The sequence below is a fragment of the Ceratotherium simum genome, chromosome 2 (genome assembly GCF_057802395.1).
Source record: "Ceratotherium simum simum isolate JZ-2026a chromosome 2, ASM5780239v1, whole genome shotgun sequence".
Lineage (NCBI taxonomy): Eukaryota > Metazoa > Chordata > Mammalia > Perissodactyla > Rhinocerotidae > Ceratotherium > Ceratotherium simum.
This window is the reverse complement of record NC_141901.1, coordinates 83,603,913-83,676,001: the sequence shown is the minus strand read 5'-3', so window position 1 is coordinate 83,676,001 and position 72,089 is coordinate 83,603,913.

Below are 72,089 nucleotides of genomic sequence, written 5' to 3'. Positions count from 1 at the left end.
ACTCTTTCCCCCTACATGTCTTTCAGATAAATTTATACTTGACTTATAAAACTCATATTAGCTATCATATCGATTCAGAAATCTTTCTTCTCCTTCTAGATGGGGATTAAATATTCTCCCTTAGCATCATCATCACCTCCATATTGTAGAATTTATCATACTGCACTCTGTTATTGTCTCCAATTTACAGATGAAGAAAACTAAGAATCAAATAAATTAAGCTATTCACTCAAGGCCACATAGCAAGGTATAGGTTACATTGTACTGCTTAGTTTTCTGGTCTTATTACGCTGATATCTGAGGGACAGAGAGAATCAAAATTATAGCATGCTTAAAAGTAACATAATTCCAAAGGAATTGCAAATGTTTTAAAAAGAAGCACAGCACTCTTTTGAAAAAATATGAAACAGTACTCAGAAACTCAGTATGTAGCAACCACTCCTCTCCCCAGCTTCCTGGGTACAACAGTTTGAAAAACATGGCTCTATTTGTTTTTCTTGTAGTATCAGAAACAATACAAAACTGCATGCCTAACAAATCATCTGTGAGATAATGGCAAGGGGGTAGACAGCTTAAGAAAAACAGGAAACAATCCCCATGGTACTTTAAATATTAATCAAAACAAGTTTTCCTTAGGAAGACTTACGGTGAAGCTAAGATCAACAGAATGAGTCATATCCAGTCCAGAGTGAGCCGGGGGAGGGGAGAGAAAGTGTCAGTTTAGGATGCATTCTACTATTGGGAGGAAGGTTTTGCAATTATAACAAGTATAAATTATATAAAGCACAACTGAATGATATGACATATCTGTATACAAACTATTCCTAAGTTTCATGGCTTTACTATTGAATCATATTTATTGCAGTCTTACCTGATTATTTGTCCACATTCTTGAAGCCAGTAAAACCAGGTGACAGTTCAGCTGTAAGGAGTTCTGATCTTCAAATCACATTATTTTCCCCCCTTTTAGGGAAGCATTTTATTTTGCAATGTTTAAAAGGTTGAGTTTTATAGTTTGGCAGACAATGCTTCAAAACTCAACTGTGCTATTTACCAACTGGTGACCAACTTGCTTAACCTTGCTAAAATTGTTTCCTTGCTTTTGTAAATGTAAATAATAATATTTACACCATATGGTCGCTGTGAGGATGAATAAAATTTTTTTTGTGTGTGTGAGGAAGATCAGCCCTGAGCTAACATCCATGCTAATCCTCCTCTTTTTGCTGAGGAAGACCAGCCCTAAGCTAACATCTATTGCCAATCCTCCTCCTTTTTTTCCCTTTTTCTCCCCAAAGCCCCAGCAGATAGTTGTATGTCACAGTTGTACATCTTTCTAGTTGCTGTATGTAGAACGCCACCTCAGCATGGCCAGACAGTGGTGCGTTGGTGCGTGCCCGGGATCCGAACCCGGGCCGCCAGTAGCAGAGAGTGCGCACTTAAGTGCTAAGCCACAGGGCCCGCCCTGGGATGAATAAAATTAAATGTCAATTATGAAATGACAAAGAAGTGACAAAAAACTCTAACTAGCTTATGAAAAAGGAAGTTTATTTATAGGTTCTCATAACTCTCAAGTTATGAGAGGTGCTTGATCTGGGGTTCAAGCAATGTTACTAGGCCCTGGTTATGCTCTCTATATAACCTAGCACATTTCCTTTGTGCCAGAGCATTCACAGCCTCTTCCTCTATTTGTCATGTCAAAATGTCCTTTCAGATCTTCATGTCCTTTTCTATTCATCCTGTAGGAAGTTCAGTATAAAAGATAGATCTTGGTTTTAGAAGCATCTCCCAAAAGTCGTGAGATTCACTTTAATTTGACTGTCTTAGATTACATGCTGTCCTTAGAACCATTTTCCATGACTGGTAGAATGCAATAACCTGATTGACTTGGGCCTAAATCACATTCTCCATCCTAGAGCAAAGAGTTGACAGGTCTCCCTCCTAGGTGTCGTGAGCTGAGAAGGAGAAATGAATCTCTGAATAAAAATAAGAAAGGTAGGGAGAGCAGTTCCAGAAGAAGAGTTAATGGATGCCTGAGAGAAGCTCTTGTGTAAAGAAAATTCTGTATTTTATATAAAGAAGTCAACTCTGTAATTGCATGCTTGAAACGTCTCAAGGTGTGATAATATCAAATAACAACCACACAAAAAAAATAAAACCCTGATCTTTATTTGTAACACTTCCTTCTCTCCAAGCTTTTGGGTTTCAAGAATAATGATCACAAACAGCAGAGTTCTTTAATTTTAACTAGATTTTCATTGAGGTTCTTCTTGTACTTAGTAGGGTTGCATTTATGATTCTTTTCCTTAAACAATGAAGAAGATCAAATAAAAAATATAAATGAAAATAAAAAACCTTCTTTTCTAATATATTAGACATAATCTATTACTCTTAATTATGTTGGATTGAATAAGTAAAGAAGATTAAGGAAAAGAATTGTTGGGGTTTAATAGCAGGATCATTTATAAATAACATTCAACTGAGTCAAATCAGTGCCACTGAGGTAGGATACATGAAATGGGAGGAAGTGCTTTGTCTGTATTCAGTTCTCTTAAACAAGTAAAGGTTAATTCAGTCTCATAATGATGATGGTGATAAATAAATGGCAAGCAAGAGGATATATTGGAGCATATGAGGAAGCCATTTGGTGTAAAACTAATTTGACCTGACCTTGTTTTTCCAAAAAGGGCCTTTGGCCTTTGAACATTCATTGTATATCTGCTTTAAGCAATTAACATGTCCCAAAGACAAGAACAAATGCCCTTAAGATAAGGATGCAACTTCCGCCACATTGGCATTTCCCTAAGGATAAACATTTCTCCCTAGGCTGGGATTCGATTGCTGTGCTCATCCTTTGACCACCCAACTTGAGACAGCAGACCTGCTACCTGCTGTGCCCATCAATCGCTGTGCTGACAGGGCAATCTTGTGACTATTGTAAAAGGGACATTGCAATCATAAGTGATACATGTTCTTTGATGGTATATAACTGCTCTGTCCACCCCACCTCTTTGGTGACCTTCCTTCCTTGGGGAAGGCAGGCCCTGGGCTATATGGTCTTCAAATTTGTCTCATAATAAACTCACCCCAATTTTTATTTATAGATTGATTATGGATTATTTGTGTCAACAGTGGCAAGTTGTCCTAGATCTGTCTGTGAAAGGACAATCATTGTCAAGCTTAATCTTCACTAAACTGCTCTTCCTACCATCATGCATTTCAATTTGTTATGGCTTTAAAGAAAACTTTTCTTGTTCAGATTGGATTGTACACAGTTCTAGATGTTTTGACTTGGTATTGTAACTTGCCACTCAAGTCACAAATGACAATGACATAGTTTCTCCAACTCTGCCTCTTCAGCTCTTTCTACCCCAAAGATCCAATATTCTGACAAGCCTGCTATGATACGGAAGTAAGCTAGAACATGATGTGTTAGTTAGAAATATTTTTAAATCTTCTGGTTTATGACAGAACAGATAGGGTAAGTGTGTGCTTGCAATTGCGTGACGTTGCGAGTGTGTTGACTCAAAGAGACTGTTGTGTACATAAGTTGGCAGGAATTTACCTGGCACTGGGTAACTATTAGAGTTGGTTAGAGACTTAGCTCCTGGGATATATGTAGTTTTTAAGTACAATACTGCTATAATGGAATTTCAGTTACACTAGTTATTTATACTAGCACAGGTCCACCCACAACCAAGAGGAATTAGTTGACACCTGAACAGAATTAGTGTGCTTATGTGGATAACATAATTCTTGAGATTATTAATGTTTCTTACTTTCAGTACTAGGAAAGAGTGGGAAACATTTTGTGAACTTACAAATAATTTCAGATGTTGAATTGTGTTTTGGGACCACCTCGAGAAGTATAATTTATCCTATTTTGACTAAAATTTAACTCCTGTGGGAGAAAATATATCACGATCCAGGCCGAAAAGAGAAATGGCAGGAAAAGTTTCTCACTTGTTATTTTAGCAAAATAGTTTCTTAAAGGGAAAGTATTTCCTTAGATTCTAAGACGTGCACCTCAAACCACCATAGGATAAGCCATTTGGTGTGCTCAACAGACAGTTCATCATTCTAACTTTCAGGCGCTGCACTGATTTCCAATTTCCTCTCCAAGATGGCTAAGAACATGACCCTACTCAGGTATTCCTTTGTGGCTTAAAGGGCAAATGATAGTTAACGCCCCTTTTGTTCAAAAGACTTGAACTATTACCCAGTTCTGTTCCTGGTGGAAAACTGTAGTGAAACTTGAAGGCATTTTCAGAAATGTAAAAGTTTCTTCAGCATCTACTTTGATTTAAACACCATTTCAACGTCAATTAAACTTTGGAAACTTAGATCTGCCACTACTGACCTTAAGTTTACAGAAGCTCTAACCTATCAACATGAAGATTTGACTTTTTTAGGTCACTGGGGAGCAGTTTAGAGGAATTCTTTCTTTTGGTACTGTGGAGGCTACTCTGGAGGCCTGGAGATAGGAAATGACCATACCTGGTGGAACATTGTGTGCTGAGGGAGAGATTTGCTCATTTGAGTCCCCTCCAGGACCAGCTCTGAGATCTCAGAGATTATCAGTTAGTGTTAGCAAAGGGCATTGAGGAAAACTGCTCGAATTACATTAGAATTCTGTAATTCAGCCTGGCCAGTTAAAACCCATTATCGTATTACCTTGCATTTTTGCAAAGGCTTGTTTCTAAATACATTAAACTACCCTTTGAGCATTCCTTCAAGAACACTCACACTCACAACTCACTTGAGAGATGTCGTTTCTTACAGCAGGGCTATTATTTCCATGTAAGAAACATTAAGCAAAGAGCACCAAGGCAGTTGTCAGCTGCTCCTCGGTGAGTCAGAGGGCTGAGCATAAACAGGACTCTGGTTTTGTTTGTGCCGGTGATTGCCGTCTCTAAACTGCTGTCTTATATCCTGGTCTTGTTTCCCGACAGGGGGAGAAAAAAAAAAGTCAGCAAACATGCTGTTGAGTCATAAAGTCTGAGCCATTAAAATCACCTGTCTTTTTTTTTTAAAGTATTAAATGTATTCTTGCTTTATCTTTTAAATCAATCTTCAGAACATGCTGTGAGATTGACCATCGTTAGGTCAGACGCAGCAGGGAGGGTTTAGAACCAAGACCCTCTGCCTCCAGCATACCTCTTGCCGCTTCCTCTGGAGACTGTAGCGGAAGGAGTGGAAGGAGTCTACACTGCTTCCTTCGAGTCACTCTTACCCCAGCTGCTGAGAATAGAGGCACTTAAGAAAGATGAAAAGTGATTCTGACATTTTACCCAGATGTTGATTAACAGCGAGAGAGTACAAATAAAAATGTTTAATCACAGTTTTAAAGGAGCAATATAAATACAACACCATCTGACCTTTGGAAAAAAGGGAAAAAAAAGTTGACCTTTGCAGTGTGCGTTTCTTACCTTTAACAAAAAAGCACCATCCCGTCAATGTGTTGTGTGTTGGCTCTAGCCCAAAATAACTTTCTTCTGACTTATCTCCACAAAAATATTAGAGCATAACTTTTGTAACAACCCATTTTAAACACAAGAATGTATCAAGTAACTTTAATTAAATATTTATATTGTCTATTAAAAGCCACATCAAATGTGCTGAGAAAAGCTCAATTTTTCCTCAGAAAATCCATTATATATTATTTGTCCAAAATGAAAAAAATTTTAAATGATTCAATACATATAGGCCATTTAAGATAGCCTACTGTGGCAAAGCTTTGTAAGGCAATGGTTTAAAAAATAAATTTAATTTTTCTTGAAAACCTAACAGACAAAACAAAACCTTTAAACCTTTCACAGATCCTTAACTACCCCACCCACCATTCTTTATAACTACAATTAACGACTTCCCTGATCCCTTCAATGTCCTGTTCTCCTCCTGTAACCTTGGTAATGAAAAATAGAAGAAGTGATATTTTATTGTTTTACATCTGTGTATTTCAAGATGCAATCTTGTCAAAATGCACATTAAAAACTATTTCTTTGCATCTGTAGAGTTGGTTGAAATGTGTACATAAGCGTTTTTAATGACTTGGCTCTGTGTATGTGAATTAAAACTTGAACAGAACACTTCCCTAACCTCCAGTTTCTGGACATAGTTTTTCACAACAACTTTTTTTCAAAAAATAGATTCAAGACTTGGAAAAGTGAAATGTGATGCGTATATGTCCGAGAGAAAACACTCCCCAAAGTGAATCTTACAAAATACCTCTTGGAAGTAGTAACACATAACACTAAATCTCAGCAAGCCTTATTTTCCTAAGATGTGGTCACAGGGAACCAAACACCAATCTAGTTAAGTCTGCTTCATTAAATTGCTTAATCTCAGAAAAAGGGATTCATTTCATACATGCTACTCTACAAACATCATTCATTTACATACCTAAAAGACACATATTATGAAGAATTCTGTGAAAACAACTTCAAAGATCAGATGCTGCCCTTACTCCAAATTGGTTTACCAAGTAAAAGAAAGTGTGATTTTATTCACGGCCTTGTTTTTACTGTGGGCCCTGACTAGAAATGGAATCCGGAATGGGTTTCAGATAGAAATCTCTGGACTTGAAAAGGTTAGGGTTATTTGTGGACTTCACATGGGAAGCCCATTTGTCCAATAGTTACCATTCCGCCACATTCCTTAACATTCCTATGTTTCCTTTTCCTTCAGCTTATTCCCTCTTTTCACTCCCTTCTGAGTCACTGCACAGTGGTGGGCTTTTCACGTGCAGAATGAGATAAATTATTTGTTACTTACGCAGAGCTATTTACACTTAGTAGTATTTGCAATATCCTTCTTCACAAAGGAGCAACTACTACTGTTCCAATGTGTGTGTTTAATGTGCATCATTACAAATGGACCATCTGTGCTATTAGGTTAGGTAAGTAGACAGGTCTTGTAGCTAAAGTGTCTTTTGAAACCCTGAGGGTGAAGGAAGAAAATGTGAGAAAATTTAGTGGTTATTTTACAACAGCAGTTTTTGAGGAAATAGGTATTGATGGGGAAAGGAAATGGAAGAAGATGAATACTACAATCACTGTTTAAGGAGATGTATTTCTTTTCTTTTATGCACTTCACACTGAATATTGATGCAGGATAGTGCTTTGATCACATCCAGTATCATTTGTTCCAAATCTTTCATCCAAAAATCTTGCACATTGTGCTATCTGTGCACTTTCTGTTTCTCTTACATGGGCTGCCATTCTTTCTCTGTCACTGTGCAGCAAATGCTTCTTCAAGAACATAAGGGACTAATGATGGGTGTCAACGTAGAACAAGTGAAGTGAAGACATTTCTAGCAAAATAAAGGGAGCAAGAGCTTCATTATTGGGCAGGCAGATTTTCCGTGGAACTTACAGTGGTTAAAACTGGAGAAAGTATGCTGGGATTGGTGGGTTCGTGGACACTCAACCCCAGATCTCCCTAGCTTACCCTGAGCAGAAGCAGTGCACTGCTGAGAGAGAGCCTGTTCATTTTCCACTTGAATGGAATCTGAAAGCACAGAAATCTCACAAGAATCTTAGGTCTCACAAGGTTTCAAACCAAATTTTGCAGATTCATGAGTGAAGTCAACTGAACTTAATAAAATTGCGTGCTTGGTTTTTTTTCCCATCTCTACAAATGAACCATCTGTGCTATTATATCAAGTACGGAGAGAGAATCATGTCTTCTTCAACCTATCCCAGATCCTTAGTTAGCACTAACCATAAGCAAAGCCATTTAAATGCATTTTGTTGAGGATGGGAAGTGATATTTACCTCCTTCCTTATTCACCCTCACCTGTCTCTTGACCTCACAGAGGCTGATGACTACTCCTTGATCAGTGTCCTCTTTCTGACTACTTCCATAGACTGCATTAAACTGACATGGAGTTGTCAGTGTGTTGCCTCAGGAAAAGGCACCATGTACTAGCTGACATTGGACCTGTTATATGCCATTTGATAGGATCTGAGGCTTACTCAGCTTCGACTAGCAGGTATTCCAGAGAACAGTGGGAGTAGCACAAAATATGTGATCGAGACAGTTGTTCTGCTCTGTTAGCAGGGCACTTAAAATTACTCCTTTTGTCTTTACTTAAATCCCATTAGGTTCCTTTCTCTCAATTTTTTAAATGTCTAATTAAATATTTAGATTTTGAATTTATCTTGATGTTATTCATGCATTTTGTCTCAGCCAAAAGACTAGTTATTTGGAGTTCGACACTCTAAACACTGAGACTTTTCTCTTCTCTTTTTCCATTTGGAATTTGCTATGATATAATCATTGTGTTTGGTAGACAAAAATGTTCAATATGTTTCGTTATATTTAACAGATCATATTTTTTCTCTGAGCCATCCTCTCATATTTTTCCTCATCCATTGCACATGTAGCACTATATAAGTGCTGTTAAATAAATAAAATAGTGCTTGCCATGTACCAGCCATTGTTTTAAGCCCTTTAACTTGTATTAAGTCATGTAATCCTCCCAACTATCCAATAAATAGATACTATTGTTATCCTCCATAAGGAGGGTAAATAATTTGACCAAGGTCACAGGCTGGTGAGAAGAATTCCATCTAAGCAGCTCAGCTGTAGAATATAAGCCCTTAACCACTGTGTTATGCTGCCTCTCCAGCCTCATGATCTCCTTCAGGGATAATTTATTTTAGGCCGTGTGTGGTAAAGTGTTCTGGAAGGTTTTGTATAAGACCTGTTACAGGAGAGTACAATCCTCTTGTGTTCTTTTAAATGGCTGATTGCAGGGGACTACCTCTCTGTCAGTTAAGGAAATGTCTTAAAATCATCAAGTGGTAAAGGAAAGCTCTTGTCACAAACACAATCCATTAAAAAATACGTGTACCACCTCCACTTATACGAACTGTGCAATATGGCTTATTTTTCCCAGACCATTTTAGACAGGTATCAAAACTAGCAAGACGAGAGCCAAGTTGACTGACTCAACATGGTTCGCGTTGAAAAGCGAGTGGAAAGTAAATCTATACTGCAGAATCTTCATTCAAATAATTTTTGAGACCTTTGTTATTGTTATGGAAGGGATGTAGACAAAGCAAGAATTTCAGAAGATGATATTAAAATTGAGTTCTGACTGTTTTGACTGCTTTTTTTGTGATTTTTAGAAAAGATAATAAATTACTACTGGGTGTGTTGTGATTTCATGATGACGCTTGCCTTTGATCTGTTAGTTGAGTCCCCCATCTGGTGGCTGAATTTTTCTTGAATGCGACTGCAGAAGAGATTCTAGTTCTGACATTAGCCACAAGTAGGGTTTTCTAGGTCTAAGGGCCTTCAGAATAAGTTCTCTTCTATTTGAAATTTCTCTTTAGAAATATTAAATGATTTTGAAATTTCCCTTTAGAAATATTAAATGATTTTTTTTTCCTTACGACCTTAGGAAGTAATAACTTTCTAAATGATTGGTAGTTTAGACATGTGATATCATATTGCTGGGCTCTTTTCACAAATGTTTCTCAGATTGTGGTCTGACGCCAACTCCTCAATTGGGTGGCTTGTAAAATGCAGATTCCTGGATCTCATGCTAGACCTACTTAGAATCTTCTGAGATAAGACTCAAGAATCGATATTTTAAAGGAATATTCCAGGTATATTTTACATACTATACACTAGAGAATCTTGGGAAAGGGTCTTAACTTGGCCTCTTTTTTAGTTATTACTAATATTACTCTGAGATGGGGAAACTGTAAAATGCTAACTAAATGAACATTATTACAGAGGCGTCAGTGAAGTAAAGAAGTTCTGTCTTCTCAAAAGCATCCTGTAGACGACAGCATTATCTGTACTTGTCATAGTCATTCAATCTGATATAATTTCTTTGGTAGCCTCTTTAAACATTTTTGGAGAAAAGGTATAAAATTATACACACACATACACAGAAGACTCTTTACCTTTTTGATATTAGTTACATTCCTCCATGCCCTTGTCTGAAAAAAATCTGCCAGAATTTTTGTGACCCTGCAGCCTTGCAAAATAGAAAGAGGTTTCTCCTCATAGAATATTTTCTTTTTTTTAATAACAAATGTGACCTTTTCCTTTGAATCATTACTTCCTGTTTACCAGTACTGTCAGCAGGTGCCATACTTTGTAGAGAATGAAATGACAGAGGCTGGCACTAACTTGGTGAACCCTGCATATAATTTAGGGTGCAAATCCACACATTTGAGAGGAGTCTGCCAATCAAAAAATCTTTTGAGTATTTAAACAGATAACCTTTCTCTTACGGAATAGAGGACCTGAGCTATACTTGCCTCAGCAGGATGTCTTTCCTTGTTTCTCTTCTATGATTCAATTGTAAACTACAGATAGTTTAAGGTGATGAAAACACATTCGCATCAATGTGAATGAAAAAAAAAAAATCTTTTCTATTTCAGTCTACCTGTCTCATAAAATAAAGCAAAAGAAAACACAAAGATGCTTTACCTTTAACAATGATAACAAAATCATAGAAAAAAAACCATCTGCATATAAAATTACACATTATTTCTTTACTGCCATTGCTTTCTAGTCTAACTAAAACATTCCTTTAAGGCTTTGGCAAATAATTTTCTAAGTCAATAATTTTCTTGGCAATTACCTCTGGACTAGAGGTAGCTGATGCTATGTGGCTTCTGAACTATAGGCTTAGTCACATCACTATATTTTCCCCCAGTTGTTTACTTTTACTTCTCACAGACATGATGGGATACAAGTGACTTTAGGAACAAGGAATTTGAAAAGAAAATTTCCAAAGACATGGATCTTCAAGGGATATGTTATGGTCAAGACTTAGGAAACATATAAATTACAGAGTAATTTTGTAATTAATGTTTATTTAAATTGAAATTTATGATTAGCTATTCTAAAAGGACAAAATACGTAAAGATAAAATGGGATTACTGAGGATTTCCTAGACTATGAGCTTCTGGAAAGATTGTCTTATTTATCTTTGTTTATCCATGTAGTGAGAGCATATTGTCTAGAACTCAGATTATAGAAGCAGACAAGATAAGTTTGTAAACTAGTTTTGTTACTTATTATGTGAATTTGGTTAAATTACTTAAGTTTTGTCTTGTATATAATGGGAATATTAATAGTCTTTATGTCATTAGGTCTCTAAGCACTGCATGACATAATGAACATGAAACTCTTGGCATTCTTTTTGACATGTTTTGAACTTCAAAGTTAATTATTGCTATTTATCAGTACAGAATGAAAGAGGTTAATATTTAAATCAAGGTGATTTTAAGTCTGTCAGATGCATTCTAATGTCGCTTGGCCTTTGAGTTTCTCTGACTATGCATTGCTTCCATGTTCTTTTGCTCACCTTAATCTCTCTGATTGAAATCCCCTTTATAGCTATTTACTAGAGCCTCCCATACAGGAAAATTCTTACTTATTTTTGAAACATGAAGGACAAGGATGAGAAAATAAGAAAAATTATTCTGTTCTCAGATTTGAACTCTGAAATCAGCACAACACTTGATAATAAAGAAAGCTATGCAGGGTTATCTTAAAGGTAGAGACCAGTTCCCAGATGAACAATACTTGATTCTAACTTAGTGATTCTCCAAAGGGAGATTTTTGCTCCCAAAGTGTCATTTGGCAATGTCTGGAGACATTTTTGTTGCTCACAACTTGAGGAAGAGTTATTCCAATAAGCAGAAGCCAGGATGCTGGTAATCATCCTAAATGCATTTGGCAGCCCCCACAGCAAATTAATTTGTTGTTGGTGGTGCCATCGAGTCGAGTTCAACTCCTAGCGACCCTGTGTACTGCAGAGCAGAACCCTGACCAGTCTTTTTGCGCTATCCTCTCACCTTCTGGGGCTGCATCAGACCATGCTCCACTGCTGTTCATAGAGTTTTCATGATGGGTAACCAGGTCCTTCCTCCTACTCTGCCTAGTCTGGAAACTCCACTGAAACCTGTCCACCCGTCCACTTGACCAGTTCTATTAAACATTCTTTTCTGTGTTATGTTAATACTTTGTTATTCATATTCGGAGAAAAAGATGCACCTTCTTGTTTTGTTTCTTCTTTCTCACTTCTTTTTAGCCATTCCTTTGTCATGCTAAGAGTTTCCAGTCCTTATCAATTCCTTTTATGTGGCATGATGTAGTGACCATTACCACTGCAGCTATTTTACACCAAGTGTAGGTGTATATTCTAGGTTGTCAAAGTATATTCTTTGGTATACAGAAATGGAAGCAGTTTTCCATGTCTAATCTGATCATAAGTTCTGTTGTTCTGAACACTATGCTTCTCTATTATAATCATAGAAAGAGCAGATGATGAGAAAGATGAAGAAATTAGAGGCAGTCTACTTCTCTACCTCTTATCTAGGGCTACCACACATGTTTCTGCAGGCTGTTCATTGCACAAGTGTCTAGCTAAAGCGGAAAGTGAAAGATAAAAAAATTTGCACTCTCTTGGCCAAGCCTTTTACTTTGATGTAGGGCTACTTCTGCCCAGCATAAGGAGTGCCTTCTAATTTGAACCAAGCTGTGCTCTTAGGGTTTGCATCTATCCAGAGGGAGAGAGACCTTTGTCTAATTATCACGACAGTGTTGTATATTCTCATCTCAGCCCTCTTCTCATCCACCCCTCGCATTACAGAAGACAAGAAATGATGCCTAAAGTGGCAAAGCTACTTCATCCTAAGCCATACCAAGAGTAAATATTTTGCACAAAATGTGCTATGGAAATCACACACCGGGTGAAATCTCTCACTTTGGTTTTTGCCTATATTTGGTCCCTATCTATATTTAACAATATTTGCTCCAAATGCTTGTTTAAGCAAGGCTTTGGGGGTTAGATTTTGTTTCCTATGACATGGGTCTAATGCTGTGAAATAACCTCGAATCCTAATAACTTGGACGTGAAGTTGTCAGATGGGAAAGTGCAGAACACAGATGTTACAGGAATAAAGGGTACACCTGTTGACTTGAGGCAGTTTGATTCATTGTTGCGGTTAAATCCATATATCTTCTCTGGACAGCTTCACCATTGCTAGGTTAGTGAAGACAAACCGGCACTGTAATGATTTTTACCACAAGGTTTATAGAAATATCAGAACAAAAGTGGACATCACATCTTACTCAACCAAGAAGTTACAAAGTGAAATGTATTAAAAATTAATTTTCTGGATTCCATTGTATTGTCATATTAGCTTTATGTATTATTTCATTTTCTTTCTGCTATAAAATTCATTAATTTTAATCCAGGATTAACACAATAAGAAGAGGAGAATTGGTTTTCTACAGCCTCTTCTACACTCAAAGTATCCTAATGTGCTTTATAAATAATGAATGAGATACTGTTAGAGAAGAGACTCTGTAGGTAAACAGAGTACTGTTGTACAAACTGGGGATAGTTCTCAAAAAAAGACAAATACTAAAATGAAAGCCCTTTCATGCCCTGTCTTTCGTTCCTCTAAGTTTTGGTGAAACTTTTAAGCAAGTCGTTATCTGGGAGTAAATGTCATGTCTAAAGAGAGGGACCGGAGGGGCCGGCCCTGTGGCATAGCGGTTAAGTGCACGCGCTCCGCCTTTGGTGGCCCGGGTTCAGATCCCGGACGCGCACGGATGCACCGCTTGTCGGGCCATGCTGTGGCGGCGTCCCGTATAAAGTGGAGGAAGATGGGCACAGATGTTAGCCCAGGGCCAGTCTTCCTCAGCAAAAAGAGGAGGATTGGTATCGGATGTTAGCTCAGGGCTGATCTTCCTCACACACACACACAAAAAAAAAAAACAAGAGAGGGATTGGGAATGGCTATTAGGAAATTTATTAACCAGGGTGGTATTTGTAGATCATGATAATCATTTATTAGTCTAAGTAAGGCTCCTGGGCTTTTCCCCTTCTAAAACTTATCCTTCTATAAAAAATTTTGGCTGAGGTTGAAACCTCTACCAAGCAATGCAAGATAGTTTATAGCTCCCAGAGACTTGTGAAATTCAAGCATATTGTCTTTTGCTACAGGCAATAATGTATACAGTAAACTCAGGTGAGTTTACCCCAAACAAATATTTTTTCTGAGCTGAAAACAGAAGTCAAACCTAACGAAAATGAATGACTCTGTAACTAGAGTTTCCCTCTTATAGGCTTTAGTCTGTTTCTTTCTAATATAAATACGCTATGATTTGTGGAAATACGGCAGTATCTTGAACACCATGATGAATGAGGGAACCACAGGTGAACTCAGAAAGACAATTCCTTTCTAGCCCAAAGCCCCTAAATACCTCTAAATTTACTCTTTTTAGAGTGACTCTACAAGTTAAAGAAATTTAATTTGTCATCTCTTCTTTGGAAAAGTAACTCAACTGCTTGAAGCCTGGCTACTGTTTCAAAGCAGAAAAATATAAGTTGAGGGACAATTAGGCAGGTCATTGTTTTCTACACTTTTATATATTAAATTAGCGAGTTAGTGCACTGGCATTCATTACTTCTATCAGAGGCCTTATCTGTGGGAACAGGTGAATCCAAAAGGAATACCAGCTGTGGGGGTCGAACTTGAGGAGTAGAAGCCAGATTGGATCAGGCTTGGTGGATATTCAAGTGGGTGGAAGTCATCATCGTCTAAGGGGTGTGCATCACAGTTGAAGAGAGGAGCCACGTGGGTTGTAGAGGAGTCATCTCAGATGACATGTCCGAGGGGCAATCAGGAAGTCAGAGAAGAACGTGGGGTAAGAGTTCCAAAGCTGAGACGATCAGAACCCCATCTTGAGACAGACTGGGAGGCAGAAACTGAAACTAAAATTAGAGGATTGGTCTAGTGATTCAAGCGCAATGATGACCCAGGGTCAGCAAACTTTCTGTAAAGGGCCAACTCGTAAATATTTTACTCTTTGTGGGCCATATGGTCTCTGTGGCATTTACTTACTCTGCCATTGTAGTGCGAAGGAAACCGTAGACAATGCATAAAGGGATGGTGCTCTGGATTTGGCCCACAGGCCACAGATTGCCAATCTCTGATATGAACAACAGTGCTCGTTTGAGGTAATCTATAGCTGGACAGGAATCACGTTAAAAGGGCAAGGGACACAGGGCACATGTACAGTGCGTATAGACCCCTGGGCACTCTTCAGAGAAGGCAGAGCTGCTGAGGGACTTACATTTGGAGTGGTCTTTGATAACTAGGAGGCCTGGTACAGTCTTTGGCTACTGGAGACAAGGAATTAAAAAGGATATTGAATATGAAGTGAAGAACAGCAAAGGGAAAATTTACTTATTTCAAACCTATATTCCTCACTTTATGGCCATCTGTCCAGATAGGCACTGAGAACTCTTGCTTAATCCTTGGGAATGTGTTTACACAACCAAAGTCTTTGCCTCTCGGGGCTGAGATTCTGTTTTGTTCTTTGTATTTTAAGTTTTGATAGCTGCATGCATCTCCCTTTGGGTTAGGCTGCTTCATAGACAGGGCTACTAACATATTCTCCAGTATGTGTATTTTATTTTTATTACTAGAAAGGGTATCTGATGAAATTGTGATATATACCAGTGACTATTTAAAGTAATATATTGCCTGACTGAAAATATAATCAATGTGAAGCATACGTGTGTTTATAGAGTATGAAAATATACAACAAAACTTCACCAGTCCAGGAAGACAATCAGTGCTCAGAGAAAAAGGAGAAAACAAGGACCATGAGTAAACTTATCACTCTATATTCGAGCCTTAAAACAAACTCCAAGTGGAGGAATAGCCAAATATATTTTTCGAGGCCTGGAGGCAAAGCATTTTTATGTTGAGATCTTTTTGAAAATACCAACTTTGAGTTATTGTTAGAATATTTTTGATATTTAAAAATCTTTTAGATATCTGTGTTTAGTTCATAAAACAGTGCATATATATTCTCTCCTTTATTTCATTTTTTGTTCTTTCAGCTACAATAATTCTAAGTGACATCTAGAGTCATATTATCCACTTTTACAGAATTATAATATCAAGGAGTTAGAAAGAAATGTATGTCTTCTTAAGGTCTCTCTTACAAATTGTGTTTCTGCCTGGAAAGATAACTTTCCTTAATATATGCTTAGTCCCTTTCATTACGTGACTTCAATTTGTATGAATCAACAATGCTATTATAATCATCATCACTATTTATCACTCCAGACATGGGTAAAGTACCATGATGCATTATGTCTGTTAGTACTTACAACAATTCAGGGAAGTGGATGAGGATGCTATGGTCAGAGAGATTATCTTGCCCATGGTCACCAGTTGGTACATGGCAGAGCTAGGATTTGAAACCAAGTCCAACTGACTCCCTTAACCATTCTACATAGTAACACACAAATACATACATATATAAACATTGTGTAACTAATAATAAAAACTGTAATGATATTAATACTAATTGCTAACATTTATTGAGCACTTACTCATTAATTGAGACAGAATTCTGAGTCTGACGTTTCTTCTATTAAAATGCAATCATAGATCATTAGGTCTTGTACAGAAGAGCTCTACACTCCCGCTTCTGATTTTCAAAGCTGACTTCAGGAGTATCAGTGACCACCGCGTTGTTGTACAGTACAGAATGCCTCTGGCTTAATAACTAAGTCCTTCTTGCCCTACTTCGTTTTGCTGCCCAGGCAGCAAATAGGGATTTGCTTTAGTGAACATAAAACCACGTTTCTTGTGAGATTTAGTCTTCATTTACCATTTACCCTTTACAAGGAAAGATTATGTTGGTGAGACAAAGCTTCCAACCTTATTAAAGGAAATCAACCGTCTTCTTTTTTACGTTCATTCATTCACTGTGCTAATATTTCCCGAATATATACAATGTACAAGGTACTATTCTAACTTCAAATTGAGTCATGAACAAACAGGCAAAACCCCTACTCTTACAAGGTTTTTCTTTTGGTGTGTAAAGAGAGACAATAAATGAATAAATGAATAAATCCGTACTATTTCAGGTGGTAACAAGTACTGTAAAGAAACAAAAGGAAGAACAAGAAGTAGAAACTGACAAAGCAGGATGGAAATGTGATATTTTGCCTATCTTGTTCCAAACTCCTAATTTATTTATATAGAATTTTGCATACATGGGGTCTAAGTAAATTTCAACTGTCTTATCTGTGATTCTCTAGGGGCTTCTTAAATATGCATTTCTTTCTTTGTAACCTTAAGAATCTCATATCCCCCCGAGCACATTGACTTTGAAATGTCGTGAATGACACAATTTAAAATGGAACTGCATAAAGAGGAGGAGGACAGAAAATCTGCAATGTGCTATAGCTGTCCAAAGAAACAGACTTTTAATGACTTTTCAGTGCTTTTAAAAAACAGCCAGGGCTTCAGGTTTCTCCAGCTAGAAGTTACTTGATTGAAATCCATGTTCCCGTACAAGGAGAAACTATGACTAGAAATTTCGTGTGTGTATGTGTGTGTGCGTGTCTGTGGTGTACTGTGTTGCTGTTTGACTCCAGCTGGAATAAAAATTTGGCCCTTAAGTTCAGAAGAGAGCAATAAGATTGTTTTAAGGTTATTGATTTTGAAGATGGCAAGGGAGAAATTCTGGGCTGTTATGTTCTTGAGTCCGGAAGTGAGAAACCTGTCATAAGGAAACTGGATTCAATAGTATCCGAACAGTTTGGAGATTGATGGAGAAGCGTCTAGCAAAGCGTGAACAGTGGAGTACAGAGGTACACCATTCTAACTGGGGACAGTGTTTGAGTGGTGCCATTAATGTGCAATAATCTATGAGCAAAAGACCTAGAGCCAACAGTAACCATAATGATTCCCAGAAGTGAAAACACTCATGCCCAGGTGCAAAATCAACATTCCTTAGCAAATCTATTGAGTAACTCCACATGCTTGTGTTGAGGTTTGCTTATAATTAATGTAACTTTTCCAGTTTTTATCAGCCTCAGACCTCATATAGGCCCGACGATTTTAAAGCAACTTAGCTTTTCTTGTTTGTTCTGAATAATATTGAATGCTCATAATTCAAATTTAACTAATAAAGTTAGACATGATTTGTTGAAATTTTTATTAACTTAAAACTTCTGAGCTTTTAGTTTAAACTAAAATCGTGGGGTGTAAATTAATTTGTATTCAGAAAAAAATATTTCATAAGATTTCATAGGAAAAAGGGTTCCAAAGGAGAAGGATAGAAGGGAATTTATAAAGACACCAGATCTCCAAGGATGTTAAATTGCCGTAATATGAAAAATTAATAGTTAACTAAAGAACAGTATTTTAAAATACTAAGGATATTAATTTTTAAAAACTCTCATTCCTGAAATATTTGGAGAAAATGTTTAATGCATAAAGTAAGCGGGGGTACATTTGTTCCTATTTTGAATGTTCTCCCATGGAGATTTGGCCTATCTTTTACACACGCAAATATAAGCTGACAGGAATCCTCAGGCATTAAAGAGGATTCAAGTAAACTTCAACATGAAGGTGAAGCTTATAAATATAAGATATTGAAAGTTCTGAAAATATCTCACCAGAGCCCAATGTGAAAAAAAAAATCTGATATCGTATAAACTTAGGATATTTTATGAAGTCCTGAATTGCAGAGAATTATTTACAAACTACGGAGGGATTCAAAATTTTTTGAGAAAATCCTTAAAAGGAGACTAATAGTCATTAAAACACACACACACAAAACTTTATTATTTCATGTTCTGAAAAATGTGGGAAAATAAAAGCCATTCAGAATGTAAAATTGGTGTCCTGTTTATTGAAGTATAGCTTTAGAGATTTGGTCACAAAGAGGTGTGTATTAAAGAAAGTTATATTTGAAATAACTAAATCAAAAGATGTAATAAAAGAGTATTGGAAAAGCTACTCTCCTTAATTTTCTCTTCAGAAATTTGTTTGAACCGGCTTGTCTTTGATTGACATGATAGACAGTCAAAATTTTATTCTTCTGACTTTTAATTAAATTCTTGTATTAAGATATTTGTCTTAAAAGGATGGTTTTGCTAATTAACCAACTTTGTATGAATATCGAAATTATGAAGAGTGTATTTCACGTTTAGAGTAAAGATGTAATATTTAGAGTTTTAAAATGAAAACAAAAAGAAGAGGAAAAAGAATATCTACAATTTAAAGTAAATTACAGTCAGTGCATATCATTCTCTTTCCTTGATTTAACGACTCTATTTCTAATATTAAACGTTTTTTTAAATCCAATTTAAAGATGAAAAAAGGTATTCCTCTGCACTCAGCAAATGTATAATCTTGGATGAAAGAGGATCCAAGAGGAGTACTAACAAATCATTTTTATTTTATTGGTAAATGCTAAACGATTGATGATTAGGGAGTTACAGGGGCACAAAGTTTGGCATACTATCTTTGCCTTGTGGATATCAAGGAGGATTTTGTGTGGAGGAGGTGATATTGAGTTGAACTTGAGGTATGCCTAGGGAGTCAGCCAAATGAAAGAGGGGCAGACAGGAATTCTAAGCAGAGAGAATAGTAATAAATCTAGGAGCAGTGGAAAGCTTATTTTCTACCTTGCCGTATTACCATATAATCACTTCAGTTCAAGATTTGGGTAGAATAAACTAATTATTCCAACATTGACTGAGCATCTAATATGCACCTGGCACTGTGCTGGTTGCTGGGAGATATAGAGGGTCTGCAAAATATTGCTCCTATTAGCAAGGAAGTTATTTACTGAATTGAAAGAACAGATTAGTTGAAGAAAAAAATGTTGGAATAATAAAAGAGATGTAAGTACAATTGAATCCAAGTAGTTAATGTTTCATATCTTATTGTAGCGAAACTTTACTGGATTACAGGAAGATGTTTCTCTTTATGCTTTAATGAGTAGAAGATGTTTGTTTCCCGAGTTTGATGTTTTGTTGTATACGCTGCTGATTTAGAATATGAGAAACATGTTCTGTGTTTAGAAAGCAACTTGTAGCCTGGGGCTGGGGGAGAGTGTTTTTCTATCTCACTTAGTCCCTTCACTGTTTACTTGCTTGCTGCTGAAATCTTCACAATACATTTATCAAATGGTCTTGTCCACATGATGGTTCTTGGAGCAGTGATGGGACCACGTGATAGTATATGAGAGTCATTGTTAGAGAAACAAAGCTAAGCCACAATTGTGATGATTGCACTTGAAACAGTTGTGCCATGGAGTTTGGAAACAGAACCTGTGATCTGGTTATTGGTTAAATCCAGCTTTCTTTTAAAACCAGTTGACTGAGTTTATTTGGGGGGACTAATAATAAAAACAATTTCTCTTTGTACTAAAAATGTGTCAAATTTAGACATATTCTCAATCTCTTCACTAGTTAATGAAGCTATCTTACTATCACACCTGCTTCTAATTAGGTATGGACATAGTGAAAATGTCATTTGAATATGATATGAGACATTAAATAATTATGTTACATTCCTTAGAAGTATCAATCAACTTCATCAACCAACTGCCATGGCAACTATTATTTGAGAGGCCTAGAAAAGTTAAATTATGAACATAAAAAGGCACAATTCACATCTCACATTATTGTACAGTCCTTTGGGTTCTGGTAAGATCGAGTGGTCAGTGGCTCTGGCTGGTGGGTATCAGTGACCCCATTGGAAATTGTTAGGTGATGAACAAATAGGTAAGACTTATATCTTCTCCTGGATGTGATAATTGAACTGAGGTGAATCCCTTGAGCAAGAAGATTAGATAGGTTAGAACCAGTAGTGAAGAAAACTCTACTTTCCAGTTTATTCTAACTTAACTCTAGGGACATAAAACTTCAATTTACTGGCTGAACAAAGGTCATGAGGTCATGTGCAAGCAATGTTACAGTCAGATTTCAAGGCATCTGGAGTAGATATCATTTAGAATCCAAAAACTCAGGGTTGGAGTGGAATAATTTAATGTATCAACAGCAAATTTGTACCTGTGCTCAAAATTCAACTTGGAAAAGGCAGTTTCTTTGACAAGTGGTTTGTTAATAAGAGATACGCATGGGGCCTGACAGACTGTCATAACTAATAACTATATATATATATATATATATAGTTATATATATATAGTTATATGTATAACTAATAACTATAACAACTAAAATTGATGTCTTTTTTTTTTCTCACCGAAGCTAATTGTGATTTTTAAAAACTTAATTTAAATTAAGCAGAGTTACTCAACGAGACTTCACAGATTTCTCTCATTTGTTTATCATTTAGTCATTCGTTCTTTCATTAAAAACATATTTATTGAGCTTCAACTATGTAAGCCAGAGCTGGAGATACAGGCATGAAAAAGAGAAATTCAGCTCCAGCCCTCCTGGTGCTCACATTCAAGCAGACCACGTAGACAAAACAATTAATACATAAATAGTTATTAAATTACAACTTAGCTATGAGGTATAAAGGCCAGTAAAGGGAGCTAGGAGAGTAACCAGAAGAGGTGATGTAGTCTAGGGTTAGGAAATGTTTCCTTGAGACACTAAATTCAACTGATCCCTAAGGGATGAATAGGCGTGAATAAAAGAGAGAGTAGAAGTTAATGGAAATAGTGCTGTGGCAGCATGCACAAACATCCTGAAGCAGATGCCTTGAAGAAGGCAAGAGTCTCAGGACGTGGAGTTAATAATAATAATGGAACATAATTGGCTGGTGAGACAGTCCTTGCTTCACTGTGCTTTTTATTAGCGTGCAAAGGTTATGGTCTTTATTTTAAGAACAATAAGAAGACATAAAAGAGTTTTAAACAAAGATTGATGCAGCCCTATTTTCCTTTTTAAAAGATTGCTCTGGATGCAATGTGAAGACTGTTCTGGATGGAAGAATGAGAAGAGCTAATAAAGAAAACTAACCAGGAAACTATTTCTGTAATTTGGAGAAGCTACGATAGACGCTTTTACTATAGGGTGGTGACAGTAAAGCTGGAGAAAATAGAGATGAGGGACATTTAAGAGGTGAAACTGACAGGACTTTGTGATTAAGTGAAAATGGGGATGGGAGAGGATGGTTTGAAGAATGACTTCCATATTTGGGGTCTGTGTAATTAGGCACAACTGTGCCGTTTATTGATTAAAATAACACTGCAGTAGGAGCATTTTGGGAGCAATCATTGATAAACTTGAACAAGTTAATGATCCATAAACATGTTAGATTCTAACAAAGTAGATGGGACAGAATATTCATGTGTTGATAGACTTTTTCTGTCATCTGGACAGTGGCCAACATGTTTAACATAAATGTTTCTCCTTTTACGGATAAAGTAACTGATTACAGCATATTCTGTGAAGAAAAAATGGCTTTCTTTTTTAGAAAGAGTTGCTCTCCTGCTATACTTCATTCATCATTCATTTATTACTCAATAAATCACCAAATACAAATTGGACAACTTACATATTACCGATTTTATATTGGATGCTGGAGATATGGTAATGAAAAAGAAAGATTCAGATTTAGGCCATTTTACCCTTCCAAATTTTCTAGTGTGAAGAAATTTAGAATGTACCAGTAAGAAAAATGGTATAACCCTTCTTTAGGCAATTTAGTAATATGTCACAAATATTCAAAATGTCAACATTTTGATATAATAATTTACTTTCTAGAAATATATCTTTGAAATATCTGAGATAAGGTTCATATCTTGAACCTATGTTCAAGAATGTTTTTCAGTATATTTTATAATAGCAAAAAATCAGAAACATCTTGATGATCAGTAATTGATATTTTGACAAATATGTTCATATAATATTTTCCAATCATTAAAATCATATTATAGAAGAATATTTACAGATGTGGAAAAACATTCCCTCTGTATAGTCTAGTGCAAAATTTATGTACATATGATTCTCATTTTGTAAAAAAATAAAATATAAATATTGATATAGTCATATATATATAAATATTGATATATATATATGGCTTAGACTAAAAATATATTTCAAAATATTTTGGAGTAATTATATTTTTGTCATTTTTCTTTTTGCTGTTCTTTGTTCTCTAAATATTCTACAATGACTATGTATTCCTTTGTAACCAGTAGAAAATGTCCAATCAGTATAAATATTACTCATCATATTTTTTTTGTTCTTGAAAACATTTTACAGGACATTTAATTATTGCAGAGTTGAAACAAAAGCTTGTGTGTGTGTGTGTGTGTGTGTGTGTGTGTGTGTGTAAAGGGGTGGTTATGAAACCATCTTGGTAAGTTTGAGGCTTATTTCAATCAGGAGGATGTAAAACGTTATTTTAAGTATGTATGCCTTTTCATGCCCAATAGAAATGGTCACTGGCTGTATCCATGAAAGCCTTCTCCATCCCAGCTAATATTCTGAGGAATTAACTGATGAAAATGGATTATTCTATTAGTGATATTTGCAAGTATAATTTGCATAGTACTTGAGCCACAATTGTTGAATCTTGGGAAAAAATAGATGAAAAGCCTTATTTCATAATAGGCCTATTATTAAATCCCTCTACCAGCACAGTTCACCAGATGATTTCTTTCAGAACTCTATGACACTAGGTGTAAAAGCCTGAAGTTCTAAAACCTAGGAGTTTCCTTATAAAATCCTGTTCAGTATTAGGAACCATGGCAACCAGTCAATGTAACACAGCAAAGAAGAAATACATAATCTACATGAATAGAGCTAGGATTGAGTGCTGCCGTGTACTTGCTCTGAGACCTTGAGAAAATCTCTCAGTCTGTTTTTTTGCTAATACATTAGAGATATTTTTTTATTTAACAAATATTTATTGAGCACCTACTATGTGTCAGGCATTGAGGAAGCCAGGGCAGAGCAATGACTAAATAATGTACGATTGGGGCAACATTCCAGACCAAGGGAAAAGTGTGTTAAGACCCTGAAATGGCGAAAAGTGAGTGAGAAAGAAGGGCGTACAGGTCTAACCAAGTGAGGCAAGTATGTGAGATCACATTATAGTTCAGACAACGTGATGCATGTGTTTTGATGGTTGTATCTAAGGTTTAACCCTCACGATGAGTACTTTAAATTCATCTGTTCTCCTGTTTTGTTGCAAAACTAATGTAAGGATTTAATAGAATATTTAGTCAATACAATTTAAAAATTTTATTGCTTTGCGCACCTGGATGCTTAAGTGTCTTTAATCTTGGGTGATCTCTATAGATTATTTGTTCCCAAGATTATAAGAGAAGTCTCTTCTGTGAAGTGTTCTCTTTTCTTTACGTAAAGAAGAGGCAGCAGGTTGATCTGCAGCATGGCAGCATGACGCCTCTTCTCAGGTTCTCATTTAGAGGTGACAGAAGGGCTTTGCTCTTTAGATACATCTTCTGGAATGGCAGGTTGTATGACTGAAAATTAAGTTGCAAGCTTCAAAATAATCTCCATTAAAATAAAAATATTCTACCTAAGAGGACTAATGCGAAGATTATCGATAGTGTGGGGATCCGCCATAGCTGGTGCTGAAATTGCCGTGTCCCACTGTTTTAGAGGGACACGGAAGAGGAAAAGGAGCTGGCACATGGAAGACTAGGAAATGAAATTGAATCAGGGTCAAGGACACTTGGTAGGAACTGGGTTGACAATGAGGTGTAGAGTCAAAAAATGAGAGTGGGCTCATTTTGGCAGGGTGCAAATCTACAGGTGGATAGAAAAAGAGAAGCTGGTTGTCAAGGCTGAGGAGGAGTAAGCAATCTCTAGAAGATAACTCCCTGTCCAGAAGAACCAAGGAGTGATGAAACCTCGGTGGAACCAGTAAGAGTTTACCTAATAGGAGTTATCTCAGAGAGAAGCTGTTTCAGCATCTCATACTAAGCAATGCTACCCTTCAATGGTATGGCCTCTTATTTCATTTCATGTTGAAGGGACTTTATTCCTCAATGAATATTAACAAATGTTTAGAGAGAGGTGGAGACTGAGACACAGGACTAAGGAGTATTTATGGGAGCTATAAGGGAAAAAATGAAATAAGAGGATTTATTGAGACTAATAGTAATATTCATATATTGCATTTATATAGGTGTGGCAACTTATAAAGCACTTTCACTTATGTTACCCTACACATCTGAGTTAGGCTATACACATAATATATGTTAGATATATGTATGTGTCTGTGTATATGTACATACACAGATCTGTTCCTGTTCAGTTGACACTATGTACTTATTGTACTTTGTACTTATTGAAAATGGCTTGTGCAAAAGTTGGTTGAATGCCTAAGCTCCAGGAGTACTGAGATCGTGGCTGTCTTTTCCTGCTTTTTTTGTTAATTGAGAGGAGCTGAGAAAAACCTGTCAAAGCAGGAGTTGTTTATTTTGTAGATGGGTAAGTTGAAACTCAGACAGGTAAAGTGGTTTGTCTAAGGCTTCAAAATGTGAAAATGGTGACCCAGTCTCTGTGCTTCAAATCCCCTGCCAGGATTCAAGGAAGGGTGAAGTCAACTGAACTGTCTAAGAGAGGAAGTTGAGCAACAGGGGCATTCCTGAAAGGCAGTGGATTCATGGAGGGAGGAGAATTCAGAGAGGAAGGCAAAAAGCAACGTGCTGTGGCAAGTTCTTGAATTTCTCTTACTTTTCTCAATCTTGCTGTCAATGGATGTGCTTGTTCCTATAAATCTTTAAGTGATTAACAGCCAGGAAACCAGACGAAGTTAGAAGAAACTAACATGTATTGAGTACTTACTATGTGCCAGACCTTATCTTTTTTGGGTTATGTACATTACTTCATTTATTCTTTACAATTATCCTGGGAGAAGTAATTACTATCATTTCCATTTTAAAGATGAAGAAACAGAGACTAAGAGAGTTTATATAAGTTTTCCAAGGTTTTACAGTAAATGGAAGAATTAGTCTTCCTAATTCCATGTCTCTTCAAGTCTAAACCACAAGCTTCTTGAATCAGCAAGTGCCTGCTTGGAGAACTTAGTCTTCCGTGTGCGATCTAGACCTGTAAGGAGGCAACTACAGTTAGTGAAAAGTGCTAGGACATTTCCAGATACTAAGAAAACATTTGGAGAAGAAGCCCCTAATGCTATCATGGGGGTATCAGTAAAAGCTTTCTGGAAGAATTATCTTCAAATATGAGACCTGAAGAATGCAAAAAGTCTTGAAGTCTTTTCACTGTATCTAAAAATATTTTCAGAATGAAGGAAAGTGGATATCTTCAATTCAGATTATCTAGATAATTGTCTTAACTGTCCACACTGCCTCACTTTCCAGTATATTGCCCACTCACACAGTGTGATTTCAGAAATCAGAGTATTACAAGATGAATGATCTTACCATGTGGCAGAGAACTAAATGTGAATTGATTTTATAATGATATTATCCACCAGCAAATCACATCCAGCTCTATTGTGGAATCATCTGTGTGTACTACCCTCGATGACACTTTGATCAATAGCTCCCATAGTTTCTTTCTTTATACATTATATGTGGCTTTTTCTGTCTTCCTTCCTAGATATACTGACTTTCATTTTCTATTTCACTTTCTGTGTAACAAGATTTCAGATGCTTTTGTTTTTATGATATCCCTAAATCACATAGACACACAGTATATGAATTTGGCTCTCAGGTTTCAATTTTCCTACTTTGGGATATGTGAATATCATTAACATGCAATCTACATCTCTTCCACCCACACATTAATTTTGAAGACCATGTAATAAATGAGGAACACAAAATTCCACTAAGCACTTAACTACAAGTCTAGTCTTGCTTTGCTATCTTCAGCTAGCTTTTAATCTCCATGAATGTTAAATGACTTTCAGTTTTTAGAGTGAAGTATTATGGTATGCTGCCAGATTCATGACAGTTAAAACACCCACAGACTTTTGGCAGGGAATAAATCAGTGAATGTTCATATGAGTGAACAGTGTCTTAACAAGGGAACCATATGTGTTCCAATGAAAGGTTTTATGCAACCAGTTTGATAAAGGTATTTTCTTTAGCTATGTAAAGAAAAAAAATTTATCAAAAACTATCAAGAAAATAATAGTGCCTTTCACGCTTTTTACATGTCACTAGCAATTAGCCAAGCTTCTTGAGGAGTTGTCTGCAAAGCATAGATATCAGTGTTTTATTGAACTAAGCAAATCTAGAGATATATTAAGAATAGAATATGTCTTTATTTCCACAGTTGGCCAGATTGAAAGTGAAACTGTGGACAAGCATCAACTCTTACCAATAAGGTCCAAAGTAGATAAACAGTTTATTTAGGACTTTTGGAACTAAGTGTAATTTTTTTCAAGCAAAGGTGTAGAAAAGTTTCCATAAGGAAGACCATAAACTGACGGATTGTGTGTCAGGACTTACTTCCCCACCATGTGAATGGTGCATGATGCAGAAGTGAGCATGATTGTGGCTAAAGGAACTTCAGTTTTGGCAAAGAAAAATATTAAAAGATTAGCTGTATGGTTGATGTAAAATATTTTTTTCCCTCCATGCTCCCTCTCAGAGTTGGCTAATTGGATCAACAAGGGACCTTAGTTCAGCTTTGATATAATAAAGCAGTTATTTCATGGGATTCTATTTCCAAAAATTCATATTTTACCCAATTGGAAAAGAATATTCCAAGATGCAACATATCATACTGTCTTCCTGGCCCTAAAGTAAAGACAAACAGGCCTATGTTCTGTGAACACAATTTTTAATTGATTCTTCCCTTTCACTACATATCACAGGCTTTCCAATCACTTCTCAATTTCCAGCCTCCAATAAACGATTTTCCAAAAAAAAAAAAAAAAAAAACTTCATTTTGACTATGGAGTTCCTGTTTGGGAGATAGCTGAGGGTAACCTGCATGTAAGAGCTCTTCTTGGTTTCCTAAAATTTCTATAACAAATGGGAAAAGTAGCACCATACTCTCTACCTATTAGACAAATAATTTTTCTTTAATTTCCTTCTTTCCTTTTTTTTTTTTTTACTATTATTTGGCTATTTGTCTCTTTTAACTCATGAGTATGCATCCTTCTATGAATTTCCTCTCTCCATCTTTCAATCTAACCCATATTAGAGCATTCTCCTTCCCTCCTTTTCTTTCTTGTATTCTCCAGACAGATTCTAAACAAAACTTCTATCCAGTGACTGGAAAAAAGTGTGCCAGGATCAATTTTCATTTGCGGTCAAATTTTGTTACCCTCTGCTCTGAAAAGTATTGTTATGGGATTTGCCAATGATGTAGAGATTATTAATATAAATCAGCACAACCAATTGTATTCCTTTGACTTGTATTCTTTTCCGTTATATTTCATTACCCAAATCAAGCTTCATGTATCTAAATTATAATGAATTGTTAGTGAGTGTTTTAAAAGACTAGCATAGGATGCTACCAATCACCTCAATAACTGATTTTGCAAAGAAAGTGAAATAGACATTTTAGGGATTAGCCAGTAATAAGACCAAAAACTGGAGTAATCTTGATTTTTCTTATAAACATTTAAAAACTTCTTTTCCATAGATAGTTGAGGTATTTTCCTTAAATGATCAGAGTGGTTTTCCTATTTATTGTACTATGTTTACAGACAGATATGCAATTTTTAGAGCATTTTTTGCATAGTTTCTCATTCTGCAGTGAATATTTCTTGGAGGAAAATCTGTGATTGGCAGAATTAAACATGAGCATATTCCCCTTTTCTTTTCTCAGGGGACCAACATCTGTAATGGATTCTTTGAGTGTGACATTTAAGATACTTCATTATAAAATTGTGTTCATATAAAACTAGTTTTCTTTCAACATAAGAATTCAGTTATTATTATAAATATGAATCCCTGAGTTGTTGTTGTCTGTAAACCTCAAATTTATATAAGAGATCACAGAATCCACAGATATTAATTGAAAACTCCCTTCTGCCTTTTTTCAATGAAAGAATACAAACAAAATGTTACAACTAACACATCCAGAACTAAATTATTTAGATATCATTTTGTAGCTGGTCCATGAAAGGTTTAGTCACATTGTCAAGGTCACTTAGGTAAGCAGTGACAGATCCACTGTCCTTCAGAATATTCACTTTCCCTCCATTCTGCTACTGTTTCTCAATTCAGCTTCGAGGACTGACAAGTATATAATTGTCAAGAGCTAGCAAACCAAAATAATGAAATGATTTACCTTTTGAGTGATGAAACTGTTGTGAATACTGGTGCCAATTTGGTGAGTCACAAGAGCCACCCCACTCTTCTCTCTCAGCTTCCCTCCCATCCCTCATCTTTTTTCATTAACTGTAACCAATATCCAATGTTGATTCACTACAGCAGAACCTTGAGAAAGCTATAGCAGTCCCCAGCCACAGGTTTCCTTCACTCTCTGAAAGTAGAACATTCCTATGACACCTTTCGTAAGCTGAAATGGCATCAAGGGAAGAAGAAATTACCATTAACTTATATGGGAAAAATTTTTTGAGCATTCCAAGACCCAAAAATTAATTTACCCAATCATAGCAGATAACACATAAACCTAAATTAACACTCACATACAGTAAAAGCAGGAATGAAATGATAAAGGCACAGCCTGTATAAAGTAGAAATAACGTATGCACAGTGTAGTTTCACTTACCAGAATCGGGAAGACAGGAGCACACTGGAAGGCCGACACGTGGTGGTGGAGATGAAGGTGTGTTAGGCTGAGTTGTGGGAGGTTGGGGTGCCGGGAGGTACAGGAGACTGGGGTGTAGGAGAGAGAGGGGAGGGTCATCTATTAACATCTCATCGTCATCTGAATCCATCAGGGCAGGCAGGTCACTAACGTCTACACCTTCTTCTGTGTCTGCCCGCCTTGATGTTGAAGGTCGAGGTTCCTCATCTGCGGTGGCTGCTGTGGAAGGCTTGAAATACGACAGCATGCTTGACTGCTTAGCCTCTGTAACGGCTCACCGCAAAACAAACATTAAATGCTATTTTCCCAAAAGTGAAAATCTTCTTCGGATTTCTTTCAGCTAGGAAAAACAGGTACTAATATAGGTCGTTTGTAAAAGCAAAGGGGCATCAAGTGAACTTTAGGATAGTAGCTGGACGGGTGGGGACCTGTATCTCTTTCCCCCTCTGTCTTATCAAGATTGAAGCTCCAGAGCAGCATATTCATACTTTCACTCAGTCTGAACTGTGGCCTGTGATCCTCTCCCTCAGTCCCTCAGTAAGTTAGATTTTGGGGAGACTTGTCCATGTAACTTTTCACCAGATAGAGTAAGCATGGGAATAAAACAGTGACTGCTTTCCTATGTTGAAAGTTTACATGAGTCCATTAAAAAGAGGAAGATGGGTTGGCAGATCAACCTCCAAAACACACCAAGCCAATGGAAACCACCTGCATCTCACTTCTTGAATAGTACAGATTCTGTTGATTCTTGCTGGTATTACCATAGATTATTTAATTTTTCATTATTTCTAGATGCGATTTTGAATTTTCAATTTGGCTATTGTCTTATTTGATGTAGACATTCTTCTGAAAGATAAATTATGGTGTGTGTGTTTTTGTGTGTCTCTATGTCTTTGAATTTAGGATAAGCACTGCAAAGCGGATAAAGTCTTGAGGATGCTAATTGCCATCATTTGCAAACATGCACATATAACTGGTGAATGGAAAATAGCAGATAATTACATGGAAAATAGGCACCTGGTATTATGCAGAATCTTATATGTCAACTGAAAGAAAAAATGTACAAAGGGTAAAGAAAACCCCAAACCCTAGATAACTCACTCCTCTGTCAACAAGAGCTGCCTCTCATTTCTGTGGTGAGCCTGGGCACATAGACAACAAGAGCGTTCTGGTGCTGCGCAGAGCAATGTTGTGCGAAGAGCCCTGGAGTAGGTATCAGATATTCTGCGTGTAGTGATATCCCCACCACATCCTGGTCCTGTATGAACTTGGGCAAGACACTTGACTCTCTCTCTAGCCTTGGTTTTTCTTATTCATTAAAAAAACGGAGCCGTTTAAATTAAACAGTGTAGGAGAAATCATTTTACAAGATGTGAATCTATAATAATGTAACATTTCTCTTATTTTTAATAAGACCAAACCATTTATTGACTAATGAGTACAACTCCCTCCAACCTCTACACACCCATTCCTCACTTGAAATCAGAGGAGAAAATAAAATCAATTCAATCCCCAGGAAAAGTGGCTTAACTTTGTGGGCTGATATTTACTACAGGGAAGGAGACTATCTACTGTTTTATTCAAGGGACACAACCTGGCAGTCACTGGGCTTAACATGACCTCTGGACATGCTTTGTTCTGCTTTCATTAAGCCCAGAGAACATTTTACAGGCGATGTGAGTAGGCAGCCTTATGCTGGGTCACAGTGCCAGCAGCTCCTGCCCATATACCTTATGAGAGGCTTAGTGACACTCAGTCATGGTGACCTGACACCCCCTGCAGGTGATTGAGCTTGTGAACCTCTCTACTCATCAAATATTTATTATCTCTGTGAAATCCCCAGACATGCTGAGGACTCAAGAACAGAAGCATAAGACTTGATATATGTCTCCTTGGATCTGGCTAATGCTCTGATGGGGAAGCAAAATTAAGTATACAACAAATTGCAATCCACAGCAGCGTTCGATAAATTCCACATGTGTTGTTAAGAGAATAGGGCCGTGGGAGCAATCATATCCAGCTGAGGTGATGAGGAACAACTAGGTGGAGCAGAAAATATCTTCCACTTGAGGAGTGGAGGAAATTGTAGAGGGTCGGGGGGGTAGGGTTGGGAATAGGAAGGGCACTGCAGACAGAGAGAAGGCCAAAGACTCTGGAGACTCTTAGGAACAAATTTACTTTCTAAATGCCTGGATGCATTTGTGGTACCATCAGACAACCTTTCTAATTCTGCATTGCAAATCATAAATGAAACACCCTGAGGGATCAATGGCTATGAAATGTAATTGCTATAAATATGAGACATATTAAATATTGAGTCCTGTTATTACTATTCATGCTGGTATAATTAAATATATATTTAAAAATGACTATGATTTAAGTGGATTAGATTAATCAGAGTGGCAACAGTCACTGCGATTAGTGTCTGTGTTATTATGGTGAGACTTATGATACTCTCGGCTAGTCCATGACCACGACAAGTCTATTAAAAAGCTTTCAATTAAAATTGAGTCTCTCCAACATAAAGGGTTTGGAAGCATGTGGCACTCTTTCCCTAGCCAGATTCTGCCTGAAATGAGGCTAACTCCAGGTCTGGTTTAGACTGGTAGTAAGGAGGAGGGAAAACAGTTTTGGGGAAGAAACCAGTAGACCTATGTTTTGTTCTCAACTCCCCCCTTATCTAACTGGGCAGTGTTGATTCATGATTCCTTGAGAACAATCTTGACTCCTTAGTGATTAAGTGAACAGAAAATTAATATAAGCTTTGAAGTGTTAAAGAAAGGCGGGGTTGGAAATGGAACCAGAGACTTCTGGAAAGTTTGGTACCATCTATAAATTAGGAATTTACCAACTTTGTCCACATTGTTTACACTGAAATTTCTTTGCTCTCGGATGACACAAAATAGGTCATTGGATTTGTTTATTGAGCGTGTTGATCTGGCCTAAGATGAAAGAAAGGTAATAGAAAACGCATGGGCAAAGTGCAGCTGGAGAAGCATGGACCTGTGTCATTGGAGACACATTGCATATTTCATTGGAGCAGATTTGTCACGTGCATGAGAGTGGTCCCTCTTCTCTATATGAGAGGCACAACTTTGCACTCTGCAGTCAACCTTACAAGGTAGAGCCACACTGCTCCATGGCACCTTAAATGATGTTGTGGGACAGCCAGGGTTCTTTATTGCAGATGATGAAGTACATTCCAGCTAGTTTAAGCAGGAATGGATTTACTAAGGCATAGTCGATAGTTTATGGTACACAGGGAAGGTCAGGGAACCAGATTTGTGTTTTATGGTCAGTAAAAAAATGCCCAACCACGCCACGAAACTCTTCTAGGAGAAACAACCATGGAGTTGATACCGGTTCTTAGGAATCTATGGCTGCCCTGAATGCCAATATTCCACTCTGCTGTCCAGAACATCTGATTTTCTTTTGACCAGTTGCCATGTTATGCAGGTGCTTTGATTGGAAGAAACTGATCCCAGGCTTGCAGCCTAGCTGGAAAGGAGTCAGTGAAATTTGTTTTCAGCTTTCCAGCCTGTATAGTAAAGAAAAGGAAACTAGAAGGATATTGGAACAAACGCTAAGTGAGCCAAGTATCAGTGTCTGCTATAGTTAATGTCAAGTAATAATAACAATTACTGTAATAATAAGAGCAACAAAAACAGTTTTTGTATATGTAGGACTCGTATACAAAGCCGTGCTCTAAGCCCTTTTAGCTGTTTTATGCATTCATTCCGTAAAAGCCACTTGCAGGGTAAGTACTCATTCACATTTTACAGAAAATGAGACGTAAGAGGTGTATTTAGTTGCCTCAGATCACGTAGCCGCTGAATGGCAGAGCCAAGCAATGGATCCTGGCAGTCTGGCTCCAGAGGCCATGACCCTAACCACTAGCCTACGTGCACAGAGGGAGGGGACTCTGACAACGAGAGAAGGGAGGGGTGTGACAAAGTTCACTGAGAAATAATCAAAATCAGTTAGCCCAACTTTATTGGCTTTGGTAAACAGACGGGCTCTGACCTAGAATTTGGCCCCAAGCTGGAATTTGACTCTAGGACACAGAGCAAAGCTACCAAGTGATGGAATTTTTCTTTTCTAGGACACGGCAAAGGGTGTGCAGCTTAGCTGTGCTGTGCAAGAGAGTGAGAAGCATCCTTCCAACCCTGCCTCGTGCTTTACTGACATAAGAAACCTTGATTTGTGGCATAGCAGAGTAATGTGTTTAGGAAAGGTCAGGGGAGATTGTGTTCTGCCTCTTGACATCATCAAGAAAATCTTTGGCCTCATTGTAATTACAGATCTTTATCAAGGGCCAGGAGAAGAGTGGGTGAGAATGCAATTTGAGTTCCAAATCCCAGGCTGATCATGGAACATAAAAATTGAGAAAAATCACCTCTGACTTGTAAACAGAAAATTCGAAATGGAAATCATTGAGAAAAAATAAATATTGACTCAGTATAACAGTTTAAAACTACACTTTAAAAATGCATCAGGCCAGATTCGCTAGAACAACAATAGCTGCCCTTTCTTATTTGATGTTTTTATTGTCTGATTTTGATGTGATATTTTTGTCCTTTGATGTCTAGATCGTCAGGACACATATGCCTGTTAATTACTTTATTTAGAAACACCATTGTTCAGATGTTAACATGGCTCATGTTTGCACTTTCTGGGGACAATAAGGCTCTCTAGGGGGTATTTTGCCTGATGAAAATGTTGTTCCTGAATAATCACTCTTTCCCTGCCTAAGTGTGCTAATAAATACCACTAATGAGCATATTAAATATGTTTCTTCCTTCATTATGTGCTAGGTCACCCCTGAACATATCACCGATTCATTTTACTTACAAAGTAAAGCCATTTATTTGCTCTTTAGGCGAGAGATTTTCTGTTTAAAAGCCATTTTATTATTATTTTTTCCTATGGGATGACTAAAAACATTAGAAAGATGTAAATCTGGATATCAAACATTACAAAGATGTAAACCTGAAGAGGAAAGAAATTACAAAAATAGCATAGTAGAAGATATGAACATTTTGGTAAAGTCACAAATATGATTTATTTTTTTCTATTCAATAGGTAGGGGAGAAGATTTAATATCATGTGCATGTGACATTTTTATAATCATAATGCAATGCCTTCAATAAATACATCTGAGCCAATTTTTGCATTTATTCAAAAAATAAGTTAATTTCTTATCATCTTTCCTAGACTTCCATGGATTTCCTACCTCAATTAGGATTCTTCATGTGCACATTGTATTTCACTGTAAGGGCGTACCTATAAGTTAAGTGGCTTTTGTTGGATAGGATAGAATATTCATTAATGATTCTCAAACTGTGTTCCAGAGGAGTATAATTTGAGAAATACTTTTTGTTAGGAAGTCCATCAAGCATAGCATAGTTATAGCAAATGTTGTTTTCATGGTGATAGATGCTAAAAGATAAACTGAAACATATTAATTTTAAGAGTTTACTTGAGCAAAAATGGATTCAAATCAGGCAGTGCCAAACCCGGAAGTGGTTAGGAGCGCTACATCAATAGGAGTTAGGGGCAAGACTTTTATATAGAAGACATTGAAGCAAAGCAAAGAAATTATTTGATTGGCTATAGTTAAGGGGTTGCCTTATTTGGGAAAGCCCAGTTGGCTGTTTGTGATTGATTATCTTTATGTTTTGATTTCTTAACCTTGAGGCATTTACAGACTTCGGTTTTGGTTCACTTACGAAGGCTGCTGAGGCATTAGAACCATCTCAGTCTAATGACCTCCTTACTTAATTAATTTAACATAGAGTGGCTGCATTCCAAAACACTGAAGAAGGAAGGATTGTCTAACTTTCAGCAGGAACTTAAGTCTACGCAAGAGGCGGGTCGGTCATTCCGAAGGACAGACATTCCCATTGCTGTATGCACTCTTGTTTTCTACTCTTTCTACTCAAAAACCAAATGCTGTTAACTGTGTGCACCAACTTTTAAAAAGTTTGTGTAGTCTTTCTTAGTCAGATTTCTCTGGTCTCTATTTTTTTATATCATGTGACATCAGTGCAAATACAGCTTATAGTAATTAAGCTGCTTTGGTGAAATCTTTTTGCTGCACTTAGGTGTTTTAATGTACTGGAACATCATCTCTTCCTGTTTAGGTTCTATATCACAACTGAATAAGGAACTCACAAAGAATTCCACAGTCTCTTACTTGTTTCCACCCTATAGATTGCACACATCAATCTAAAGGGACCTTGAGGGTTTTGGTAAGATGTACCACTAGGAGAGTTTAAGTCACATAGCAAGTTTAGTTGAGTGAATTATAAGGAGAAATGAAAAATACTTTTTCTGTTTTAATAAGCAACACTCCAGAAAGACTGAATGCTCCTCATTAGAAAGTAAGCCTGCGTTTTACTAGCATGGGAAATCTAAGAAGACAAGGGGAAAGAGTTCCTTGGAGTGTTTTATCATTTAACTGACAGTCTCTTGAATGGTAGCCAATAAAAACAGGCTATCGCTATTAGGACCACTCATTACATAGCTAGAAAATATTGATTACTTGGTTTTCAAGAAAATTACATAATAAATTCAGACTTGATCCACCATTTCCTTTCTCTATACTTGTTCTGATTTGCTGTTGAATCCATTTTTTACACATTCAAATCTGACTGTTTTCCCCATAGAAGAATGTGGGTTACACATAATGAACAGGATCGAATTTGTGTTCAGATTATTAATGGATTGGTAACAACTGTTACTGTGCTATGCTTCTCTCAACAGCTGTTTATATTTTATTTAAAATCTGTAAAAACATTTCCATGTAGCCCCTTGATCTGTATAATAATTTCCTTTTGTTCCAAGCCGTTGAAGGTGTCTTTGAACCCACAAGGCACTATTCATCTAGTCCTTCAAGACAGGTTCACTTTCATCATAAAAAATGAACATCAAGAAAAATGAACTCTGAAATCAAAGTGAGAAAACAAAGGTAAATGAACTCTACAAGGCTATAGAATAAAAGTCCAGGCAGCTGCTGAAAACGATCAGTCACTATTGTTCTAAATCACTCTTGATTTGCACCAGGAAGCTGTCTTAGTGCACTACACTGAATCTTTTCCAGAGTTATCCTTTGTGTTCATTCACTGCTTACAGCCTCTCTAAAAATTCTGCTCACTGTTTGTCACAGTCGGGAACAAGTCTGTTAAGCTCCCCCTGGTTGATAAGTAGGCGTTGTTACTTATGGATATCCTGTTGTGCTCGCCTCCCGTAGTCTTGAATTTTCTTATTGTTCAAGCCAGAGTGATCTCAGAAGAGCATTCTTTGTAAAATACAATGTCTACTTAAAAATTTGTCAATGTGCTTCCAAAAATAACTTGGATATGAGTCCAAATGACGGTCCTCTCCACATGCTTTATTGTCATTAAAGTAAAACCAGAAAAAATAATCTTCAAAATGGGAATGGGAGGCAGAGCACTATCCTGCAAATTGCTATATCACCTGCGAAATGCCATGAAAGGGCCTTCCTTTTTGAAGCAAAGGATGAATTAGGAAATATGAGTCCATAATATACAAGTGCAGAAAAAAAAATAACACAACAAAAACTTTTACTGCTGTGTCAGTGAAGGTTGTGGATAAGTTGGGTTGGATGGGGTAGGGGTGGGATGTAAGGAAGGAGAGAAAGGCTAAAGAGAGAAGATTATATATATACCAGACTTCTGAGAAAACAAAGTGGTTTTGAGTTTGCAAATTTAGCTAGCAACTTTTATCTAGTAAAATTCGAAGGTGTTCATTTTTAATCACTTTTTACAGCAATCCCTGTTTTATGGGGAACTGTAGAATGAAAATGAGGAATCTCTTGCGTCATATTTCATATCACTTCCTCATAACTGTTTAAATGTGAATATTCCAGATATTTATTAGAAATCAGTGCATGGGTTTGCATAACTTTTAACATCTTAGTGCCTTCTTTGTACACAAAGTAGTTCTTATTTGCACTAGAAAAACTGTAGTCCGTTAGTGAAGGGAAGTGAGAACACCTGGGTAGCTGAAAAAGGAGGCCTCAGGATGCAAAAAGAGATGTGTGACTCTACTATCTAAACAAAACCCAGAAAAAATAGTAAAATATTTCAGAAGAGGAATATGTTTAATTGTGGCCCCAGGAGAGGTAATTTATGTGCCAACAAGTTATGTTGGGTTTTATGTGCCTATTAGTTTGCTATTCAATTAAAAAATGTGTACTCACCATGGCAACACCCATCTCTCCTGATACACAGGCTGATTTTGAGTCATGCAGAGCACCTTCTCAAAACAACACACAAACAAGCCATCAGATTCCAACAGATGCAGATTTCTTTAAAGCATATCATTGAAACAGATGTGTTCGAAATGTTGCTTTTATTTTAGAAATGCTTTTTGTGTTTCATGGTAATGATAACTCTGAGTTACAAAAGGGCTCTTTAAAAATCAAGTTGCAAAATAGCAAGCACTATAAACTAACAAGTGATCTTTAAAAAAGAAATATTTCCTTTTATTAAAGAGCATATTTCCTAAATTAATTGTCCTATTGGTTATGAGATAATTAGATTATCTTCTATTTACTCAAAATATTTGCTTCTATTCTCTTTGCATAAGTGTGATCCAAATATATTAATGAGAAGAGATGGTAAAAGAATATTTTTTCCTTTTCATTTGTCTTTATTTTGAAGGACCAAAATCTAGTAACTATTTTGGTTATTAAAATGGTTTTTATATTGATAAATTGGATGAGACCTATCCAGAGATTTTCAGAAGACTTTACGTGAATTTAGTTGATTTGCTATTTTGAATTATTCAGTTTGCATACAAATTTTTATATAATGCAAATGCTTCCTGTTGCCATTCATTTATTAAGAATAAGCTATTGCTGAAGAAATTAGGTAGCTTAGTGGCTAAGACCAGGGGTTCTACATCCAAAAGCTTTGTGTTTGATTATAAATTCTACAGTTTAAAAGTGGCAGACGTTAAGCAAATTATTTAATTTCTCTTTAGACTTCCTTTTGATTGGTTATAAAACTGGGATAACTGATCATATAAGGCTGTTGTGGGGATAACATGAATTAGTGTATATTTGTGGTAAAATTTGTTTGTAATAAACGTCAACTCTTCTTTACAATAAAGGTTAGGGCCACAATCTAATGTTTTTAGCAGTTTAGAGTACACTTATTTAAATAATTGGATTATAAAGCTCAATTTATATGCTACACAAAGCAGTTATACATAGAAGATTTGGCTACAAAATAGCTTTTGATGACAGATATGAGTTAATTTCCTACTTTTCCTGTCATAGTTGTGTTAGCTAAATTCTCTGAGCCTCAGTTTTTCCATTGATAAAATGGGAATAACAATGTATAGCCTTAAAAGATAGTCATGAGGAGCCACAAAATAATATAAATCAAGTTTCAGTGCAGTGAAAGGCACATATCACTCAATCAATGAATAAAGATCTTCTTAATACCTATGGCACTATTTGGCAATATCAGGTACCTTCTAAAATGGAGAGTAAGTCAAATGTCTAAATATTTTTAAAGTATTAGATATTAAGAAAAAAGAACAAATTAAGTCTAAAATAAACAGAAGAAAAGACCTATAAAATTAGAGCAGAATCAATGAAATTGAAAACAAGATATCAATTGAGAAAAAAAATGGAACCAAAAGCTGATTCTTTGAAAAAAATCAATAAAATTGATAAGCCTCTAGTCAGGCTAACTATTTAAAAATGACAGAAGACACAAATTAATAATATCAAAAATGAAAGAGGGTATATTACTATAGATTCTACGGACATTAAAAGGATAATAAAGGTATACTGTGAACGGTTGTGTGCCCACAGATTTGATAACCTAGATGAAATGAACTAATTCCTTGAAAGACACAATCTGCTAAAACTCACACAAGAAGACATAGATAATCTTAATAGGCTAAATCTATTAAAGAAATTAAATCAATAATTAATAACCTTCCAAAAGAGAAAGCACCAGGCCCAGATGGGTTCACTGGTGAATTCTACTAAACTCTTAAGGAAAAAATTATACCAATTCTCTACAATCTCTTTCAGAAGATAGAAGCAGAAGGAATACTTCCTATCTCATTCTCTAAGGCCAGCATTACCCTAATACCAAAACCACAGAAAGACTTTAAAAGAAAACCATAAACCAATATCTCTAATGAACATAGATGCAAAAATCTTCAATAAAATATTAGCAAATCAGATACAACAGTGTATATAAAGAATGATAACACCACAACCAAGTGGGATTTATTGCAGGTATGTGAGTCTGGTTCAACATTCAAAAAAATCAATTAATGTAATCCATCACATCACAGGCTAATGAAGAAAAATCACATGATCATAGCAATAGTAGCAGAAATAGCATTTGATAAAATCCAACACCCATTCAAAATTCTCAGCAAACTAGGAATAGAATAGGAACTATTAGTTAATTAATAAAATAGGAACTTCCTCAACTCGATAAAGAACATCTACCAAAAAACTACACTTAACATCACACTTAACAGTGCGAAATTAGAAGTTTTTCTGCTAAGATCAGGAACAAGGCAAGGATATCCCCTACCATTACTCCTTTTGACATTGTAGTGGAAGTCCTAGCTAATGTAAGAAGGTGAGATAAGGAAACAAAAGGTATACAGATTAGGCAGAAATAAATAAAACTGCCTTTGTTCACAGATGACACAGTTGTCTATGCAAAAACTCCAAAAGAATTCACAAAACAACTCCTGGAACTAATAAGCGATTACAGTAAAATTGCAGGGTACAAGGTTCATATACAAAAATCAATCTCTTGCTTATATCTCAGCAATGAACAAATGGAATTTGAAATTAAAAACACAATGCCATTTACATGAAAATTCCCCCAAAATGAAATCTAGGTATAGATTTAGGTATAAATTTGTTAGGTATAAATCTAACAAAATATGTACAAAATCTATATGAGAAAAAGCACAAAACTCTGATGAAAGAAGTCAAAGAAAAACTAAATAAACGGAGAGATATTTCATGCTCATGGCTAGGAAGGGTCAATATTGTCAAAACATCAGTTCTCCCCAACTTGATCTATAGATTCGATGCAATCACAATCAAAATCCTAGCAAGTTATTGTAGGGATATCAACAAATTGATTCTAAAGTTTACACAGGGAAGTAAAAGACCCAGAAGAGCCAGCACAATATTGAAGAAGAAGAAAAAATTGTACAACTGACACTACCTAACGTCAAGACTCACTATGAAGCTGTTGTAATCAAGACAACGTAGTATTGGCAAAAGGATAGTAAGTAGAACAGTGGAATAGAATAGGAAAAAATTATACCAATTCTCTATTTGCCCAGAAATAGGCAAATAGAAATATAACCAACTGATCTTTGACAAAAGAGCAAAAGTAATACAATGGAAAAAAGATAGTCTTTTCCACAAACGGTGCTAGAACAACTAGACATCCACAGGAAAAAAAAAAGTGAATGTATACATAGGCCTTACATCCTTCCAAAAAAGTTAACTCAAAATAGATCACAGACCTAAATGAAAAATGCAAAAAGGTAAACATCCTAGAAGATAGTGTAAGAGAAAATGTAGATGACTTTTGTTTGATAATGACTTTTTAGACACAACACCAAAGGCATGATCCATAAAAGAAATAATTGATAAACAGGACCTCATTAAAATTAAAAACTTCTGAGGGGCTGGCCCCATGGCTTAGTGGTTAAGTTCAGCACACTTTTTTGGTGGCCTGGGTTCCATTCCTGGGAGTGGACCTACAGCAGTTGTTGGTGGCCATGCTGTGGCAGCAACCCACAAACAAAATAGAGGAAGAATAACACAGACGATAGCTTAGGATGAATCTTCCTCAAGCAAAAAGAGGAAGATTGGCAACAGATGTTAGCTCAGGGCAAATCTGCCTCTTCAAAAAAAAAAAAAATTAAAAACTTTTGCTCTGCAAAAGACAATACTCAGAGAATGAGTAGACAAGCCACAGAGCGGGAGAAAATATTTGCAAAAGACATATCTGATATAGGACTTTTATCCAATATATATCAAGAACTGTTAAAACTCAACATTAAGAAAATGAGTAACCCTACTATGACACGGACAAAATATCTGAACAGAAACCTCAACTAAAATGATATACTGAAGGCAACAAGCATATGAAAAGATGTTCAACGTCATACATCATTATGGATTTGCAAATTAAAACAACGAGATACCACTACATACCTATTTAAATGGCCCAAATCCAAAGCACTGACAACACCAAATGCTGACAGAGATGTAGAGCAACAAGAACTCTCATTCACTGCTCGTGGGAATGCGAAATGGTACAGCCAATTGGAAGATAGTTTGCAGTTTCTCACAAAACTAAATAAACTTTTACCATACGATCTAGCAATTATGCCTCTTGGTATTTATTCAAATGAGTTGAAAACTTATATCCACACAGATATTTATTGCAGCTTTTTTCATAATTGTCAAAAGTTGGAAGCAACCAAGATGTCCTTCAGTAGATGAATGAATAAATAAACTGTAATACATCCATGCAATGGAATATTTTTCAGAACCTAAGAGAAATGTATTATCAGCCATGAAAACACATGGAGGAACCTTAAATGCATATTACTAAGTGAAACAAGCCAATGTGAGAAGGTTGCATACTTTATGATTCTAATCATATGACATTGTGGAAAAGACAAAACTATGGGAATAGTGAAAAAATCAATGGTGCCAGGGGTTAGCGGGGATGGAGGGATGAATAGGTAGAGCATTAGGATTTTTAGAGCAGTGAAAGAATTCTGTGTGATACAATTTGATAATGGTGGGTACATGTCATTACACATCTATCAAAACCTGTAGAATATACAACACTAAGAGTGAAACCTATCGTAAACTACAGACTTTAGGAGATAATGATGTGTCATTGTAGATTCATCACTCGTTAATAATTGTACCACTCTGGTGAGTGTTGTTGACGATGGGGAAGGCTGAGCATGTGTACAGACGGGATATATGGGAACTCTATACTTTCTCCTCAATTTTACTGTGAACATTAAGCTACTCTAAAAAATAAAGTCTACTAAAAAAAAAAATGAAAACATCTGGAGGCCTGGATTTATCATCATATCAATTTCAATCTAAATTGTTGAAGCATATCAGTGGCTGCCAGTCTATTCAATTTATTATGTATGGTTTTGATTGTGAGAGGAACACAAGCAAACACTAAAGCAAACATACAAATACTATGAGAGAAGTCTAAGTCTGTACTTTAATACATTTGGAAATTTTCTAATTAATAGACTCTCAGCATCATAAAAATCCTTTGAGAATAATTTATGAGTATTTGAATTTTAATAGTTCAATGTGCAGGACATTAAATATCTTTTTTAAAATATTAATATGTTATTGTGATGCTATGCCCATAGAAATGCAGTTTTCTTATTAAATAAGCATATGTAAGCATTTTAAAAAGAAAAGAGTTCTTAGATATGAAGATAGGAACATGGATATGAACAAGTTAGTGTAGGGCCTTTTCAGATATTTTGTTTGTTTGTGTTTTTACTAAGTGCAATAGAAAATAACTGAAGAATTTTAACCAAGGGAATCACATGATTAGGTTTATGAATTAGAAAGATTACTCTGGGTGCTGCATGAAGAATGCACTTAATAGAATGCACGGAGACAAGGTGTCTGACATGGGTGAGAAAGGAGAGTTGAAGCTGCATCGAGATTTAAAAAAATCAGTATGAGACAAAAGTGAGCAATACAGAGAAAAGGACAAAAATAAACAAAATGCATGAGCATAAAGAAATAAGCATCAGAAACATTTTTTAAAAAAGAATTGCCACTAGGGACATAATTAGTGACATGGTTAGTAAACATGAAATACTCCCTGACAATGCAGACAGAATGGCCAAAAGTGAATCTGATGAAGGAAAAGGTAAAAGCTATTAATGATAAAGAAATGAAATTTAACTTGAATGCTATGTCTATCTTAGAAAGAAACAAGGTAATTGAAAGTGAAGCAATAAATACAGATATAAGCCTTGAACAATTTCCTTAGGGAGAGGGGTATTCCATACATAGATACAATCTCATAAAATATTTTACTTTCCATGATAAAGGAAAAAATCATGTAGGTGCCTAAGAAAATAACAAATTACCTGCAAAGGCTAAAACCTCCAACTTGAGTAAATGCTAGAAGAATATCTATAGAGATGTGAATTAAAGCAGCAGTAACCCAAGTATTTTATGTATAGCTAAGTCCATGACAGTAATAGGAAAAAAAAAAACCTCAATATACCAAAAAACCTCAGAAAATAGACTACACATGCCAAATTTTATAAAATAGTACCTAAGAACTACTCTTGCTGACAAAGAGAATATAAATAAATGCATATATTCATACATACAGGCATAAAATAACAGGAAACAACAAAAGATTAGGGGTGGGTATCTTTCCTTGCATACTTTGGACCTCAAATGAAATAATTTAATACCTGTTAGATTTAGTAACCTATGTGTACAATCATCACCCTTTCCTCAGCACTTTCTCATGCATTTCCTGAGTTTTAATAAATTTGTTTATGAATTCCCAGCTTGGGCCCACCCTTTAGACAGACTATTCCACAAGTTTTGATATCCACTTAGGCAATAACAAACAATGTCTAATCCAGTAATCATTTCAATGGTTCAACTATTTACTTGATTGGAGCACTGTGGGAGAATTACCCACAAATTAATTTTTTCTCATTTTCTCAAATCCTGGAAATTGAAGTAGATTTGAGAACCATAATCCTCATTTTCATTGTCAAGGAACATGAACAATGACTTTCTGCATCATTAAAACTCATAAAAATTGATTGAGTCATTGAGATTTTTAATTGTGAAAACTCCATAAACCACTCGGTTGAAGATATTTTCTATCATGAGTCCAGTTTCATATCTTCTCACTATGATATGGGAAGTTTTGGTCCAGGACGTTAAAAAGTCATTATATAATAATCTCATGAGACTATAAAAATGCATTTAAAATCTGTCAAGGAATAGGGCAAAATTTTAATAGTGATAAGAAATAAATATTTAAAAATACTTATAATATTCCTTATTTTGTAATTTTCTATATGAAATCATTACATTGATTGCATAATCACAAATTTAATGTTTGAAAATATTAATTTCACTATATTATTTGATCTCAATTCTAAAAACAAACAGAAACTAAAGAATAGAAGGAATACTTTCAGATGGTAAAATTTGGTACTTCTGGGAAGTATATTGTGAGTAACAGTTTTCCATATTCCACTTTTCTATATTTTTCCTATTTTTGCAATAAGGACATGTGATATCTTAATGGAAATAGTCTTCACTAAAAATATAAAAGCATGGATATTCAAAGGGCAAAATTTTTCCTAAATATTCTCAAAGAAGAACCAATCTGGAGTACTTACAATGTAGACATCAATGATTATTATCAAACTATAATGATTGTAACAAATTGGCAGCACAACTATGGAGAAACTGACCAATTAGATAAAACAGAAATTTCATGCATATGTAATCACCTCATTTATAATGAAGACAATACTGAAGTGTAATGAAAAAGGAGTGATCCTTTCAATAGTGTTGGGTCAACTCCATATCTCTATGTGATAAAAAATAAATCTTTATCCTTACCTCATGCTATATCAAATACTCAATTCCAGATCAATAGTCAAAATAAATGTGGATAGTACAACATACATTTAAAAAGAAAATATAGGAGAACATTTTATAACACTGGAGTAGGCAAAGATATCTCTTAAGCAGGACATAAAAAGCACAAATCATGGGCCAGCCTCGTAGCATAGTGGTTAAGTTCACACGCTCCACTTCGGTGGCCCTGGGTTCACAGGTTTGAATCCCGCGTGCGGACTCACGCACCACTCATCAAGCCGTTCTGTGGCAGTGTCCCACATACAAAATAGAGGAAGATGGGTGCAGACGTTAGCTCAGAGCCAATCTTCCTCAGGAAAAAGGAGGAAGATTGGCAACAGATGTTCACTCAGGGTAAATCTTCCTCATACACAAAAAAAGTAGAAATCATTTAAAAAAACACTAATAAATTGAACTATAATAAAATCAAGAAATGCAGTTTATCAAAAGATACTATTAAGAGACTTCCACATCTGCCTGAAACAATCAAAAAACAATAAAATATACGAACCAATGGTTTTCAAGACATGAAATATTAGACAACAAACGAGTGTTCCCTGAGCGACATGAAATAAATGGCATGAGCCCTATAGTTTTCCCAGGAAGGAAGGGTAATCCAGGGAGAGCTTAGCCGACTTCCTCAGTGAAAGAGACTTTGCTAAGAAATCGGAAAGACCACAGTGGCTGGAGTTCTCGGGACAGATTATAGGAGAAGAGATAACTGTGCAGCAGAACTCCCAAGATCTGCAGAGGAAGCAGCTTGAGTATTCAGTAGAGTACTGATTAGCATATGCATGTGTGGAAACTATTCAAGACCAGGGGAAGACCCCCCCAAAAATTAGAGGGAAGAGCATTCAGCACTCATGCAAGTCTGTAAATAGTGTCTTTCCTCACCAGCCACACTGGAAAAACTCATAATTTACCAGGCATTGGCTTGGTACCCATAAGGTACTGCTTCAGTGTTGGGGAATAATTATGCCCAAACTTAATATATCACTAATACCATCTAACAAATTTTAAAAAACAAGACCTAAAGAGATCCAACTGTTTCCAAGTAACTCAACTGCATCCCAGAACAAAGCTCAAGAATATTAAAAAAAATTCAAAGCTATCCAATGCACTATAAGATAAAATTAATAGTGTCTGGCATGACTATATTGTGATTTATAAGAAAAATATGTATTTGGTCATTCAGATGACCAAAATATGTTTCTTATATATATTTGGTCTTTGTCCACACTTCCTGAATCACAGATCCCAAAAGCCTTGGAATTTCCTAAGTGATGAGCAGATAAAGCTGTGTTTTGTTATGTGAATGAGGTGACTTTTGGAAAGCACCTATGGATTGGAGGCTGGTTGCCAGTGGAGCCAACCATGTGATTAGAGGGTTGGAACTTTCAATCCCACCTGCAACCTCTGAGGAAAGGAGAAAGGCTGGAGGTTAAATCAATCACCAATGACCAATGAGTTGATCAGTCATACCTGTGTAATGCAGCCTCCATACAAATGCAAAAGGACAGGGTCCAGAGAGTTTCCCGGTTGGTGAACACACGGCGGTGCTGGGAGAGCGGTGCACCCAGAGGCAGCATGGATGCTCTGTGCCCTTTCCCCACACCTTGCCATATGCATCTCTTCCATCTGGCTGTTCCTGACTTTTATCTTTTTATAATAAACTGGTAATCTAGTAAGTAAAATGTTTCTCTAAGTTCTGTGAGCATTTCTAGAAAATTAATCGAACCCAGGGGAGGGATTCATGGGAACCTCTGACTTATGCCAGTCAGTCAGAAGTACAGGAAACAACCCGGACTTGCAACTGGAGTCTGCAGTCCAAGGAGTGGGTTGTTGGAACCTTCAATCTGTAGCCTGTCACTCAGAAGTACAGATAACAGCCTGGGTTTGTGACTGGCATCTGAATTGTGTGTGTGTGTGTGGTGGGGGGGGGGTAGGACTGAACCCTGAACCTGTGGAATCTGATGCTGTCTCTGCATAAATAGTGTCAGAATTGAGTTGAATTCTTGGACACCATGCTGGTGTTTGAGAATTATGTGTTGGTGTGAGGAACCCCTCCCCATGTTGGAAATTGGGTCTCAGAACATCAAAAAGAGGCATCTAATCAGAAATTAGTATGCATGCAAAGAAACAGAAGAATACAACCCATGAGAAGAATAATCAAGCAATTGAAACCGACTGAGAATACATTCAGATATTACAATTAACAAACAAGAACATTAAATAGTTATCATAACTGTATTTCATATGTTCAAAAAGTAAGTAGAGACATAGGAGATATAAAAGAGACCCAAATCTAACTTGTAGAAATGAAAAATACAATGGCTAAGATTAAAATAAAACTGAATGGAATTAACAGCAGATTAGACATTGCAGAAGAAAAGATTGGTGTAGCTGAAGGCATAGGAGTAGAAACTATCCAAATGACAGAAAGAAATTAAAATGACTTAAAAAATGCACTGAGCATCAGTGAACTGCGGAACAGCTGCAAGTGGCCTAGTGTTTGTGTAAATAGAGTCCCTGAAATGGAGGAGGCAGCAAGAAATGTGAAGAAATAATGTCCAAAAAGTTTCCAAATTGGATAACAATTATAAACCAAGGGATCCAATAAACTCAATGGACACTAAGACAAAAAATATGAATAGAAATATAGCAAGGAATGTCAAAAATAAAATTTCTTATAACCAGGGATAAAGAGAAAAATATAAAGAAGAGATAGAGAAAAAGACATTACATACAGAGGTATATTTCATAAGGATTAAAACAAATTTCTTGTTGAAAACAATGCAAGTAAGAAAACAATGGAACATTTTTTTTAAAGTACTGATACTTTAAAAATTATCAACTTAGCATTCTTTATCTAGAGAAAATATTTCAAAAATAAGGGCAATAATGAAGACTTTTCAGAAATGCAAGAGAGAAAAGAATTTATCACCAGCAGAGCTGCACTACATGAAATGTTAAAAAAAAAGTTCTTCAGAGAGAAGGATAATAATACCACATGGAAATATAGAGCTACACAAAGCAATAAAGAGAAGTGGAAATGACAATTACATGAGAGCATATACAGGGTATTTTTTCTTATTATTTAAATCTCTGTAAAAGATAATTGACTTTTTAAAATAAAATAATAACAATATAGTGTGGGGTTTATAATATCTGTAAAAGTCAAATATATGAAACTAATAGCACAAAGGTCAATAGGCAAGAATGGAAGTAAAGTATTGTAACATTCTTATTCTCCAGATGAAGTGGTATAATGTCACTTGAAGGTAGATTGATATAAGTTAAAAATGTAGTCAACAATCTCTTGAACAGCCACTAACATAAAAATAAATTATCGCTAATGAGCCAACAAAAGAAAGAAATTTAATTAATAGAAAGGAAGAAAAATACAGAAAAAGAGAAAAAAAGAAACAAAGGGCATATGGGTAAAGAGAAAATGAAGCAAAATAGTAGATTTAACCTTAATCATAGAAATACCAAAGATGTCTTGGTATAAAACATCCCAGTTAAAAGGCAGAGATTGTCAAATTGGATAAAAAAGTAAAAGTCAGCTATATGCTGCACCAAACACACTTCATATATAACAAGATACAAATAAGTTAAAATTAAAAGGATAGAAAAAGATATGCCATGTTAACCCTAGAGAAAGGTAAGCTACAGCAGCTGTATTTGTATCAAATGAAGTAGGTATCAAGAAATAGACAAATCAGAGATAAAGGTCATTTCAAATACTAAAGGGTCAATTCAACAGGAATACATAACAATTCTAAATGTTTATGCCCCTAAGAATGTAGCTTCAAAGTAGATGAAGAAAACCAGCTGTAACTGGAAGAGGAAATGAAAAACCCCACAATTATGGGGGGGAATTTCAATGCCATTGGTAGAACCAATAATTTTGTTTAATTGATCATTGATGATAGAAGAGTTCAACAACATAACAACCATCTGCATCAAACTGATATTTATCAAACACTCCACCAAACACCAGCAGAATACACGTTCTTTTTAGTGCACATAGAATATTTACCAAGAAAGACCATATTCTGAACCACAAAAAATAAATAAATCGAAATGGATTCAGAACATGCAATGTATTTTCTCAGACTACAATGGAATTAAATGAGAAATAAAAGATTCTCATTTAAATCTAAAATTTCCTGAAAGAGCTCTGGAAAATCTCCAAATATTTGGAAACTAAATAGCATACTTCCAAATAATCCATGCTGAATCAATATGAAAATACAAGTTACCAAATTATTGTGTTTGAATATAAAAATTACTAAATTTAGGGAGATGATAGTAAAGCAGTCACTAGTGGGGAGAATTATTGCCCTAAATGCTTAGACTGAGAAGAAAAATGCAATCAAATCAATGACCTCAGCTTCCACTCAAGAAACTGGAAAACCAATGAGAAAGGAAACTCAAAGTCAGCCGAGGAAAGGAAATATCAAAGAATACAGCTTAAATTAATAAAATGGAAGGCAGAAAAGCAATAGAAAGTCAATGACACCAAAAGCCAATTCTCTGAGAAATTTAATAAAATTGATAAACCCCTAGTCAGGTGTATCAGAATAACAAGAAAGAAGATAGAAATCACCAATAATAGGTAACATCTTTATAGATTTCTATGTGTATTAAACGGATAATATGGGAATAATATGGACAACTTTATGCCAATAAAATTAACAACTTATATAAGACGGCAATATTTCTTGGAGAACACAAACTGCTAAAATTCATTCAAGAAGATACAAATAACCTGAATAATCTTAAATATCTTTAAAAATTTTAATTAGTAGTTAAAAGATCCCCAGAAAGAACACTCCAGGAACAAATGGCTTTGACGGTACATTTTACCGGAGATTTAAGGAAGAATTAACACCAGTTCTATATAAACTCCTCCAGAAAGTTGAAAAGAAGGTAAGACTTCCCAACTTATTCTATAAAGTCAATGTTTCTGTGTTGGTGGTTCTCAAGACCCTCTTCAGGCCTAATAATTCACTAGAAGGACCCATAGAATTCGGAAGCTGTTATACCCACAGTTACAGTTTATTACAATGAAAAAATACAGGTCCAAGTCAACCAAGGGGAAAGCGCGTGGGAGAAAGTCCAGGAGAACCAGACACAAACTTCCAGGCTTTCGCTCACAGTTGAGACTCACAGGGACATGCTTAATTCTTTCAGCAAGAATGTGTGACAACACCTGCAAAGCGTTGCGAATCAGGAAAGCTCATCCAAGCCTTAGTGTCAGCTTTTTTATTAGGAGTCAGTCACATGGGCATTTAGCATCCGTGTAGAAGAACACAGTTACTCAGACTCCACCCCTCATCATCTCCCCACACCCCACCAAGCAAAAACAGGCATTCACCATAAATCACATTGTTAGCGTAAATAATCTGGTCGAACTGGTACAGAGAGGCCCCTAGGCTGCAGACATACAAAAACACTTTTTTCAGGCAGGTTGTTCCAAGGCTCAGAGCTCATCTCCTAGGAGCTGGCCAAGGGCCAGTCCTGAAGATAAGCCTTTCTTGGGAATGTACAGGATTTGAACAATGCAGCCTTGTCTAGTTAACTCTTTTCTGCACAATTACCCTGATACTGAAACCTGACAAAGATCTTACAAAATAGAAAACTTACTGCCCAAGAGCTCTCATAAACACAGGTGCAAAAATGCTAAACAAAATTTTAGCAAATTAAACCCAATAATATATAAAAATGAATAATATGTCATGACCAAGTGAATTATATCTCAAGAATGCAAGTTTTGGTGTAACATTCATAAATAATCAATCTCATTCCCCATGTTAATGATCCAAAGGAAGAAAGAAACATGATCGTCTCTATAGACACAGAAAAAACATTTGACAAAATACAATATCCAATCGTGATAAAAACTCTCAGCAAACTATGAATATAAGGGAACTTTCTCACCATCATACAGAACATCTACAAAACCTACAGCAAACGTTAAACTTAGCAGTGAAAGACTGACTGTTTTCCTCCTAAAATCAGGAACAAGGCAAAGATGTCTTATCTTCTCATTCCTATTCAATATTCTATCAGAGAGTCTAGCTAGTGCTATATGGCAGGAAAAAACCAATAAAAGGCATCCAAATTGGAAAAGACGATACACGATTGTCTTTATTCCCAGACAATACAATCCTCTATATAAAAAATCCTATGGAAACTACAAAAAACTACTAGAACTAATCATTTAGATTAGCAGGGTTGAAGGATAGAAAATCAAAATATAAGAATTAATTGTATTTTGTGTAATAACAACGAACAATAAAAAATTATAAATACCCTTTATAAGAGAATAAAAAATCTGAAATACTTGAGGATAAGCCTGGAAGATATGCACGACCTATACACTGAAAAAAATAAAACGTTGCTGAGAGAAATTAGAGACGACTTACATCAATGGAGAGAGATATATTGTGTCCACATGTGGTAATACTTGATATTGTAAAGTGGTCAATTTTCCCCAAATTGATCTAAGATTTATACAAGGGGATGTGGGTAAAACTAACCTATACAGTTATAAGTCAGTAGAACAATTAAACATAAGGGTGGACGTGGTGCTTGTGCCATGAAGGGCGCGTGAGGGGCTCTAAGCTATTGTAACTTGCTTCTTGACTTTGGGGCTAGTTATAAGGTATATTCAGCTTGAGAAAACTCATGATGCTGTACTTCTAGGTACTTTTCTGCGTATATGTTTTATTTCAATAAAAAGTTAAAGCAGGTAAGAGGATATTTTCTTTCCCCGTGATATAATCATCAGAGAATGATAGATTCTCAGATTTGGAAAGGACTCTGTGCATCACATTTTTAGACGTTCATTACTGCTACAGGCACAGCCCTGAGATAGTGCAGGTTCGGTTCCAGCCCACTGCAGTAAAGCGAATATTGCAATAAAGCGAGTCACACAAATTTTTTGGTTTCCCAGTGCATATAAAAGTTATGTTTACACTATACTATAGTCTATTAAGTGCATAATGCAATAGCATTATGTTTAAAAAAACAAGATATATACCTTAATTAAAAAGTACTTTATTGCTAAAAAATGCTAACCATGATCTGAGCCTTCAGTGAGTCATGATCTTTTTGCTGGTGGAGAGTCTTATAAAGAACCAGTATCTGTAAAGAGCAATAAAGCGAAGCACAATAAAATAGGGTATGCCTATATTCAGAAATTTTAATTAGGCAATGCAGGATAAAGTTGATGCATGTTCCTTTTAAAAAAAAATGTATTGGGGTGAAATTCACCTAACATAAAATTAACCATTTTAAAGCAAACATTTCTATGGCATTTACTACATTCACAGAGTTGTGCAATCACCAGCTCTGTCTAGTTCCAAAACATTTCCATCACTCCAACGTATAACCCCACAGCCACTAAGCAGTCCCCATTCCCACCTACCCCTAGCCCTGGCAACCACCAATCTGTATCTGTCTCTATGGATTTACCTATTCTGGATATTTCATATAGATAGAATCATACAATATATGACCTTTTGTGTCTGACTTCTTTCACTTAGCATAGTATTTATCCATGTGTGACTGTAGTACTCTGTTCTTTTTTATGGCAGAATAATACTCCATTACATGTATATATCATAATTTGTTTATCGATTTATCTGTTGATGGACATCTGGGCTGTTTTCTAGCTATTGTGAATCATGCTGCTATGAGTATGCACATACAGGTACATTTTTATTGGTACTAGATAGTTCTTCGTATGAGAATACAGTTTGCTTATGCATTTTCCAGTTGATGGAAATTGGGGCTTTTTAGGTTAGGAAATTGAATTAAAAAAATAAGCTTTTTTGCATGTAGATGTTTTCATTTTGGGGGTTAAACAGCAAAGAGTAGACTTGATGGACCATAGGCTAGGTGTATGATTGACTTATAAGGCATTGTCAGTTTTCCAAGGTGGCCGTAACATTTTACACTTCACCAGCAACATGCGTGAGTTCCAGCTGTTCCTCATGCTTGACAGTATTTGCTGCTGACAGTCTAAATTTTAGTGATTCTAGTGCATTTAAAGTGGCCTGTCACTAGTTTTGATTTGCTTTGCTCTGATAACAGATGATGCTGACCAATTTTTCATGCTTTTATTAGCCATTTGCTTATTAGGCTTTTTTGTACAGTATCTGTTCAAGTCTTTGCTCATATTTTTATTGGTTCTATTTGTCATTTTATTATTGACATGTAGGAGTTTTTAATATATTCTGGATATAAGTTCTTTGTCAGGTATATATGCATTACGAATGTTTTCTCTCAATCTGTGCCTTGCCCTTTAATTTTCTCAGCAATACCTTTTGAGGAGAAGTCCATTTAACGGAGTCCAATTTACAAATTATCTTTTTGTCTTACGTTTTTTCTTTCTGTGTGTTGTCTAAGAAATATTTTCTTAAAACCAGGAGATCATCTTCTATTTTTTTCCTATAAACATTTTAATTTCCTCCTTTATATTTGGGCAACAATCTTAAATTAATGTGTTTTGAGAGAAGGATTGTACTTCAATTTTCCATATGTTTATCCACTTGTATCAACACCATTTGGAGAAGACTTTCTGTTTCCTATTGAATTACCCTAGACCTTTTGTCAAAAAATCAATTGACCATATAAACGTTGTTCTATTTTTGGACTCGTTTTTCTTCTCCAGTGATCTATTAGTCTGTCTAGGTAAGAAACATAGAAGGCATTTTCACTAATGTCAGGAAGAAAACAAGGATGTCACTATCACTACTACTCCTTAATGCATATTGAAGATGTGGCATACATTGATAGCTATTCACTAAATCGTGCTGCTTAACTAGAAAATACTCCCCTACTCACCAGAGAACAGAGGCAACCACTGTTCTGATATTTTTCCACCATAGAATAATTTGGTCTGCTCTGTAATTTCATATAAATGGAATAATGCAATACATACTTTTTACTCATTACTTTTGTGATAAGAAAGACTTGAGCATACTTAAAAGTTAATGAGATGATCCAGTGACATAAAGAACTTGAAAATATATGTATATATATTTTTTCTCTCTCTCTCTCTCTCTATATATATATATCTGAGGCAATAGGGTGAACTTGAATGGTGGGTGGATCCTGACATATAACAGAATTACAGTAAACGTTTTTTGGTGCTCATTGTTGTTTATTTTTATTTATATTTTTAACTCAAACTGATGTGAACATTGATGTTTTTGCTCTTGTAGTCCCCTGCACCTGATCTTCCCTTCCTCTGTTTCTCACTTGGTAAAAAACTTCTCATCTTTTAAGACAAGTGTCATCCATAAAGTTTTCACATTTCAAATTGTGTAGAACACACCACTCACTGTTGTGTTCCTGTTGTTTCTGGTATAAGAATAACAGCCTTTTACCCACTATTAACATAATGTCTATTTCTTTTTCAGTTGTTTGAAGGCAAAAGTTGTGTCTTCTGTGTCTAGCATATATGCTCAGAAGATAAATGGGGCTACCAGATTTTCATGTATGCATAAGTAGGATCTAAACATACAATTAAATCATGCAGTGATTCGTTCATTTCTTCATCCACTCAGAATGGCCATACATGGTGAGTGCAGACTCTGAAGTCAGTACTGGGCTGAAATCCCTGGCTTTTCAACTTGTTCCCTGAGTGACCTTGGGCAATTTATTTAATCTCCCAGTGTCTCAGTTTCCTTATCTAAAATGGGGATAATAATAGTACCTAATTCACAGAGTCATATTGAGGAGTAAATGAGTAATGCATGTAAGTTGCATGACTGACCCTGTCATAGGAAACTCTCAAACATGTTAGCTATGTCAATTATTATTCAGAAAACATGTTGTGGGTTTTTACTATGTGCCAGACACTGAGCTGTCATACAGTGCATTTTAAGCTTTCAAAGAACTGCGATCTAATGTGAGAGATAAACACGACAAATAATAAATAGTATGAATGGAATCCTGTGGGAGCACAGAGGGAGAACAGTCACTATCCTGGCTAATTGGGAAAGGCATTAATTGAGCAGACATTTGACAGATTCATGAGTGTATACCAGGCTGAGAATTAGAGCACAGGGCAGTGCAAACAGGGAGAGCAGATTGTGCAAAAACATGGTGATGTACGAAGATCTGGGATAGTGAGAAATGGAGAGGAAGAAAAAATGGAAATGATTTTAAGAAGTCACAAGACAAAAAAAGTCATCTCATGCAATCTGGGTAGAAATGGCTACTGACTTGAAGTTAGGTAAGACATTTGCAAGTGGCAGCCTTGTATACAACCGACTATAACACTCAAAAGCACAGACCCCCTTTATTAAACTAATATAATGCCTCCCAGAGAGTGCCCAAGTATAGGCTGGTATAAGGTATCATGGAACCAAATAAACTCTTTTTAACAGAGCTGAATAAAGAAAGGGCAAAAATTGGATATGTTATATCAAAAATAAACCATACTTCTATTAGAGCTGCTAATTTTCTGCCCCAGTCAAAAGATTCGGTTTAAAACTAATAAAGTAGCAGCAAAATGGGCTGATTTAAATTTCACCTTCTATCACTTTATATCCAGCCTTTATTAGAAGTGCTAATATCCATAGGGCCATAAAACGGCCTAAAGACCTCTTGTTGGAGAGATAAAGTGAGGATAATAAGGGTAAATTGAACAAATTGCATCTGGAAAATCAGGAGTTATTTGAGAACTCAATAGAACTTTGCAGGTTTTCTGTACTTGAATCACCCATTATATTTAAACTATCATTTTAGTGTAAGTTTTCTATACAAAATAAATGAACTTGAAATTATTCCAAGTTTAGATGAAGTGCAAATGATGAAGCAGAGAGATTTAGCCACAATATGAAATTCATTTTCAGACGTAGCTAAGTTCCAACACCCGAGTCTCCATGTATTTATATTTTCTTCCTGTATAATAATGACTATGGAAGAAAATATAGGAAGAAAATATAAATTTGATTTGCCATCCACAGACTTTTATAAAGCCATGATAGTGTAGGTGGGATTTTTATAGACTCTTTCAAATTTTTCTCTTTTGCTGGTTTGGTCAAATTATAACTGAGCAAATGCTATATTTTTTATTCTACAGAACAAGATTGACGTGATAAAGTTGGAATTTTAGGTAGTTGATATCCTTCTTTCTGTTGCTGAAGGCTACTACCCTCCCAGACATCAGGCTATTTTTAACTAAACGGTGCCATATTCCCGGTCCCCCACAGGAAGTAGCTTTGGATTACAGAAACACAAAACACCATATGGATTATTGATAAAGAACATGAACTTGGGGGTCTTTTCCAGCTTTGCCACTTACTAGCTGAGTGTACAGTCTTAGGCAGTTTACTTAACCTCTCTGCACTTCATTTTTCTCATTGTAAAATGGAGATAATAATAGTACCTACCTCATGAGATTGTTATAATTATTTGATGTGATAGTTATAAAGCACTTAGGACAATGCTTGACACAAAGTTTGTGCTCAATATATGCTTCCTTTTAGCTACATTTATGTGCACAGCTCTTCATACAGCAGATTTACCAACTGTCAAATGCAATATCTATCATAGCTCTGCTGTTATGTTAACAGGAGTCATCTACTCCAGGCTCTCCAGGCCTACTCCAGATCCTATAGGTCTTATTTGGTTTTTGTTGAGGTATAATTGATGTAGATTATGTTGGTTTCAGGTGGTCAACATAATGATTTGATATTTGTATATATTGTGAAATGATCACCACAGTAAGTCTAGTTGACATCCATCACCATACATGGTTACAGATTTTTTTTTCTTGTGATGAGAACTTTTAAGATTTACTCTCTTAGCAACTTTCAAATATACAATACAGTATTATTAACTATAGTCACCATGCTGTACATTACACCTCCATGACTTATTTATTTTGTAACTGGAAGTTTGTACCTTTTGATTCCCCTCACCCATTTCACCCACCCCCCACCCATCACCTCTGGCAACCACCTATCTGCTCTCTGTCAGATTGTATATGTCTTTAAGACCCAAGTTTGGCTTAGGGCCATCTTTTTAATGAAGGACTATCTGGATTTCTTCCAATTCATCCTCCACCAATGTCTTTTCTCTAACTCCTTTCTCCGTAGTTGTAATAACAATTATCCAGTTTGGCACTTAATTCTGGATCATACTTTTTTTCTCTCTCAATTGCTTTATAGAATCTTAGCATACGTGGACTTATGACAACAGTTAGCATTTATTGAGTTGTTGATATCTGCCAGACTTGGTGCTAAATGTTTGACATACGTAATCTTATTTGTCTTCATCCCCAAGAATCGTTGATATAGGAACTACCATTATCTTCATATTATAGACAAGGAAATTAAGGTTCAAAAGTTAAATAAATTACCTGACTGCTATAAATAGAGGTGTGATATGCATTCATATTTGCTTTCAGGCTCAGAAATCTGGAGCCTGAAATACATGGCCTCTGCTTCTGCTGGTAATTTGAGCCATGCAAAATGGATAATATTCAAGCATTTTGCAACTCAAAAAAGCTATACATTTCATATGTTACAACCAACACTATTCTGCTATGCACCAAGTTGCTGTTTAACAAATGCCTGGTATACTTTTAATGACGTACTCGAAACTTCAAATTTCCTCTAACTAGCTTCCCTTCTCCACCATTACTTGGTATTCTCCACATCTTATTCCTTCTCTGTGGTGACTGTTGAGTCACTCTTTTGTGATATGAACTCATTTAATCTAACATAATTAAGACCAGTTCAAATCTCAGTTCTTTTTTACCAACCAGTATTCTCTTTTTAACTAATAGAAATTGCTCACTGTCAATTTACACAAATTTGTATAATCATTAGTAGGAACAAGTTAATTTGTACAAAATTAATAAGATTTAATGCCTTTCCAAGCTTTATTCTGAATAAGCTTTATTTTTTTTTTCCCTCTGAGTCTTTCCTGGTAATACAGAGCCATTTGCTGGTTTTCTTTGCCAGTCTCCAACTGCTGAGAAATCATGGCAAAATATAATTTGACTTTTCACTGTCTTTCAGTACACATGTAAGAGACAGTAATATGGCAAATGTGCCAATTACAAACTCAAAGAATTATATATCTTTGCAAAAAATTGCTTTACCCACTATGAACAGTCCATGTAGAGGCAATGAGAAAATCAGAAGAGAAGGGTTCCAATTCATGTTCTACCATTTACTAAATATAGAATTGGGGCAAGAAATTTATTCTCTCTGAATTTGATTGAGTTTATTTACATGTAAAATGAGAACTACTGTACCTGGCTCAAAGAGAGATTGTGTAGGACTGGATTATGAATTGCTTTATAAACTGTCAAACTCTATGCAACATAATATTTTCCCCCCAAACTCTCAATTTATGTCCACCTATTTTAATTTTCTGACTTGTGCCAAACTTTATGTTGATCTAACATTAACAGCCAGAAATTACCACCAGATGGTTATGAGGATCTGTCTAAACTGGAGCTGACATGTATTTGCATTACTGTAATGCCCAAGTCTATTACTTGAATCTACTCTTGATGTTCTTATAGTGGAACTACCTAAATACAAAGAATTTAATGAAACTTCACTTTCAATTGATTTTTGAGTGTGTTTTCATCTTTCTGAAGAAGTGAGCCCGTCTTTAAGCTAGTTAGCTTAAATAAAACTCTAAGAATTTTTTTTAGAACTTGGATTAAATTTATGGTAATTGGAGACTAATATATACCTCATGCAGTCTTTCAGCATACACTTTTCGTTTTCTTCTAAGTGAAGGAAAACATCTTTGTAAGAGGTGAGAAATAAATAATTTTATAAATACTAAATTGTGTGCTTTTTAATAAACTATAATCTTCTCTCAGTTTTAAAGCTGCTCAAAAATACTACAGATACGATTTTCTCCTGCTCTACCCAAGGGAAGAATAGTTTTGAATCCCTTTGTCACATGATGGATGTGAGCGATTTTCCTGAGCAAGCGCTACTTTTCTTTCTAGAAGAAGAACATAGTTAAGCACATCAACTTTGATGCACTTCTTTAACAATTTCGAATTGGGCACTGCCACTTTAATAACCCACACCTGGTTAAGATTCCTGTTCTATTGAAATTCACGCTACAGTAACGAGCCCTGAACATCAGGCAGAGAACGTAATGAGAACAATGCAATTAATCACCAAATCGTGCTCAATTTCAGTAACATGAAAATTCCTCCTCTATTCTTTTCTCCCTAGAAATAATATTTCATGCAGTGGAAAATGTAGGTAAGATTTCTGTGATGAACAAAAAGGTGTCCTCAGATTAAAAAAAAGCAAAAATCTAATAGTCAGCAGGCCATATGAAGGTGAGTGCATAAATCAAATTCCTAAACCATCTGGTATAGAAAATTTACAGGAATTAAGCGGCACACATTTCTAAAAATACATTTCTTCACAGCATGCAGAAGCACACCTTAAAAATTAAATTTTTGAGGAAGAATATAAAAATTTATTATCAATTAGGAAATCTTATTAAAGAAAAACAAATTCATAGCGAAATTTCTCGCCAGATGAATCGACTGGTGTGACTATAATTAAAAAAGTAAAAAATAAAAAAACCTGGGCTGGATGTCCAGAGCAGGGTGTACCTGAGTCACTAGCTATTTGTGTGATGTAGAAAAAATCACTCAATTTCTCTAGGCCTATCTCCTCAACCAGAAAAAATAAGGCAGTGGCATAGTAAGTAAAGCAGAATTTGAGAGAGTTAAATTCTATGGCTCATGGATTCCGCGTATCTGAAGGGTAGAAATTGCGATGGATGTTAGTTTATCCCATTCACCTTTTCTGTGTAGAATTCTTAGTGAGAGCAAGGAGAAAAAGATGCATTTGTAGCGATTTTTTTTTAAAGAGGCTGTATTTCTTTGCTGTAGTTGAACCCTGACAGACCACTTGCATATACTCAAGACACATGAAGGAGAACTGATTCTTGTATTTTAATATTTGAGTAGGACACGGCCAGTTGTCTTGAAACTGACACAAGGCCTATATATTTATGATTGCACATATTTCTGAAGAAGACAGTTCATTAAGACCTGTCATTTGAAAAACAGGTGCAGTGAGCCCACCTGCCAAATTAGTTTATATGCACAGTTCTGGTAATAATAAAAACAAATTGGGTATTTAGGCACTAACTATGCATTTTTTTGTAAAGACTATTCTCTTTTATAATAGCAAAAAAAAAAAAAAAGGAAAAAGAAAACGTTTGCATGCATAATTTAGTGTCTATATGTAGAATAATCACTGCTCTTTCCAGTCCCTCGGGGAACAGTTCTTGTGAAGGGCCACCATCACTTATAGAGTGAATACTATTTTGAGATCAGAAATGACAATGTGTTTCACACAATTTGCGGATCGGTTTACATCATTGTATTTCTGATTTTAATTTAACAGTGTCATGAACACTTACTTTTTCAATTTTGACCAAGGTAACCGGGCAAGAAATCCAAACAAGTAAAAGTAGTGATTGATGCAGAGGGTGGCTTTTGACACATTTAAAATACACCTTAGAGCTTGAGTTTGATGCTGTCAACTAATTTCAGGCTATCTTGACTAGAATGTTTTAATTAGTTTTAGCAAATAATAAGTGCACGTACTTTCTAAATGTAAAGACTGAAAAAATGCTAGCATTTGGTCCAGCACTAGATATGATGTGCCATATATTCTGCTAGATAGTGACACTACAGTTCCAATAAAATGGAGATAATACAATTGTTAGAGCAGAAGTGATGGGATGGTTACATGAAATAACCATCACATCATGCCTGTGAAAAAGATGGTTATCCCCATTTTACAAAAGAGAAAATTGAAGATCAGAGAGGTGAAGTCAGTCACCTAAGGCTACACAGCTGATCAATTCAGCATTGGGATTCAAACCTCGGTAAGTGGTTGATGTCATCGCTTTTCCAACCACCAGAATGTTACAGGACTTCCAAGTATTTTGTAAATTATATATTGTTTTAGAATTGTTTCAGCATTTTCTAAACCCAATTTATGGACTTTTCCGTTTATGAGTAATATCACGGATTGGATAAACAAGATGATCTCATATAATTTCTAGATCTTTCTTTCTATGCATAGTACATGGAGTGCGTGCGGGGCTCTGCAGATAAGCATCAAGGCTTCCTCCAGTTGAGTAGCAGACCCATCTACTGTTAAAGATGATGGAGAAATGTGTTGTAGAGGAATTGAACATTAGTTTTGGAGGTGTGATAGGTTGAAATTATGTCTTAATTATGAATATATGTCACTTTCCTATCAATCTCTAATACATTAGAAGAAAAAGAAATGAATTGGAAGAAATGGGAGCTTTTTCATAAGCATAGTAACTGTCATGGGAGAGATGCTTTCGGTGGTCCAATTTTGAAATTAATCATGACTTCTAGAATAATGACTCTAATTACATCCAGCTCAATTTTATTTCAAAAGAAATTGAACAATAGTATCTTACTGCTTACATAACATCAATACTGTTCGTTTATTTTTCCCCAGAAATGATTTCAACATTACTGTGATGATATCTAGAACTTTGAAGACATGCAGAAAATGTGTGTGTTTTTTTTTTTAAAGTTTACCAGTACTAACCATGATTTTTTTTTAATGCCCATAACATGGTCTCATTTCTTTATTCTTATGCTTGGCCTCATGGGACAAGCCACAGGCAGATTATGATGTAACACAGGGCAGCAAATGTTATTAAAAGTGGTAAAATAAAATGCTGAGTGTGAACCACAGTCACGGGTACTTTATGTGTTTTCACAGGTGTAAGTCTGTCTCAGGAATTTCCTTAAGTTTAGTTAATGTTTTTTTTATGAATTCTTAATAAATATTTCAATATTCATTAAAATAGTAATAAGGACTATTTTAAAAGTCAGTTTTGTCACTTTTTTCCCCAAAGAGAGCAAGCAGTGGGAATATCAGGTAATGGGGTCATAGATAATGGGGTCAATCTTATAAAGAGATCTTAAAGCACTAGAATATTTCTTATAATATCTGCTATCTGTCCATCATTGCATTTCCAAGAAGCATATAAACTTTATGGAAATGACCTCATTAACCAATTTACCATCTCTCAGAAGTAGGTACAGGTATTTCAACTACTGCTTGAGACCGACTTCTGGTATGTTTTCCTTCTGAACTTTGATTTGAGCCCTGGCTTATTTAAACAGCACAATGCTGAGTTCCAGGTGGTGATGAGTGGCTGTCAGGCCTTGGATGCAATGTGAAGTGAATGACTTTACTTTTGAAAGTGGTTCATTAAAACTTGTGAAGACTCTTGCAAATGGAAAAGTCTTGGAGAGGCCATTAAATATATTCCTCCATCACTTTGCAAAAATACTCCTGAGCTGTTACAGAAATATCACAACCTAGTCAAGGTAAAGTATATGATACATTCTAGATTGCAAAATCTATGAGAGGAGATGGTGTTGGTCTAGTTTACCATTGACTACCATAGTAGGAGCTCTATTAATGTTTATTGAATATAGGACTTAATAAATAAATAATAACAGTTAAGACATACTGACCATACACTGTGTTTCAAGCACTATTCTATGAATATTTTCACACATTCATTTAATTATCAGGGTCTAATAAATAATTAATAATCATATATTGAAGAGAAGAAGATATATGTCAATTTTCTTACAATAATTCAAATAGTTTACACTTTCATTAGGAAATATTTCCTTCTGCCTGAGCTAAATAAACCCTTTATGTTCTTGTCATCTTCTTGCTCTTTCCAGAGTGGAAATTGAGAAATATTAGAGTAAAAATACTTCAAATATTTTATGAATATAAGAAAAAAGGAAGATAGGCGCTTTGAGAATTTAATATAATCATTTCAATAAAAACATAAAGAATATTTAAATATAAAATAATATGAAAATTGTTATTTTACTTGAAAATACTTTATCCGTATTATTATCACAGACAACCACATAAATTTTAGATGTATCCTTCTTAAATAGTTCCATTTGTCAAAGATTGACAGTTTTAAGATACATGGGGATATCATAAGATTATTGGGAAAAATAAGATTTATATGCATAATAAAAAATGCAAATGATAAAATTATATGAAAGCACCTACCATATAAATAATTGAGTAGAATAGTTATAAATATTCTGATATTTTATGCCTTATACAAGCATCCAAAATTTTTTATTTTTCTATCTAAATATAATATTTTCAAAATCACACCCAAAAATGTACTATAAAATAGTTCAACCTCATGTTAGCAGTATGACATATGTATTTTTCTCTCTAACATATAGTGCATTCAGAGGCCTGCAAATTGTTAATTATGGAGCTCTTCTTTTAAAAATCAGTGCCTCAAAACATGTTATCCCCTGTCTGTATTGGCCTGTGAGGGATGGCTAATAAATTGGCAATTTAAAAAGTGTGTGTGTGATGGGGGTGGACTGCAAACAATATTTGGCTGGAATAGTGAATGTCCTTTGGTTTCTTATAAACTGATGTTTTATCCACTCACTCCCTATTGACAACATTGTTTCGGAACCTCATTCTATCTCCTGACCCCACTCCCATCTCTCTGTCACTTCTATCTGCTATTTACGGGTGACCTGAATTACAAACAGAGGTATACTTCTTACATGTTTCTCGTCACTGTGGATGGGTTTAAAGAATGATTTTGTAATTATTCAGAGACTATCATAGTTTCTTCAGTTTTAGTTGTTGCATTTATCTTTTGGTGTGGAATTTGTCTGACCAAAGTCATGGTCTTCTTAGAGGAAGCATGTTCCTAGCTCTGGAAAGAACTCTGATTATAATGGTAACAAATGTAGGAATCCTAAAATTTAATTTTAAAGATGGAAACAACATGTACACACAACTAGGTATAAACAAATCAACACTTAGGGGCTTACATGGTGTTTATTGTTAGAAAATGAAGGCCAATATGTTTATCAAAAGAGACTGTGCACTCGTCCCTGAATTGGTTGTCAGTCTAGAATAACGGAAAGCTTGTATATATTGTCATAAGCTCTTATTTTTCAAAGACCTTCATCATTGGTTGGATTTTTCTTTGGCGTCTTGCAGAACAGCATTCTGTAAAACACTGGCTATGAGATCCTTAAAAAGACAAAGGCGTCTAATATCAATGGTTCCAAACAATTTGAGCAACACAGCTCATGTCACAAACAATACATGTGCCTTCTCATTATAATAAAATTGAAGGCACTCAAGACACTGCCTTTGTCCCAAGAAATACGTCATTTGAAAGGTAAGAGAATAGAAGGAGCCACTGCCTTAGACTTTTCTTGTTTGTTAAGAAGTCATCTGCTTTAAGACAGGGCTATCATCAGCAGCCAGTGCAAAATGGGTGCAGTAGCTCTGACGTGTAGCACCACTTTGGAAATACCACTTTGAGAATAAGTTTTACGTTTATAGCTACGTTCTGCCAATTCAGTAGTGTTCCTAAAAGAATTCTTTAATATTTAGTCACTTTAGTGGCATTAATTAAAAAATAGACATTGGCCAAAAAGCATGTCAAACTCTCTCTCCATCTCTCTGTCTCTCTCCTATGAGTTTGAAAATTTACTTTACTGTGTTGCAAAGGAGGTCACGCTCTTGGAAACTATATGGCATCCATCCACTCATAAGGCCTGTGTGTATTTGCAATATTGCCTGATTCTACTTCAAGGAGCTGTTTTTTTTTAGGCAGCTAAAGTATTGAGATCATGCTGAGCAATTTACAAAATTTGTACCTTGTTGTAAAAGTTCAATAACTATTTGAAAATTACATTTCTATTAAATGTTCAAATCAGAGTTGCAGTAGAAACATTCTATATGAAGTTTTAAAATAATTTTTAAATGTTCTCCTTTTCTTTCCATTGCACTGAGAAAAAATAATCCATCATCTATAAACTCAGTTGATGAAAGAATCATTGAGATATTCATAAATATATATTTATGGACTGAATTTCTAAATGTAAAGATTATATTTTTAACTGAGATCAGGTTTTGCAGTTTCTGTCTATGCTATTGTTGGTGTAGTGATTGTTTTCTGAGTGTTATTACTAGTTCTTTCCAAGAGAGAGCAGTAGTGAATTGCATTATTTGTGCTGGCTATATAGTTTTACTCAAAAGTACTGATTTTCATTTTCAACTTTATAACCTTTCAACCTATTGACCATGAAAAATGCTCTGACACAACGTGACACATATAAATGTTTAAAGTCCAAAGGGTAATTATCTATATTCATAGTTAAAACTGTGCCTTGATTTCACAATAGAAACCATATGTTCACTCAAAACACTTTCAATAGGTTAAATAACACCCAGATTAACCCTGAGTTAGTTTACTGGTTAAAATAATAGCAGCATCTTCTTCCAATTCAGTAGTTCATTTATCATCTCTGATCAAGGCACTGGACATGAACTTTCAAGATTTAAAAGCTTAAGTTTAAAAAGAAAAAAGAAGCAAGAGAAAAAGCCTACAGATGTTCAAATATCCTTTTTCTTGACCTTATCATGGTCTTATCTGTTCAGGTACTTAATATCAGCTTTGAGAGTTATTATTGAAAACTACATTCAATTTTCTCTTACATTTAATAAAATAAAACCGTTTTCTCTCCCAAGTCATGAAGGCAATAACTTGTTGATTTTTCCTTGGCATCATACCATATGGAGAGCAATTTAGAACAATTATTGAAATTTTTTTAATGCAAATTGCCTTAGGCCTGGACCAAACCAGCAAGGCGGGCCAGAACGAGGAAGGCGCAGCTCTGTCAAGGCCAGGCCAGAGCATCTTGCTTCACTGGTCAGTGGAGAGATTTTTGTGAGACTGAATTAAGTGAAGTGAAACTTAACTTTCAAATAAGCCAGCTCAAATATATATGTCTTCTTATCATCCTTACAATAATCGATTATTCTGAAACTTTGAAATCACTGCAGCAGAAAATTATAAACAGGAAACAAAATTGTATATTATGGAAGTAATGGCAAGCCAAAGGAAAAAGACACTGCAGGGAAAAAAAAAGGAAAAAGACAAACAGACAAATGACTTTACAGATGTGCAGGCTCTGCGCACATTAAAGCTGGTTGCAAGTCACTCTTTGTCCTGTTTTGTAATGTCACAGTTCCTTGTCAAGTTGCAGACAAGATCCCCTCCAGTGAACAGATGATCTCCAGGGGGCTTCCTCAGAAAGGGCCTTGCTCTCTCTGAAGAAGTGACATTCTTTCCCGAATATTCTATTCCAGCCCCATTGGAAACAGCATAACAACACGGTACAGGAAGAACTAGGAGGCCTGTGGATGCTTGATTGATATTGTTCGATCATAAGATTATTATTTTTATGACTATTTCTGTAATTACTTGGAATTGTCCTTCCTCTATACAAAAAACAATACAAAGGCCATAGGCTTTGCGGGGGAGAGTATTCCCTTGGACTTAAATGAGTTCAGTCTTCATAAGCAAAAGCATAAACTCCAGAGGGGACTTTGACTGAGTGCTCCTCCCCTTGAAACAGACAAAGAATATCCTTCGGCGTATAAAAACCAGAAGCTCTGTTTGTTAGAGAACAAACCTCTTTCTTTTCCTTGAATCAAACAGCGTTCTAAAATGTTGCAGTTTTGCAACCATCACTGGTGGATACACTCTAAACAAGTGAGCGGAATCATCCACCCTTAGGAAAGCTGGCTCTCCCCCAATTTATGCTGTATATGTGAGTTTTCATATATTTTCCATATACACCTTTACCATCATTTATGCATCATTTACTATAAAGACAGGACTTACTAATAAATCTCTTCTAGAGAATGCAGTAAAAACATCCTAGAGGTCTTTCATATTTAATATCTCAGTGACTCTGCAGCCTTCATTTTGTCATAGTGTAGATTATTTTGGCTGAAGTTTGCTTGAGCCCTAGTATTATTTATCAACAAGACTCCAAGTACGGGAATATAAAGCAAATGTCTCAGCATTTGCATGAGAGGAATATGCCAGGCTCTTGTCTCAGTTCTAGTTATTGAAAGTTAACACCAAGGTAGCAAGGCTTTTAAAGCTACTTACCCTCACCGTAAGTTCTCAGAGGTGGCTGCTTAAGACCCATGAATCCATAGGTGGTAAAAAAAAAAAAAAAAGCGTAGGTTGCTTTATCGGTTCAAAGTGACAAAAGGCAGGTAGCAGTGCCAGGGCGAGTGTTTCATTAAATTTTTCATTCGATGAGTAAGCACTTGGAAAAAAAGAAATGATACATGGTTAACGTTAATATGTGAAAGGTCTGCTCTGCAGATCCAATAGATCCCAAATGATGTAAAACGGGTTGGAAAGTTGGTGTCGGAGAAATTGTGTCTATTCGTTTGTAAACTAAACGCAATTGGAATACCTATGGAGTGTTGACTGGAGTTGCTATTTTACTGAGATTGCTGTTAATTTCACTTTATGGAACAGAAAGGAATTAGAATTATCTTACCAAGAAAATGAGAAGTTGAGTGATAGTGTTCCAAAAAGGAAGAAAATAAGAAACGTTCATTATCCTTTAGCAGTCTTGGTGTTTATGAGGGACACCCACCACAGTCAAAAATTCAGCTAAGTAAGGGTAAAGTGTCACATTCTTAGACCTAATTCAGCATTATTTTGACAACATTCTCTAAGGGTGTTCCTCTTTTAGTTTGCTCTTTCTAGGCAATCAGAAACTTAATTATGATAATTCCGTAATGTCCTCTCTGTCCTGTTTTTTTTTTTTTTTCTTTTTTTTTTGGTGAGGAAGATCAGCCAACATTCATGCCAGTCCTTCCTCTTTTTGCTGAGGAAGACTGGCCCTGGGCTAACATTCATGTGCATCTTCCTCCACTTTATATGGGACGCCGCCACAGCATGGCTTGACAAGCGGTGCATTGGTGTGCACCCAGGATCCGAACCTGGACCGCCAGCAGCAGAGCACGTGCACATAACTGCTAGGCCATGGGGCCAGGCCCCTCTGTCCTGTTTTTATATCCCAGGATCCTATAGCTCTGGACTTAATACAACCTCTAGGGAGGTTTTTAATGAGAATAGTATATTTTAATGCATATATTATTTAAGCATAAATATATGTAATGATTTTGAAATATCTGCTGTGAAGTTCTGAGGTTGACTCTTATTTTCTCCTCACTGAGCATCTAGTGGTGACTGCTCATCAGTGTAGCTGAAGCCTCTGATATGACTTCTCTTGAGTTGTTCTGCTGATTGTTTCTCTGCTTTCCCTGACCTCATTCATATGTGCCATTTGGTTTGGGGTTCCTAGTCTTTGCAATGCAAATGCTCCAAGTTAACTTTGCGTTCAGTCAGTAAGGAAGTCTTGCTCCTTTCCAAATGCTCAGAAAAATGCTGGCTGCCTGCTTTACTGGTTAACTGAGAGGCTGGTTTTTGTTTCTAAGTTGGCCCTGCAGCTATTTCTCTGCAGCCTGCTCTGTGTCTGTGTTCTTTCTCCCACACTGAGGTGAAAGGAAGAAGTGAGCTGATCTCCAGGGTGGAAGAAACACTTCCTGTTGGAGACAACTAAAAACAGATTTCCCATTGAGGGGTGCCTTGCTATTTCCTATGTCGCAACATTAAACATGCTTCTGAAGACAGGGGCTTGGGATGTTATTGCTTAACCGCTTCATACCCCAAATCATCTGGGGCAGAGAGTCACTGTCTGGGGCACAGGGAGGAGGGAAAGGTGTTGATGTAAAAAGAATCTGTGTGGGAACATCAGAAACTGCTTGCATTTTGATTAATAAATATACTCAATATTTACCGAGCCATAATTTTACATATGTAATATGACAAACACTTCAGGGAATTAAAGATGAATTAGACATAATACATGTCTTCAGAGAACTGACAGTCTAAAACAGGAGAAAAAATCAGATGTATTAACGTTGGCACTAAGTAGAAAGACTCAGTCAGGGTCGTGGATGAGGGAACTGGTTTGTATCAACTGTGGGTGGGGGGAGGGTGGGTAATAAGAGAAGCCTTCCTGGAAGAGATGGCCTTTGATTTGGTCTCTCAAGGTAAGAACCTGAGTGTGCAGAGGGAGGAGTTTGAGGTTCAAAGTGGTTTAGTGTGAAAATGGTCCTCCACATGCTACAACATGTGGGTCTGTCTGTTTAGTGTATTTTGTTTGCAAAAGGAATAGTGGAAAATAAGTCTTAAAAGGTAAGTTTGAGAGAAAATGCATAAGGGAAAGGAATTTAAACCTTATTTTCTAGAGCAAACTTTCTTCAACTTTGGATCCCCTCTATCAGAATCTCTTGGAATGCTTCTTAAACAATCATATTCGTAGGCCCCACATTGCGCATCTCGATTACTAACTCTGGGTTGGAATTCTGGATTCTTAGTGTTTAACGTAAAAGTTATTATTATATCCACTAAGAATTGAGAACAACTGATCTAGGGAGTATGGAGCCATCAAAGATTTTCTTTCCTTCAACAGTTTTTGAAGATCTACTATATGCCAACTATATGCTGGGGATGTAGTGTGGAATAAGGCAAAAACTACTCTTATGAAAGAATAAAGACCTGCAGATTGCTACAAATGATAAAACTAAAGGAATGATTGTGGCTCAATAGAACTAGTTGTAATAATCAGTTCAGGTTTGTATGCTTTATTTACTGTGCTTATACTAGAAGCTATTGAAAAAATGTATGACCTTAGCTAAGCACAATATTACAAGATGTAGAGAATAAATGCTACGGAACTTCAAAGAAGGGAGATAATTAAGTGAGATTAGGGTAGCAGACAAAGGTCTCTGGGGTGTCAGAATTTATACTGAGCCATATATATGGGTAAGATTTGGTCAGTCATAGAGGCACTAAATTACGGTGCAGATAGGGGCAATAGTATGAGAGGTGGTAGGAAGCATTGTGAAATGAGCCTGTCCGAAGAGAAAGTGTTCATTTTGGTGATTCTGAACAAAATTGGACAAAATGAGGTGGGAGTGTATTTACAACAAAGCAAAATGATCAGAAACAATTGACAGAAAAATTAAAGAATGGAATATTTCTAATCAGCAGCATGCCAAAATAAGCATTTATAAGATGTGTATATAAAGATGGAAAGGAGAGTACACTGGTGAAAAAGCTGGGGTGATGATGTTGGAGGAGGAGGAAAGAGAGTGAGTTGAGGGAGTTAAGAGGCTCTTGGAATAATTTGGATGAATATGACTATCAAATCTGGGGTTAGCGAGAAAAGATTTCAAGTGAGTTCATACTGATAAGAATGGTTATTAAAAATTACAACTTTATGTTCTAAAGAGGCTCCCCTATTTTTTAATCTCCTGAATCTCTAAACAACCCTGTAACATAGATAGCAAAGAGATCCTCATTGATCCCGTAGGCCCCCCTTATCTGTGGTTTCGCTTTCTGTGGTTTCAGTTACCCATGGTCAACTGCTGTCCAAGAACATTAAATGGAAAATTCCAGAAATAAACAATTCATAAATTTTAAATTGTACACCGTTCTGAGTAGCATGATGAAATCTTGCTCCGTCCAGCCCTGCTCAGGATGTGAATCATCCCTTTGTCTAGCGGATCCACGTTATATATGATGCCAGCCCGTTTGTTAGTAACTTAGTAACCATCTCAGTTATGAGATCGACTGTCATAGTATCGCAGTGCTCGTGTTCAAGTAACCCTTGTTTTACTTAATAATGCCCTCAAAACACAAGAGTAGTGATTCTGGCAATTCAGATATGCCAAAGAGAAGCTGTAAAATGTGTCCTTTAAGTGAAAAGGTAAAAGTTCTTGACTTAAGGAAAGAAAAACATCATATGCTGAGGTTGCTAAGAGGTATAGTGACTTTTATTACAGTGTATTATATTGTTATAATAGTTTTATTATTAGTTATTGTTGTTAATCTCTTACGGTGCCTAATTTATAAAAAAACTTTATCATAAGTATGTATGTATAGGAAAAAACATAGTACGTATAGGATTCCATACTATTTGCAATTTCAGGCATCCAGTGGGGGTCTTGGAATGTATCCCCTGCAGATAAGGGGTGACTACTGTATTTCACAACTGCAGAAAGTCCCACAGGAAAGTGATTTACTAATTACTTATTTACATGAATTATTATTTATACTAAGTCATAAATAACATTTGGCTACTTCCAAACTTTTTGGAAGCAATTTATGTAAAATTCATATAAAGCATTAAAGGTTAAAATTAAAATTAAAGCTCAGAAATTAGAAACCCTCTAAAGGAAGGGAAGAAGTCAATTTTATCAGAAAATTAGAAAACTAGTTACTGCATTCTAACACGGTAGCTCTCAGATTCCTAGCAAGAAGGATGCTATGGTCCCTATTTTCTTTTAATGGAAGCAAATACAAACATTTATTGAGGCTGTTTCTTTCCCAGCATTAAACACATGGACGAATTTATCATGTGGATTCTCCTAAAAGTGACAATATATATTGAGCATGTAACAGACAATATCCTCAACAATAATTTGGCCAAAGGTCAGTAATTACTTTTTGTGAGATTATTCTTTACGTTGACTTTTAATGAAAACCAAAGCAAAACATGAAATCATAACACAATGGAGGTATCATTAGGGGAAGTCAAGCTAAGAGATTTCAGGGATCTTGCCCTCTAATAACCTTATTTAGAGGACTTGAGACTGAATTCTATGCTCAGTGATCAAATTATAGACATTTGTGCTATTGTTTGCAGAAAGATCCATCCTCATGGGCAATTCAACCATCAGACAGCAACACTGCCCTTCCCTTGTGCACATGAGGAGTCTGATGTGCACACTTATGGAAGGAGGGTCATCCCATCTCTGCACTGGAATCTAAGATACTCTCCCTAAGAAAGAGGTTTTGATGCACTAGCTTGGA